Source organism: Protopterus annectens, chromosome 1.part0 (genome assembly GCF_019279795.1).
Source record: "Protopterus annectens isolate FY-2018-M chromosome 1.part0, PAN1.0, whole genome shotgun sequence".
Classification (NCBI taxonomy): Eukaryota; Metazoa; Chordata; order Ceratodontiformes; family Protopteridae; genus Protopterus; species Protopterus annectens.
In genome coordinates this window covers 1398765875-1398837963 of record NC_056725.1, presented here as the reverse complement: position 1 = coordinate 1398837963, position 72089 = coordinate 1398765875, and positions in this window count along the sequence as shown.

The following is a 72089-nucleotide window of genomic DNA, read 5'->3' as shown; positions in this document are numbered from 1 at the left end:
ATTAACAGGTAACAAATCTATAAATATTAAAAAATATTAAAAAAACAGAGTATAAAATTCAGTAGAATACCATACATGAGGTCATTCCACTGTACAAAGTGTCTATAGTAATACAAGAACCTATATATATATATATATATATATATATATATATATATATATATATATATATACACATATATATTTTTTGTGCATTTAAAAATAGGAAAAATAAGGAAAAGTAGCAGAAGCTGCAGGGTATATGAGGAAAAAGAAATTATGTAGAAATATTAAAACAATATTTCTTTGTCTTTTCCATATGCAATGAGAAAAAGAGGAAAGGTGTATCAAGTAATACTATATCAATAAAGTTAAATCATCATCATCAACCCCCTTTTCCCTGTTTTCTACATGGGGTCAAGGTGTTGTGCCACTTGTCACCATCTCTCCCTATTCAATGTCACTCTCCATCCTTCTTCAACAGTCATGCTTGACTGTTACAGGTCTTCTCTCACACAATCCCTTGACCTCTTTGCTGGACATCCTCATTCCCTCTTACCTTCTTCTTGTCTGTCCCAAATCTTCTTCTTCACCAGATTGTCTTCTGCTTTTCTGCACATGTCCAAACCACCATGATCTGTTCTTTTTGACCTTTTCTACAGTTGGAGCTACTTTGGCTTCTGCTCTTATATCCTCTTTCCTTCTGCTGCCTCACAGTGTGCATCCTACCACTTATCTCAGGCACTCCATCTCCATCACCTCCAACTTCCTCAACTGCAATGCCTTTACTGCCCAGGTTTCTGCACCATACAGTACTACTAATTGCACCGATGTTTTCAGCCCCTTACTTTTAAGTTTCCTTGGCATTATTCTGTTAAACAATATCCCTGACTTTGTGCCAGTTGACTGCAGCCCCTCTGATTCTAGCTTTGACTTCCTCATTCAGACTCCCCTTCTCCTCAACCACCCCTCCCACATACTTGAAGCTGTAAACATGTTCCACTATTTGCCCTTCTATCTCAATTATCAGCTTCTTCTGATTTTCCCCATTTGTTGCCATTACAACTGTCTGTACTCAGTTTCATCCCACATGTCTTCAGTCTTGCATTCCATTCCCCTTCTCTATGTTGAAGTTCTTGCGTAGTGTCTGCCTGTAATGCCACATCATCATACAGCAACTTTGTTGATCTGCCCCCTCTGACCTGTTTGCTAAAGTAGTCCATCAGTAGTATGAACTGCAGTGGGCTCAGATCCTAATACAATTCCACTCCCACTGGGAACCCCTCTGTAAGAGCAAACACTGTTCGTACTTGAGTCATTGGGTCCTTATACATAGCTTGCACTAGTTCAACCAATGTTTCTGGGACTTTGAACCACTGCAGGACTGCCCAAAACAGCTTTCTTGAGAACTTGTTATATGCCATCTCCAAGTCTAGGAATGCACAGTTGGATTATTTCCTCATTTCTAGCTTCTTCTCAAGTACCTGTACTGATTTCGCATCCTACTTTCTACTACTCTAGGAATTTATCAATCACCCTTTCGAGAACTTTCATGCCATGCAATAGGAGTTGGATACCTCCATACTGCCCACAGTTGAACATTAGCACTAGTATGCATATTCTCCAGTCATCTGAGATACACCTTTCTCTTCATTCTGCTGTGAGTACCCTCAGGAGCCATTTCTCTGCTATCGCACCCAACATCTTGATCATAGATTCATAGGTTCATAGGTTAGTACTAGGTTAACTGCCCTTGTGAGCCATTGTAAGCCTAGATTACTATCCCTTGTGAGACTCAAATTCTGCTCCTTGCGTTTGTAAGGCAAACACCTTAACCATTAGGCCACCCTCACAATCCATATCTACTGTGACCTTATCTGAGCCTGCTGCTTTCTCTGACTTCATTTTCTTTAGTGCTGTTCTTACTTCTTCAATGGTGGGCTCCTCTTATTCTCTCATCGTATGCTGTGTCTGAGGTAGTACATCTTCAGTACATTTTTCTTCATTCAAAAGCTGTTGGAAGTACTCCTTCCATCTGCCTTTGATGTTCTGTGGACTGGTAAGTAGGTTGTTTCTGGCATTCCTTATGAAGGATGTCTGACTATTTTCTTTATCTTTCTGACTTTGCTTTGTAACCAGATATAATTTCTTTGTGTCATCCACTGAGTCACTTTCTAAAAGCTGGTAGAGTGCCTCTGATGCCTTATTCTTTGCTATTGCAAATTCTCTCGTAGCCGCTTTACTAGCCAACCAATATTCCTTCCTAGCCTGGTCTGTTTTTTCTATCTTCCTAGTCTATCTGACTTCATGGACCTCTGCAGTCCACCACCAGCTTTCCTTATGTATCTTATTTCCATACCTAGCTCAACCATATATCTGTTGTGTAGCCCTTAGACATGCTGTTTTGAGGTGCTACCATTCTTCTTCAACTCCTTCTATTTCCTTTTCTTCTTGAGGTGCTAGGGCCCTGAGTAATTCCTTCAAATGTTGTGCTTTCTCTCCAGTCAACTTCCAGGTCTTCAGCCTGGTCCCTGTTGACCACAGAACATTCTCTGACCACTGTTTGCAGCTGATTGTGGCAACCAGTGGTTTATGCTGTGGGTTGACTGCTTCACTGGGGATGACTTTTCAGTCACTGATTCTACCCCCATAGTCTTTTCTAACTAGGAGGAAGTCTACCTGAGTTGCTTGGTGGCCATTCTTGTATGTGATCTTGTGACTCTTTTGCTGAACATATGTTAGCCTCCATCAAGCCATTTGCCAGATAGAAGTCTAGAATGGCCTCTCCTTCTTTATTCCTATTATCCCACCCATTTGGTACTATTATTCAGTCCTCATTATCAAGTAGATCTTGCAGCTGTTGTCTGAATGCATCTTTTCCACACTATCACAACCCTAATGTGGTGCATAGGCTGAGAGTATGAATACTGCTCTATCATTACACTTGAGTGTGATTGTAAAGAGTATGTCAATAATTGTGATGACATCCCTCACTGTCCTTTTAAGCCTCTTCCTCACCAGTTCCCACACCATTACTAGCCTGTCCTCCAGCGACAACCTACTCACCAGTCCACAGTCAAGTGGCTTTGCTGCACTGCCTTTCCATCTTGTCTCCTGGATACAAAGGATGTCCAGCCTCTTCCCTATCATCTTGTCATCCACTTATAAGCTGTGCCCTATCAGTCTATCACACTGAGTGTAGCATTTCTTAGTTTGTGTATTGATTGGTTTTACGTTCAGCCATAGCTTATTGACCCAGGACTCCTGAGCTTTATGGTAGGCTTTATGGCAGGCATACACTGGCCAGTAGGGGCACATACACTCCTCCCACACACCATGGATCCCTGATGTTGTTTGCAGTATGTCAATCCACTTATCATTGGTAGATACTCATGCCCATTATTTCTCACCTAGAGCTATATTTTACATTATTGAGTAGCTAGCCCTGCTGCTGCATGCAGTCTGTTATCATGTTCTCCTATCTTTGAGGATACTGTGCACCACAGTAGATGCCCAAAGCAATTGATCAGTTTGACTCCTCCCTCTATAGGGCACCATCATGAGACTGTGCTGCTGTCTACAGCTCCATTCTTAGATACGTTTGAGATGGAAACACACATCATGCTTTTTGGAGGTGGGAGGAACCTCACCGAAACAAGGGAAACATGCAAACTCCAAACATGCATTGGTCAGAGGATGGGATCAAACCTTATACCTTGTGCACGGGAGGCAAAGACTTTAACCATTATACCATCTGATCATAAAGTTAAATATGTGTTATATAATATCAGTATAGTAATTAATGTTCCACATTATATTATTTGTTTAAATATATATATATATATATATATATATATATATATATATATATATATATAGTTTTATCTTTCATTATTTACAAAGTTTATCATACCTTACAAGCAATTGCTATATATTTAATAAACATATATTTTCCCATCTATTTAGCACAGAAGGATAAAACCGTGCCTGGACCTGGGACTTCCAAGATGGCTGCCCACTGATCAACAGCTGAATTTCAGCTCTCTAAGTATAAAAGCAGAAACTGAGAAATAACAGCTAATGAAATTGTCATTGTGGGTAAAATTCATTTACTGGCTTGTAAGTACACAGCCTGTATGCCAGCAAAGAAAAACAAATTTAGATGACAGTAAAGGAAATCAACCAGAAAAGCTAAAGAGAAAACCCTGGCTGTTCAGCAAAAAGCAGTTCAAGCGTCAGCTTTGGTACAAGAGATAGCTTCCATTAATTTAAAGGGCAAATAAATCAAATGTACTCAGAGGTAATTAAAATAAATTAAACACTGAATGGATATATCAACTTGAATAACAAAAGGCTGAGAAAATAGAAGAAGATTTAGGTAACTACTCAGATGAACTGATAAAGCTGCAAAATGAGAAGTTGAAATCACAAAAAGGCTGGCTGAGTATAAGGTTTCTCAAGAAGAACTGTTTAAAAAATGACAGAGTTTGAACTGACGTCACAGAGAACCTGAGACTTCCTGCTTTGCCAGATAAATTGGAAGGAACAGGCTGTATTAATTTTATGAAAGCACAGATAAGCAACTGGACTTGTATTCCACAGCTGGATTTGTTAGTTGAAAGGGCATATTGAGAGTTTGCTCCAAACTTGGCCATGGCAAAATAGCCAAGACCTATTTTAGTAAAGATGCAATTCTACCAGCAGAAAGAGTTGATCCTAACAAAACTGTGAAAGAAGGAAAAAGTATTAAAAATTGAAGACAACAGAGTGTTTGCGGAAAATTATTATTTACTGTACACCAGGCACAAAAAAGCAAATTATCCCAGCAATGTCAAGAAGTAGGTGTGTGATTCAAGCCACTGTATCCATCTCTCTTTGGATTTTTTTTCCTGTAGGACCAAAGACATTTTTGATACAAAACAGGCTAGTGAGGAAATAAGAAAAAAGTTTATCCAAAAAGAGAGCAAGCAAATGGAAGGGGACTCTGTTTATCATTAATTTTATAATAAAGCTCATAGAGAGAGAGAGAGAGAGAGAGACTTTGACAATGAAACATTTTCCAATGTTCCAAAGAAAAATGATTGAGATACAGAAAAAGCACAGGAGTTGAACAGAAGACTCAGGGGTACCTTGGACTTGAACCTGAGTCTGGTGTTGAGAGATGGAGATAAACAGAATGCAGTCCAACAAAACTGAAATCAGTGTATAAATGGGACACAGTAACACATTAGTCATATTTTTTAAATATGGCTTAGCAAGAAAAGGAAGATAAGAAAGATGGAACTCTTAATGACTTTGTTAAACTTGTGGGTGGACTGTAAAGGATATCCACCACTTTGTGTCATTAATGTTTAGAAGTACACTAAGAGGAAAAACAATAACTTTAAGTAAAACACTTTTTTTCTTACTAGTATTTATATAAAACGTTTCATGATATAATCTAGAATGTTATAGTAAAGCAGTTTTGTTTCAGTAGTATTTTAGATGTGGGAGAGTATTTTCAGTGGCTGTTGCATGTGTTAAAGATATTAAAGTCATCAGTCATAAGAAAACAGATTTTACAGTTTAACAAGAGAAAAAAAAGGCTGGACAGAAGCAAGATTAAGTTAGTATGCTGGGATTATGGGCTGCTGGGGTGGGAGCGGGGTAAAAAAGTGCATCGATTATACTATATGTAGACAATTTCTCTAACTTTTTTTTCTAGATTAAGGCCCTTGGCTTAAGTTATAAACAATTTCTTTTGTAAGCATGCAGGCTTGAAAAAATAAGACAAAATTATGAAAGACACAAAAAATGCTTCCTTGCACCTGCAAATATATTAGCTTTTTTTTTCAATTAGCAAATGGTCTCATTGGGAGTCAAGAGATTTGTAGCTGAAGGCAGTGCAATCTGTTCTGAGTGAAATTTACAATGATTTCTTCATGTACCTGCAGAGATGTTAGCTGTTTTTTGGGGGGGGTTTTGTTTTTTTGTCATTGCTAATTATTTTTACATGGAGATAAGCTGTCTGCAGGAGCAAGCAATTAATCTTGAAGGTTCTGAGCATTCTTTGCTGAGGAAAAACAAAATGTAAAGGTACAATTGCAAGCAGTTTAGTGAAACCTAGGGATGAAAGCACATAACTTTTTTTATTATTTTGTGTTATTAAAGTTTTACATCACTCCATTGTTTCTGTTTCACTCCTGGCCAGCCGCTGGCCAAGTGTTGTTTGGTGCTACACTATACAGTGATATCTTGGAACATAAATGGCCTTACAGATATAGACAAAAATGAAACAGTAGTGCGTTATATGAAGAAATTCAGAATGAAGATAATAATGCTGCAGAAAAGAAATGAGCATGTGAATTTGACAAAGAAAGGATTTCAGGATGGGTATTCAGTAGAATATTAGGGACAAAGGAGAATGGGAGTAATAATACTGATTACTAAAGGGGCTCTGATAGTGATAGAACTGGAAAAAAGACAGTAATGGTGCATTTATGGTACTGAGGTGCTATTGGCAAGGCAGGAGTATTACACTGGCATGTATTTATATTCTACTAAAAATGTCTGTTACAGAGTTTAAGAAAATCTGGGAATAAATAATCAGCTTTCAGCAGGGACTATTATTTATTAGTAGAGACTGGAACTCAATTTGCAATAGTAAGAATGCATCAGGGGTCCTAGAAGGGAAAATATAACAAAATAGGGTAGATTTCTGAAGAAATGTATGAAATTATTTGGTATGGAAGACGTGAATTCAGTAGCAAAAACTCTGACAGAATTTATTCCTCTAGGAAAGCTTCAGTACCCATCCAGTAACTCTTTCAGATCATGCACTAATAAAAACTAAAAAAAAAATGCAAGGTAATAAATTAAAAATTAGACACTGTTGTTTTCCCACCTACCTGGTAAAAAGAGAGGAATTTAAGAAATAGGTATTGGAAATCATTCAAGAGCTATTAGAGAGAGATGATGGAAATTTCTTTAGAAGTGATTGCTAGTGAGTGGGATAAAAAGAAAATGGAGTTTAAAAGTAAGGTAGAAATAGAATAGGGAGAGTTATGGTTAAGAAATAATAGAACATATTTTGACGGGTTGAGAAAGGTTAGAGTATTTTGTAATAAGGGGAATTTCACAGAACAAGAAGAGATGCAACTTCAAAGTAATAAAGAGAAAATAAGAGAGTATTTTGGATAATGTGTATGAGTTTAGAAAGATTGTTGTGAAGAAACTATTTTTTTGATAACAGCTCCAGAGCACAAAAACTTTTAACTCCAGAGCACAAAAACTTTTACAGTAATAGCGTAGGCAACAGAAAGTAGAAAGAGTCACCACCACACTGAGGGAGCCTATAAAGAGAAAAATAACCAGAGATCATGTAGAGGTATTAGAGATACATCAGAAGTTTTACGAAAATTTGTATAAATCAGAGGAATATAGAAATCAAAAAAGAGCACAAATAGAAATATTTATAGAAGGCTTAAGTATTCCAAGGTTAGAGAGGTAGATGAACTCAACAACTGATAGCTGATAGGAGAAGATGAGGTAAAATGGTAGCTTATAATCAATCTGCAGGAAAGTCTCCAGGAACAGATTGTATTCCTGTGGAAGTTTGAAAGTTAGGAATGAAGAAAGTGATAAATACATGGATGATTCTTTTTAACAGTATTTTAAAAGGTGGGAAAGCAGCAACATCTTGAAAGAAAGCTGTGGTGACTGAGTTACCCAAAGATAGTAAAAACTCATCATATCCAGCTTCATGTAGACCCATTTGAATTTTAAACCATGATCATACAGTGTTTATGTCTATACTAGATAAAGGAATGGCAAATGTGTTGCAAAATTTGATAGATAAGGAACAATGTGGCTTTGTGGAGGGGACAAACATTTGACAACATGAACAGAACAATGATCCAAAGGGAAGCGCAATGTAAGAAAATACTGCTGTTGTTAGCAAGTCTTGAAGCAGAGAAAGCATTCAACAGTATAAGCTGGAATTTTATGATTTAGTACAGTCCAAGCTGAAAATATGAAAAATCAAGGCTTTAAGAAATTATTAATTTATTCCAAGACTTGAGCTAAGCGCTCTCGTACAAAACTTTATCAGACCATGAAATATACAAATCACAAACACTCTTAAATACAGATCTAAGCACCTAATTAACCAATTAAAACAATTCCAAGAGGCAAATTAATGTGTTTTGGAGTGAATTGTATGAAATGCTGACAACAGGGATGTTAACATATGATTTGTATACATACTTTAACATTGATGAACCCTTGTTTCCTAGTATGAATGGCCTCCCCAAAATACACAAGCATGCTTGGTCACCTTCAATGAGACCAATAGTTGCAGGACAAGGGTGGATAATGGAGCCATTATCAATTTATGTGGAAGATAAGCTTAAGTTGGCAATGATTCAAGCACCTGTAGTGTTCCGGGACACAGAAGATTTTTTGGTTAGTTTATATGGGTGCTTGAAGGAGTATCCAAGTAGAACAGAGTTGGTATTAGTAATGTTAGATGTCAAAACGTTATTTACAGTCATTCCCAAATAATATGAGGTTTGAGCAGTGTGCTCATTTCTGACTGACTACACTGAATATTCAGCAACACAAATTAATTTAATTGCTACTTTGTTGTTGCTGGTTATAGAATACAATATTTTCCTATTTAAAGACCTATATTATCTACAGAAGTTTGGTGGCATGTACCAATAGCTATGCCAGCTTAGTTATGGCTTATTGGGAAGAGGCACATGTGATTCAAAACCAGAGGTATAAAGAACACATAATTTTTTATAAAATATTTTGTTGATGTGTTTCTTTTATGGAAGGGTGATATACATGAGTTCTACACCTTTATAGATTGTATAAATAATAGTACAGATTTTTTAAGGTTTAGCATCAAAACTTCTACTTCCAGTATAGAATTTAGATGTGTTAGTTTCCAAAGATTTGAATGGTACTTTTAATACCCAGCTCTATAAGAAACCATGCTGAAAGAATAACAAGTTGTATCAGTCTGGCATGCATCTTAGTTATGTTTTTAGGAATTCTATGAAGGGGCAATTTTAAGGGTTTCCAAATTGCACACTGATATATGCACAATGGATCAAGCTTTTGATTTAAGCAACTGAGAGGGTTCCTCTCTGATAAGTTGTTTGAACACTTGAACCAGGTGGGGTGTCCTCTTTCCCCTTTGTTATTTGCTCTATATTTAGAGCCATTGGCAAAAAATAAAATAAGGAACTGTACAATTCAAGGATATAATTAGTGAAGTAATCAAGAAAAGTTGACTTTATTTGCAGATAATATTATTTTGCATCTGATAACTCTAGAAAAGTACAGCTCAATGTTGTGGAACATTTTGTGACAGCTTCAAGTCTTTTCAGGGTACTAAAGTAATAAAGATAAAACAAAGGCTATAGCTATCAATTATGTGACCCCACATGCACTGATTCAGCAATACCCATATTTCTGGGGACATGATAACATGAAGTATTTTGGAATGTGTATTAAAACGTTTTCTGTTATGGCAGCTAATGTCATGTGGGGAAGAGACTAAACAAAAATAATACAAAAACTAAGAAACTATAAGTTTTTGTTTATGGATATGGATAGTAAGATATAAGCAATGAAAATGTTTTAGTCCCTTTAGGTTTGTATATGAGTCAGGCATATTTTTATCAACCAGAAGAGAAGTTGTGGACAATAATTAATAAAGTGTTGATGCTATTTATCTGGGAGGGGGAGAAGGCAAAAGTTAAGGGGGATAAGATGATTCATCCAAGAGAAGAAACTGGCTTAGAATTATCTGATTTAGAGCTATGCATATAAGACTCATGTATATAACACACACAGAAAATGATAATTCATATTGGAAAGGATGATGATGAAGCAGAGGGAAGTTCAAGAAATAAGGACAGAGTTAGATTTTGGATGCAGATCATTAAGGAGAATAATAACAAACATTCAGAATATTATATTCATAAAGTAGTACAAAGTATTCTAAGAGTTAAGTCAACATGAGAATGGAGAAAGGAGATTTTGCCAATAGGAGTAGAAGTAAAGAAAATAGACAAGAAGGAGCTGAGGTTCACTGGAGGAAACTGGCAAATTAACCAAAGTATTAGGAACAAATTACTAGAGAGGGAAAGGTAACAGAGTGGGATGAGGCCAGGAAGACATTACAACTGCAGGCTAGAGACATCCTAACATACCAGGAATTGTTATTACAGTATAAGCAATGTGACAGGGGAATCCTAAGTGAAAGATCTGCTCTGGTAGAGTTTTTATATGAATCTAAAACAGAAGCTGCTGTTAAAAAAGGGATAATTAGCAGACCCTATAAAATATTTCATGGTATAAGAATCAGTTGGAAGAGGTTAGAAAGATTGAGAAGAGAGATTGGAAAAACAATTTACAAAGGAACAATGGGAAGGCATATGTGTAGCTCCCAAGTATGCAGCAAAGTGCAGAAGGTTTAGGATCTTTGCTTGGAAGTGTTTGCATAGGTATTTCTATACTCCAAGCAGACATCAAAGAATTTTTCCTCAGGTAGATAACAAATGCTGGAGGAGTTATAGGGTAGAAAGAGGTAACTGGGAACTTACATTTTGGGGGTGTAATAAGTAGGGAGATTTTAAAAATTCTCTGCAGACTACTCTGCCAGAAATATTGGTGAGCAAATGTCTGTAACTAAGGAAAAGATTCTTGTTTTCGCTGTAACTCCCATGTATGCAACAAAGTCCAGAAGGCTTAGGATTTTTAATTGGAAATGTTTGCATAGGTATTTTATACTCCAAGCAGACATCAAGGATTTTTTCCATAGGTAGCTAGCAAATGTTGGAGGAGCAATGGGGAAGAAAGAGGTAACTGGGAACATACGTTCTGGGGATTGTAATGAGTTGGCAGATTTTAAACATTCCTTGCAGAGTGGTCTGTCAGAAATAATGGTGAGCAAATGGGGTTTACTATCAAATGACTGAAAATCAAAAGACTGAATCCCAAAAGGACTGAACATTCAAAATATTAAATGATGGGATCTGCCCCTTCTCCACTGTTGTGCCATCTTAGAGTTGCTATATATATTTAGCAGGGGGTGTGGGGGGTGCAGCCCCCTACATGATTGGAGCAGGGGGGCTTGTCCCTTGCAGTAAAAATGTATTTGTTATTTTGAATTTTCAGTCTTTTTGGGATTCAGTCTTTTGATTTTCAGACATTTAATAGTAAACCAGAAAATGATTGTAACTAAGGAAATGATTCTTGGTTTGCTTTAATTTCTGTTAATGTATGTTTTCATGTCTTATGTGATAATTTAATAAAGTTGTTTAAAAAAACACACTGTCTGTACCCCAGATGCAACATGTTTGACGAGCAGCATGGCGCTTACAGACTGAGTGGGGGAGGATAGATGTGTGCGACAAATGCTAGCTCACCTCTCCTGGTGGGAGGGAGACTACCTAGATTCACTGCAATAGCAGCATTAACACCTTGGTGAGCTCCATACTGTAAACTGTATACCACTTGGCTATGGGGTTGCTCATACATGGAAGTACACATTGACCTCCTGAAAGCAGTCATTACAGAGCTCAAAGATTGTCGTAGGTTGATGGTGGGGCTTAAGACATAACCCCCCCAGCACAATGATGATGCTGTACCAGCATTATTGAGCTCCTCAAAAGCTCTAGATGTACATCTGGTGAATTCCAGAGGAAGCTATGTTCATTTATTCAGTGCTTCCCTGTGCCTGGTTTGGACACCTGTGACTACAAGACCGTGGTTTGCATCTAAAACCATCTGTGGACCTACAAAGCTGATATAAGTATTTTGTTTGCACTTGTTCCAACTATATTAGTGCTCTTTAACACTTCTGTGCTGCATTTATTGAGTTGGTTGAATTTAGCACTCTTTTTCAATTCATACTGGTTAAAGAAACACCATCTGTTACTATACTGCTCTTTGGTCATTTTAACAGTATTCTTATATTTTCTAACCTCCCCTGATACTGCAAAAACTGTTCAGAGTTTGCCAAAGTTCTCCTGCGTTTACCAAAATATTTCTAAGTGTCTAAGTTTTGCAAAGTTTTTCTGTGCTTCTAGAATTTTGTGAACTTATTTCCAAGGATTCCTGATACTGCAGGATACTGCAGGAGTTCTGCCTTTTGTTGTAAAGCATTTGTTACTGCACTTGAGCTCAAAACCAGTTCATTTTACATTAAGAGAGTTTTATTCTGCTATCTGGTGGGAGCAGAAGGCTGATTTAACACATCCAGGTTGGGATCTGCTGGTGGAAGGCTTATTGTGTGTTTATCTGATTGTTGTGAGGGCTTAACTATGTAAAAGTCTTTCATCCTGCTGGTATACAAGCCTTATGTGCAAACATAGTTACCTGTGCCTTGTATATAGGCAAATCTCTCCAATTTAAAATCCTCTATCAGAAATGCTCTCCATAGTCTCCCAATGTTCACAGCTGCCCGAAGAGCTGCCAGTTTGCAAAGAGTGCAGCACCATTGCAGGTCATCTAATAGCATATGATTAAACACTCTCACTTAGACCCTTAAGTTACTCTCCCCTACTCTTTCCCATCTACCAAGGATATGGTATAATGGATAGGTGCTTTTCTGTTATTTATGTTTCTGGCCTGGTGGATATGGGCATCCTGGGAAAGTGTAGTAACTGCCTCATGTTCACTGACAACCATTTAATTTTAGAACAGACAAACACAGTGTGTGAGAGATATAGATACATAAAGTCATTGGAGACAAAACTCTCACATACACACACAAAAAAATGCAAACCAGGTTGCCATTGTTACATCCAAAACACTCACTACCAACACTAAGAAATAAACACATAGACCCACATATGTGGAGGTAGTCACATGTAATCTACCTAAATCTCCAAGACCTCCTAAAAACATCTCTTAATGACCCTGCACACACTCAAAAAAGACAGCACCACACACAACGCATAAAATCATAGTAGCCGAGCTTCTAAGCCCATAAGGCAAGACACCACACAGCCAAACATTCTAGTTATCGGGGATTCCATCGTAAGACATACTGACATCCCCCTTACCAGGCTAAACAAGGAGAAGATCACAGTGAGCTGTCTGTCTGTAGCCGGGATCCACCAGATCATGCATGCACTTAGGTCTTTAAACCACAAGTGCCAGTATGACACAGTCATAGTCCATGTAAGCGTGAACATCTAAGACATACTTCACTAGACTAATGAAGAAAGAGATGATGGAGCTCTCTGAATGCGTCCCAGGTTGGTATGAATCTAGCTTTGAGTAGCATCCTAGCTTCACCAAAGGTGACGCCACAGTACCAGCAAAAAATGACTGACTTCAACAATTGGGTTAGTTTCTAGTGTCACAGCAAGGGGAACAAATATCTGTCAGCCTGGGGAGACATGAACAAAAAAAAAACATGATGCTTTGCTAGAGATGGCTTGCACTTGTCACCACTTAGCTTCCGGATACTGGTAAAAACTTTATCTATCCTCACAGTGCCTTTTTTTTGGCTGTGCCTAGTTGTTAAACCCTCCAACATAACAAAACTCACTCCTGACTAACTAAAGGTACTGCTGCTCAACACTAGGAGCTTAAATGAAAAACTGCAGTTCCTGGAAGCACTTCTCAACCTGAAGAATGCAGACATATGTGCAGTCACAGAAATATGGTTCAAAACCATGAAAAGTACCCTGGCTATTAAAGGCTACAATGCCTTCCATACATTTAGATCCCCCCTCAACTCAGGATAAACTAAAGGGAGGAGGTACCTCAGTGTTTACAAAGGATAAGTGCACTGCTAGACTGGTCCAACAACATGACTCACTGGAGCTTCTCCATACCCAACTAACCACAGGTGCAACCCCCTATCATATCCTTGCTAGCTACAAATCCCCTAAAATTTGTCGGGAAAACCACACCTCCTACCTAAACCTACTAGAATCACTTAACATTCAGCCTTATACCATACTTATGGGTGACTTCAATTACCTCTCCATAAACTGGGAAATTTATATGACCCATAATTCCCTTCCTCAGAGGTTTTCAGACTTCAACAATGTAAACAACCTGGAGCTACTAGTTAGATCCATGACTTGAGGTACAAATATCCTAGATATAGTACTCATGAACATGGAGGGATGCTGCTCCCTCCCATGTATTAACTCTTCCCTGGTAAGATCTGACCACAAAATAATCTCCTTTAGTATTAAAACTAACCTAGAACCCCCATCAAACTCTGAACTTGTTAAGAACCTTGCTAAGGCCAATTACCTCAAACTCAGTGACAGCTTATTAAACTTCCAAGCCCCTCAGAACCTGCATGACACATAGGGCTACTATGAGCTGTGCACAAAAGCACTGTACAGCTACATTCATAGCTTCACAAAGGAGTTTGGTATATGCTTCTCTAGAGTGAAGGCCAATGTTGGGAGCCTCTGGCTCAACAAGTTCACTGACAACTGTAAGTTGGGAGCAATCATTGAATCTGAGTCAAACCTATGATTATTGGCAAAAATAAATTACACTGGTGGACCCTTAGCATTAACAGGCTATTCAACAAAAGGAAAAAAGTCCCCTCCAAAGCCAAGAAGAAGCAGACAAACCAGTGCAAAAAGACACTCACCAGTAAAACCAAACAAACTGGAGAGCTGGTCAAATCTGCCAAAGCAAACTACAAGACTTATAGCATTCCAGGTGAAAGATAACCATAAAACTTTTTATAATTATGTTCATAACCTCAGGAGAAATGCTCAGCAATGTGCTGAGTTAATTCTGAATGGCAACACTTACAGCCATCCTGAAACTGTAGCAAACCTGCTGGTAGACAAGTTCAGTTCAACCCCCCCCCCCCAATCACCTCCTATTATATCTAAAGAAATGCTCACAACCATCCCCCTACCAGTCATTACAAGGGAACAAGTCATTACTGCACTTGCTAAAGCCAAAAACACAGCCTCCATGGGTACGAGCAATATTCCAAGATGCTTCTTAAACAGCTTAAAACAGGATCTATCACAGCTACTAAAAACACTTTAACCACAGCCTCCAGATGGACTTTGTACCAGAGGAATGGAGGACAGCAACAGGTGTCCCTGTCTGCAAGGAGGGCTAATTAACTGTCTGGAAACTACAGACCCATAAGCTTCACCAGTCTTATTTTCAAGGCCATGGAGAGAATTATCATGGACCAGATTAGTAATGACACAGGAACTCTCCAAACATTTGACCAGACTCAATTTGGCTTTGTCAAAAAGAGGTTTTTGCCTGCTCTGTCTGTTGGACTTCTTCGAGAAGGTCACCAGGGTCATGGATGAGGGTAAAATGGCCAAATCTTTTGACACAATCCCCCACTCAGGGATCATAGATAAGCTTACAGAGTTAGGCATAAACCCCTACATCATCAAATGGATAGCAAACTGGCTCACTGATAGAATACATGTCCAGATAGGTGAATCCACTTCCGATACGAAACCTGTTACTAGCGATGTCCCACAGTGCTCACTGCTGGGACCCACCATGTTTGGTATATACTTCTCTGGAGTGAAAGCCAATGTTGGAGGAGTCTGGCTTACCAAGTTCGCCGATGACTCTAAGTTGGAAGCAATCACTGAATCCCCAGATAATGTTGACATCCTACAGACAGGCCTAAAAATGATAATCGACTGGTGTTAAAACCATGGGACTGAGGCTAAATGCTAAAAAATACATAATCATACCCTTTGGTAAATCAGATATCCCTACAAATTATAATATTGATAACACACCCCTAAACATGGACCCAGTGGTGAGGGACCTAGGAACACAGATAGATAGTAACCTAAACTTTACAAACCAGGTAGCTACAGTAGTGAGGAAATCCTTCTGTGTGGCTCAGTTATAAGTAAAGGCCTGGCATCAAGGTCAAAGGAAGTCATAGTGCCATTGTACTTGGCCCTCATCAGGCCCATAATCTAGTGCAATGCTCCCTTCTGCATGTACCTAACCAGGCATTTACACCAATTGGAGTGGCCCCAGATGTCTCTCATTAAAAAAATGCAAAGCACCCTTTACTCCATCTCACATTGCTTATTGAGAGGTGACTTATGTTTGACCTATAAGCCATTCTCTGATCCAGACCTGATAAAAAATGTTACATATTTGCAAGAAAAATTATACGAGGATTACACGTTCCATGGATCTGAGCCTTATTTGTGTCTCTAACAGAACTTGCTGCAGAGACAGATTCTTATCACAAAGGCTACTTTGTCTAAAGAATACATTTCCCATCTTTGTAAAATAAAGCCTGCCCCTCACTCTCTTCAAAAAGAATTTGGATAAATGGATGGCAACAGTAAATTCACTCCCAGGGTACTGCCACTGTCCCGTATGGATAGAGGCAGTCTGTAAAATGACTCAGAGCTGCAACACCTGAAGACGCACTACCCTGATACTACCCCATCCCATATCTAAGGAATTAAGATATAATATTGTCATATGCTGGGAATTATTGGTTAGGCTTGTAAAGGATCTTGTGCCATTAGCCTAGTGATCACCTATGAATATGAACCTACATATGTTATTACTGCAGTGCCTGTTTTGTTGACATTAGAAGTACAGAAAGGAACCCTAACGATGTTGCAACTACTTTGGCAGGGTGATCTTTTCCTACCATTAAGTTTTGTATTACTTTGCTTCTACAACAATGGCAAATGATGCTGGTTCTATTACTGCCTCCAGGTGATGGGACTGGCAAGGGGTAAGTGGTTCAGACATCATGAAACTGAATGTTTACTTTCACTCTCATAAAGGCAGCAGTGATGAATGCACCACACTCTGCATGTAATAAATAAAAGCAGTAACATTCATACAAACATGCATACAAAAATAAATGAATAAATAAAAATGTGCATACATACAATACAATGCATTACATATATACATATGTACATACATAGGTATGAAAACAGGTCAGCAGTGATGTGACTGAATCAGTTGTGTGTGCACATACCAACAGCCTCAAGGATACAGATTTTTTTCTGTTTTGATAATAAATCAACCAAACCCAAAATGCATCTTCCTTTCTCTTCCTTAAACTTGGGTTAAGTGAAGCTATGAAGTCTCCTGTAACTGGCTCTCCAGATCTGTAGTTTGAGCAGTATCCTTTTGAAGTAGGTATGTATGGGAAACAAATGTACAGACTGGAAGAAACCCAAACTGAAAGGCCAAAACAATAAAAAAAAAATGAGACTTATATGAAATGTCTGTCTGACTTCTTTTTTCCCTGTTATGCAAAATTCACATGAGCTATTCAGCATGAATCATACGCCACCCTTGAATACTTGAATAGTTCTTGATATGAAACAGTACAGTGTTAAACAGGCACTTGATGAGGGATTCTAAGGTTGGAATGTCTACTTAAATTAGAATAAAGTCAAGGACCTACAAATGGAAAATAGATGGGACAGCTTCTTCTTACATAGACTGACAATTTAGCAGGCAGTCACTTTTACTAATGCAATGTCTCACAGCAGGTCTGGGACACATTCCAACTAGTCACTGCTGACATCTGTCTTTCCAGTACCTTGAGTTTTACTCTGTTCTCAGCATAATGTTCCAAGAAAAGAGAAACTTTCCATATCACATCCAGTTTTGCTATCTATGCAAAAGCATTGTATGTCTTGATACCAGTAAACCGTGCAACACAATTGTTCATTTTGTTCACAGTACCACAGCATCATCTTGTGGTAGAATAAAATACATACTCACTTTCAGAACCAAGGTGTAGCATTTTACTCCTTGTGTCCTACAGCAATTAACTGGTAGCATAAAGTAAGGTGATATTTGAAGATCCAGTTTGCAGCTGAAATAATCTCCCTACATACACTGCTCCTCTTGCTTATAAATCTCTCATAACTGTTCTCAACATTCCAAATATTGCTAATAATAAATAAATATAATACTAATATTTGTTACATTGGTATTTACTGATAATTTCTATTAGTATATGAATGCTCTGCTGTATGTCTGCATCTGCATACCATTTTATTCTGTTCTACATTACTGCATGTGAGCTCCTGGATCACTGCATTTGTTGTCATTTCTGTTCTCTCAGTTAATACTCCATCAGTGAAATGTACGATTTCAAACCTGACTCAAGGATGTTTTCCTGCATTTCAAGTTCTAATTAGAATAAGTAAATTATATCATTATTATTTTTTGTTCTTACTCTCACATGTAATATGTGACATGCAGCTTTTAATTAGCTTTGAGACCTAAGCTTTCTACTTTACATGGCAGAGAACCCTAAACCAGCCCCCTGATAACTAGTGCTCCTGGCTCATCCATGAAAGGAATTTATTTTCTTGCTGCTTAATTAACTATCAAATTAACTTTTGGTGATAACATAGAAATAGCATGTTTCCATATCTGAATGGGGCACTGCATGAAATTAAATGTTTTTTCCTGTATGCACTGTTAGAAAAAGCTAACTGCTAAATGAAAAGATGAGTTTCAGGACATTCTTCAAAAATAAGATGCAGAACTTTAATATTCCTAAAACAAGCATTTGCTGTGAAAAATACTAAAGATTGCAAACACTCATTTTCCAACACCAGCATTGCAGAAATCTAGCAAGAATTCAATAGGAAAAAGTTGGATCATGTGAAGTTTTACAGACATAAGAATGCCTCACACACAGGTAAAAGAAATACTGAAGTTTCTTGCCATAGCCATAAGATATACCCATTCTTGCATAACATTGTTAAGAGAAAATAACTGCAGACTGGCCATACTGCCAGCCTTTTTATTTTTTTTTCCATTTTTTATAGTACACTGATACATCTGGACCACTATCATGTTCAGCTCAGGTAGAGCAAAAAATCCAAAACAGCAACTATAGTTTAGAAATCCTATTTCATTGTGAGAATGAAACATGGCTGTAATTCCTGTTATCTCACTGTACTGGCAGCTGCAGAAATTAAACATTTGAAATAAACAGAAGATTTGCTTCACCAGCAGAGTATACATGGGTTATATGATATTCATTTGCCTTTTGCAGTTGGTCACACCTAAAATGACATTCACTGTGACTACAGAGGGAACCCTGAGCCTGTCACAGAGGCACACATCCGCAGTGTCACAACATCTGCCAGGGAATGTGTTCACCCATGCACAATCTGACAACCTGCCACTTCTGAATCTTTTTCCACACTGGAGACACCACTCCCTCTCTCTTTCCCTCCCTGTACAGAATTCCAGGCTCACCACACTCACCAAGCCATGGCACAAATGTGCATCCACTTCATTAGCCATCCACAGTGCCCATTTCCATCCCCTGTTACTGTGGCCCTCCTACCTGGGCATATGATGACAACTGTGCCCTGCACTCAGTGCTCTGTTGTCAGAGAAGCTTGTGTTTGATGCACAGTATGGTCAGTCTGTACACTATATAGCATAGCCTTGTTGTAATATTGCATTCATCATTGTTCCTATTTGTTATGTCTAATCCGATCCAAAATTGTGAACCAGATGCTGCCTGTAAGCCAATGCCACTGCTTACTGCACTTCCCTTTGCCTTGCATGGTCATCCTCAGCAGCCAAGTATTACAGAAATTCTTAACCAGCCCCCTCCTTCACCACTGGCTTCAGCAAGTCCTAAATTCTGATGACAACACCTTGCTGTATCTGTTTGCTTACATGTTCTGTAACATTGTGCACACAGCAAGAATCTTGTTGCAGGTTTGCACAGCATACTGCGGCATGCCACTGGAGGTGTCAAAGCAGTGAAAGTCAGCCTTAATCATTCCAAACAAACATTCAAAAATGGTACAGGTCTCCAACTGCTTGGAGCTGCATGCATCTTCTGTCATGGACTGTTGGTTTAATTTGGCTTTGTATGGGTGTTATAAGCCATGGCTCCAGGGCAGATCCAGCATTACCAATAATATGTCCTTTAGGGAAATTATCTCAAACAAATCCCTAATATAAGTGTGCCAGATACTAGAATCATGGCCATTGTCTGGTTGGTAGACTGACACACTGAATATTATAAACTGTGCATTGCGGACCACCAGCAGTTGATGGAGGGCTATCCTTTACAGTTGATATACCGCTGTCTCTGTGTCTTGGAGGAGCTTTGATGGCAATGCAGGGGCATTTAATGGCACCAAGTACCTCAGGGAAATGTGCTATCTCATAGAACACCATATGGTGTACCAGATGCCTGGTGTCAAAGCCATGGCCTCAAGCTCAATGCCAAAAAGTGCATTGTCATCCCCGTTGGTAAAAACTCTGTACCCATGAGCTACCACATAGGTGGTAGTCTGCTTAACACTGAAAGTGTGATAAGAGACCTTGGGACACAGGTGGACAGTAGTCTCTCCTTTGATAATCACATCGCCACAGTAATCGGGAAATCCTTCTACATGGCACACTTCATCACAAAAGTTTTCTCATCCAGGAAAAAAGAGGTAATTGTTCCCCTCTATTCATCACTCATTAGACCCATTATAGAGTACAATGCCCCTTTTGGTATGTACCTCACAAGACATCTACAACTGGAAAGGCCACAGAAATACCTCACAAAAAGGATTACTGGCCTCAAATAGATGCCTTACGCAGACTGTCTCAAAAAACTCCAGCTTTACTCCATCACATATTGCCTACTCAGAGGTGATCTCTGCCTACCATATGAAGCTATGCCAAACCCAGAGCTGTTGGACATGCTCCACTTAAAGAAATTCCAATCCCTCCGAGATACACGCTCTAGGGACCTAAACCTTGTCACCACAATAAACAGAACATGCTGGAGGGATAGATTCCTGTCCCAGAGACTTCCCATACTCTGGAAAAAACTACCTATCTATATCAAACAAAGCTCCTCATTAGCACTCTTCAAGAAAAATCTTGATGATTGGATGGGAAATAGGAAATTCACCCTGGGGATCACCTCTGTGGCTCTGCTTGACAGGGGCACAGGAAAATAATTTTCTTGGGTGGTGAAAGCCAGGGTACCTTTTTGGCTAGGCTTATATAGACACTTGGGCCAATAGCCTAGTACCTACCTATGAACCTATGAACCTATGGTGTTGCTTCTGTCACCTGTGGCATGTGGAAACCAAATATGCTTCTCCTCATGCCGTAACATGGCATTAAAAAACTGTTGTAGTATCTTCTAAGGCCGTTGCCTGGGATATGCCCATTGTGTCCCCAGTTGGACACTAGAATGTACCTGCAACAAAGACTGTCAATGCTACATATGCCTTGGTGTCCACAGAAATTGTTATTCTACACATCTCATGAGCTTGCATGCAAGGACCACACATGTGTACAGCTCCTTATGCTGTCTCCATCCACAGGGTGATTCCCTATACAAATCTTTTGGCAGTGCAGAGTACATTGCTGTGCACCTTTGTGGTTACTGGCTAACAATGCAGCCTCCATGTGCATTTAAGCTAATCCTAATAGATATATAGTGTATACCCAATAACAGTATATATACAGAGTATATACGCTATATGTTGGAGTAAAAAATATCAGTTATAAATACCTTATAGTCCAAATGAATGTTAGAAGAAATGAGATGCACCAAAAGTAAGGCAGAAAATCCTTGTATAAAATAATGTAATATTCAGTAATCAAGATGAAAAAAACAAATAGAGGATGGAATGTGTATAACAGAAGGCGGTATGGAGCATGACTGCTTCACTTCATCCTTTTCCTCCTGTCTAATTTTTCTTCTCTCTACTTCCCTAATTTCCACTTCTGTCTGTGTGCATCATCTAATCACCAAATTCTTCAAATACTTATCTCATCCCCCTCTATTCCCTTCCCTTCTATCCCATCCACACTGTTCATAGGTTCATAGGTTCATAGGTTTTTACTAGGCTAATAACCACAACGATCTTTTTAAGCCTAGCCATGCATTTCAAATCTCAGACAGGTTATGATACCCTTGAAAGGTGTAAACAGAGGCCTGGGAGATGAACCATTTACAGGTTACCTGTATGCATTAGAGACATAGGTGCCAAACCAGGGATGAATTTCTGGTTTCCCACCCAACTGTCCAAGTTGTACTTGAATTGGGTTAGGGAGGAACTCTGCTTCACATGGATGGGAAGCCTGTTCCATAGACGGAGTAGTCTCTGGGATACACACCTATCTCTCCAGCAGGTCCTATTTATATCACAGGCAAGGTTTAAGTCTTTAAATCAGGTAATTCTGGTACTGTTTGTTTTTTGGATATGCAGGAGGCCCATCAGAGTGGGGTTTGACAATGCCCTGTATGCCAGGAATAGATCCCCCCTCAAAAGCCTGTAGGAGACAGAATACAGGAATAGGGCCTTGAGGCAGTCTGCAAAGGACATTTTCCTTATGCCCTGTATTCTGTCAGTGAGGAACCTTCATGGACATTCCAGTTGTTGGATATGCCTGCTTAGGTACATACCAAAGGGGTGATTTGTACTCAATGATAGGTCTGATGAATGCCAAATATGGTGAAACAATGACTTCCTTGGACTTAGATGCCATACCTTTGTTTATAAGTTGCGCAACATAGAATGATTTCCTCACCACTGTAGACATTTGATGGTCAAAGGTTAGATTACTATCTATGTGTGTCCCTAAGTCCCTGACTGCTTGGTCAACTCTAAGGAGTGTGTTGTCAATATGATAGTTACCAGGGATGGATGACTTCCCAAAGGATACTATTATGCATTTCTTGGCATTTAGTTTTAGTCCATGGCTCTGACACCAGTTGTCTGTCTGTATCATACTTCTATCCAATAGAAATCAATATAAATAGGCTAATATGATATCTCTAAATAAGCTTTGAAAGAATCTTCCTTATATGTACCATATACTTGAGTATGATAACCATGTAAACATCCTATAATGACTAATATTGTATTTGATTTTATAGAGTTGTTATCCCTAGTATTCTTCTAAAAATGTGCTACTAGATCGCTCAGATTACCTTATCCAAAACTGAAATAAATAAATAAATAAATAAATACATATATAAGTAGGGAGATCCAAGAATGTGGTCAGTAAGATATTTTACAAGAAATCTGATAATGACAAAACACGTAGTGGCAAAAACAAAGATATAAGATATGAGTGAATATAAGATGTAATGAAGAAGAAGCAGCAACATTTTTCAAATGACAAGGCTAGCCTTCTGGAGACCTACTGCAATGGTGACAGATGTGAGTCTGAAAATGTTTTGATTGTACTATATGAACACAGGGAACACATACACCCAGTGAAGATGAATGATAAAAAGACATTGGACATGGTGCTGAGCTTCCAAAGAGGAAAATCTCATGGCACACTGATCTCACTATCAGTAAATTCTTTAAAGACATGGTTATATATTTATTTATTTCACATACACACACACACACACACACACACACACACACACACACACACACACACACACGCACGCACACGCGCACACGCACGCGCACACACGCACACGCACACACGCACACACATATATACTTATATATGTGTATTTGTGTCTTCCACTAACATCAGAAGAATAAAATTTTCTTTTACATTATATACAGCACTTTAAGTACATACGACACTATTACTGTAATATTTAAGCCATGATATACAGGAGTACATTAAAATAAAGGTGTTTCATCTAATTAGTTCATAGCACATACAGTACTAGAAATGTATGCACTGTGTAGAGTCCCTGTATAGAAGTGATTGTTTAATCAGTGTTGTGTATCTTGAATATCTTCATACTTGAGTTTTAACAGCACTGTCGCTTAAACAGCTTGTAAAGTAATGCAGCACTATCAGAATTAATCAGTACAGACAGTTTTCTGGATGAGTTGCGCTATCAAACACAAAAGCATTTTCACATTGAGAAAGTGGTGATGCTTTCTCTAACTCTAGCACTGAACATGATGTATCTAAGTACTGACACATAGACAATTGAACATACCCTTTAGTTAATCAAATATTTAATTGTTCTTCTGTGCACTGCTGTAAAAGAAACATAAATCAAATATGATTGAGGCTGCTTTGTAAGAAATTATCACATTTCCTGGAATATTGCTTTTTGTGAAAGTCCAAAAGAGATATTTATCTTTAATCCTTCCTCCTTTTGTAACACGGAAAGATTTTTAGATGATCTATCATAGCAAAATTATCCCTACACTGCCACAACAGTTCAAGGGCACTCTGCATACTCTCAGGTTTTAAAAGTGAGAATAAGGTACTTAATTTAATCTTAAGATGACTAACTACAAATAGCAGCTATAGTGAAAGAGTCATGAAATGTAATGGCATACATCTGTATACTGGATTTGACAAACATCAATTCAAAGTCTCTGAATTGTCATACTTTGAGATGAGATTTGTAAATGTTTGAACCATTTGTTCCAGTTGCCTCTTCCTCTGCAGATATTGAGGACATGAGGTGATATGCTTGAATTCTCACTGGCTCACAAAACAATGAAATTCATGGCTTATCAACCAGGGACTATTTTTTTATATGAAATCTTTAGAAGTCCATATCTGACAAAGATGGATTTTAAGGCTCCACACTTAGAATAACGATTACATAAAATTGTACAACTTTTGGAAATTTCGGGTAATATTCCACACATATAAGAGATAATGGGCAAGTCAACACTCATTTGTATCCGATGCAGTTTTGGAAGATTATGTGTCATCATTTCCTGCCTTTGATACTGATTCCTGAATGTATTATGGACATCACATTTCTACACCTTTTGTTCAGTTTGTTCAGACATCTTAAGCATATTTCACTTAACATAGCTTCATACAATTGCAGAGGAATAATGCCTCTTGTCACCTTTGAATAATAAGCCTTAAATACATTAAAGCTCATCTCATCACAACAGGAAAGGATGAGGAACTTGTTTCCTGAGCACTCCCCAGTAAGAGAATCTCTGGGAAGACCAAGGATTACATGGAGATGCTGTCTTTGAGGGGGGGCAGGACTCGGCTAGGATCACATAGCACATGGAAGCATGTATATCAATCACATTTCTCATTTCCCACCAACCACTTCAGCAAATGTTGGAGGCATATGCAGGGAATATAGAGACTTAACACATCAGTCTAGCCTCCATAATCAACAGTTGTATCTGTCAGCCTCATTCACTTCCACCAAATGACCCATCATTCCCAGTTTGAGAAAGCACTGATGACCACAGCACAGAAGAGTTAAACACCCCAGTGAAGTCTCAGTAAAGTATCAGTGGTTTTATACCTCAGGTAGACTTCAGATACATTTTACACAGGTGGACAGAAATTGTTGGAAGTGCAGTGGGAAACAGAAGGGTAGCTGGGAACATGTTTTTTGAGAATACAATGAACTGATAGATTTTAGAAATTCCCTACAGAGTTCTTTGTCAGAAATGTTGGGGAAACATATTATGTTAACTAAGGAAATTATTATTTTGAGCTGGACTATGGAAAATGAATTGCTAGACGCAGTAAGGTCCTACTTAGTTTAATACCATTAAATGCCAAAAAAAGCAAATAGAAATCTAAAACAAAACCAACTGTGACAGAATTAATGTTGCAAATAACATAAAAAATGAGTGGAATCTTTAGAAAATGAAACGAGCAAGCTACATATAATTAAATGGAACTGCTAGGAGCAATATATTCAGAATAATGTGCAGGAGGAGGAAGAGTGATATTTCATGTTGGGCAGGACTTGAGCAAATTATGCAATATTAAATTAAATAATTGTTAAGAAAAAAACATATTTGTATAATACATGAAAAAAAATCATGTATTGCTTTGTTCCCTCTATTATAATTGGATGAGTACTCAAGTCACTATGTAAAATGTGATGTTAATAAAGATATTTTAAAAATTAAGTATCTGTGGCAGTGAAAAAGAGTTGGGACTTAAAGGGAACTATACTGCAGCAACAGATTGACCCACTCAGCCAAATGGTGCCAGACAGCAAAAAAAAATGTCTTATGGTCTGATTCCACAGTGATTCTTTTACCCTAAATACTGCCATTGAATTTTTCACACCACAAAACAATGTCTAATATCTCCTTATTCTGTATGAGCATAGCATGTCTGACCATTGTCAAATCTCTTGGCCCATCTGCTACTGGTCTGACTTGTTATAAAAACGCTCCACCAAGACATTGGTAACTAGCATCTACCTGCAGAGTGATAGGTTGTCATGTGTTATAGAATATTTCTGTGGGTGCTTTAGTGACCATAATGTTGAGTATTTCCATGTTTTTTTTTCTCTTGTTTCATTGACCAAAATAATGTTACATCATTTTCTAGTAGCTTCCTTAGTTGTACTATTATATCTGACAAAATAGAAATTAGTTTAAAATAAAACTGCTTCATTCCAATAAATGTCTAAGAGAAGATTTACTATGAGGCTTGTGCATATACACATTTAATATGAATTTACCAGATTAAGCACATGGCCCATGTACCTAATAGAAGTTATACAGATTTGACAATTACTTTTATTCAACTTCAAGCCTCTTTACCTTAATCTGTTTATCTATCATGTTCCTATTTAGTAGCTATCCAGACTAGAAGGACATCAGTCATGTTAACTATTCCATCTAGCCCATCCATCATGTCAATGACAGCTCTCAAGAACACTTTCAGGCCTGAGGACACTCCAAATTAAAACTTCAGAAACAGGCATCTACTCAGAACAGTATTGAATGTAAGTAGATTATATCTAGCTTCATCTAGTCTTAGTTGCCAAAATTCTTAGTTAATATCCAGTAAAGAGAAAAAAATGAAAGTTATATACTTACTAGTACATTAGAGCTAGATGAACAGGTCTATCCTCACCAACAATCAAGATTAAAACTGCAGGTTTTTAGCCAATCAGGCATCAGAAACATCCCCAAGATACAAGCCCCTTTGCTTTTATCTATAATACTCCAACAGCAAGCTTCCCTTCCAAAGTTCTGTCAGGCCACACTAAGGTGGATCAGAAACAACCACATTACTGTAATGAATTCCTCTAGTGTTTTAGAGTTCCCAGAACTATGGCTAACATATATTTTTCTATTTAAACATAGTGTGTCTGAGAATCAGTCAAAGCACTGACCCAAGTAGGATGGTTATTTTTATTTATTTTATTTATTTTACATTTGTTATTTATTTTACATTTGTTAACCGGGCTAGTCTAACTGGATATATTTCCATTTTCAGTAGAGGCCCGGGGAGAAAAGCTCCACATAGAGATAAAAACAGTTACATAGTATGCAAAAAATGAGCAGAGATAAAATGAGGTGGGCATAAACAACTATACAGTATAACATCATAGGATTCAACATTCTCAAAATAAAAATGGAAACTTATTTCACAATATTTTAAATTTAGGTTAAAAAGAGAAAGTAAAAAAGAACAGAATATTCAAAACGAAAAGAGTGAGTAGATCAGTTAAATTTATTAACTGTCAGTAGTTAGAAATGAACCCGAAGGAGGAGAAGGATATCAGAGAGGTAACTCTTATAAAGTGATGGTAGTATTATTTACACGTAAGAAGAAGGTAAAAGGAGAGGGAGAGGGATGAGTAGAGGAAATTTGTGGGAGTTAGAGTTTTAGTCGGGGTTAAAGCACGGACATAACCAGTGATTTTTAAGGTAAATTCTAAGTTTTTGTTTGAACAAAGCAGGGGTTGGAATTGAAGTAAGTTCAATAGGAAGTTGATTCCAGTGTTTACCAATGGCATTAGAGAAAAGGGAGTCACCAGCAAGGTTGTTGGATTTAGTTAAAGTTACTAGGAGTTTGCTAGAGGAGCGAAGTGAATTCAGGTTAGAGTAAGGGGTAAAAAGTTTGGAAAGTGCAGGTGTGTTATTAGGTTGATAGAAAGCTCTTTGGACAAAGGAAAGTTGGGAAAGAAGCAGCATATTTTCTAATTCCAGCCAGTGAAGTTGCTGAAGGTTCAGACAGTGGTGAGTTCTGAATTGATTACCAGTCACAAATCTAGCAATACTATTATATGTGTTAGTCAGTTTAGAGATTGTTTTTCTTCAGGTTAGTGTAAATTGGTGAGGCATAGAGAAGAGTTGAAATAAGGTGAGAGTGGGCAAGAGTAACTTTGGCTGTCGGGGTTAAGAATGTTTTAATTCTGTAGAGGGAGCCCAATTTTCTGTTGAAAAGAATGGGCCTGCTCATTCAAATTAAATGATATGGTAAAAGCATAACTGTTGTATCTGGGGTGAGGAAGTCCAGCATCATTGATGACTAGAAGAGCATCTCAGATTTATCCTTCTGGGTGATTCTTCCCACAGAAACATACCATTAATGATGGTTTCCCCAAAGGAAGACATAGAGCTAAAGTTCACATCCAGCTTGTAATGTCTTGTGAAAGTATTCAGTGAAACTCATGTAGCTGATACACAAATATCATGCAAGGATACATTTCTGAAAAAGGATTGAGAGGTAGCTACTGCCCTGGTTTGGTGCATTTTAGGAACACAAGGCAAAAATGTATTGTTTTTTGTAGCATAACTTAAAACAGTTAGTCATCCACCTATGCAATATGATTTTAGACAGTTTGGTGTCCAACTGCATCACAGAAAAAAGCAAACAATTGAGAGTCTTTTCTAACAGATTTGGTGCTCTCAAGACATAATCTAACTTATATGTGTACATTTATACATGCAATATAAATATTAACCTCTTTCGTAGTAATTTGGGAAGAAAGACAAGTTTATGGACTGATTCATCTCGGTAGCTAACATGGGCAAAAACATGAATTAGTACACAACGACAAGCTATTCATATGAAAAAAAACAAAGCTTGGGGGATTAACCCAAAGCTTACAATTAAATTTTTTTTTGTAGGGGATAATGGCCACCAGAAAAATAATTTTCCATGAATCATATTTAAATACCACATTGGCAGCTGGTTCAAATAGAGAAAGAGGCAGCTTCTCTAAAGAGGGTAATAAATCCTAAAAATCCTTCATACGAAGGTGGATAAGAAAGGTACCACTGAGGAAGGCCTTCAAAAACTTAAAAAAAAAACAGTGATAAAAAGTAACCCCCTGATGAAAATTTAAGACACTGCTATTTGCATCATAATGGAGGAGTAACTTATCCTTGTGTCAAAAAATCTGTGTCAAGTAGTCTTGTTTGACTAGTACTGGGACAGTAAAGAGATCCAGGATTTCGCAGTAGGACATACAGAATAAAATGAATCCATTCACTTTTGTATATTTTTCTGGTACCAGGACTCTATCAGAAGTAGGATCTTGACTGTCATGACAGGGTATGAAAAGTCCCTTACCATTACCTGGAGTGGAGTTAAATAAAAGAAGTGAAGCTACAGATGAGGTATGTCAAGCTGTTTCTGAAGGATCTAGCATAGATGTTTCTCCACAAGATGAATCCATAACAGAAGTAATCAGTCAAATTGAAACTGAAATGGAGCCATGAGAATGACTCTGGACTTGCTCAGCTTGGTTTTTTGAATGAGCTTAGGAACAGGGTAAATGTGTGCAAAGTGTAGAAGAGACCCAAGGGCCATTTCTGCATTATTGCTTCTCCTGACATTTCTGGATTATTGTATCCATGGGAATTCCCCCATTGGAAGGATGAGAGATTAGAATTTGTTGATGTTTTCACTAGACATAAACAAGACTTCCCCAGCAATAAAAGAGCCTCCATACCACAGACTGACAGAGGCACCACTTTTGTGGTACTATTAGATAGTGACTGTCTGAACCTGTCTGCTAAAAAAATGAGCTTCACCCCAAGATAGCAATGGCTAGCAAAAAGCTTTTCTGTACATGCCATAAATATATTTTGACAGATGAGATAGGAGTGAGTTACTCCCCCCACCCGGCATGGTCATATACCAAACACAAACCATGTTGCCAATGGGAATGGCACCAGGACCTTCATGGTGGGAGTCTTTAAAAGCTTGAAGAGTAGAAAGAACTGTTATCATCTCTAAATTGTTGATGTGCAGACTGGCCTCTGATTGCGACCATATTCATTGAACTGGCTATCCTTGGCAGTATTCCCCTCACCCTAGGGAAGAGGCGTCCATGATGATAGCAGCTACAGGGTTACAGAATGAAAAGAGACTGTCCAGAGTTAAGTTCCATGTGTGATGTGCCATCTCAAGAGAATTTTGCAGGTTTGGACATCATTACCAGCTGTGACATGAGACCCACTAGCTGAAACCACTGAACATTTAGGGTCCACTGCAAGGCTCTCATATATATATATATATATATATATATATATATATATATATATATGAGACAGGTCCACTGCAAGGCTCTTGTATATATAGCTGACAGGTCCACTGCAAGGCTCTCATACATATAGCTGACATCTAGAGCCATAAAAAATTGTTGGAGTCAATCTAACAGCTTTAAAACACTGAGAAGTAGAGACTAAAATAGTCCACATGATCTGACTCACAACATTTTGTAAGGGAAAAAATACCATGTGATGGAGGAAGGGCTTTGGAACAGAGAGTATCTGGTGTGCATCCACTTAATACATTAATCCTGTCAACAGTTAGTTAATTAAGTGCCATATCCTGACTCCTCAATATGCTGGACTGCAGTTTTCCAGAGCTGAGAATCTGAAGGAAATTAAAAGAAAGACTTTTGCATTTCTTGTTCAGCTGAAGTCATTTTCTCACATTCATTGTGTTTAATTGTGACATTGAATGACACAAATTTGGCACTGATATTCATTTACAACAAAACAAAAGCACTGTGTGTGGTCACTTTCAGCTTGAATAGGACAAGGCAACCCACACAGATGCTACAGATTCAATTCACACCACAGTATGATTAGTATTGTCAACATTCATAAATTCGTGTGAGATCTGACAGGCTGGAAGAGACTCTGAAGGGACGGTGACAGAGAAAAATAGCTCCATGGAATGACTACATTGTCTTTTAGTCAGATAACCTAGGAGACAGTCATCTAGCTATTCATTCCTTGCAGATTTGCTTTTACTCTAACCCCAGTTGTGCATCTGGTGAGTACACAAGGGGAGAAGGTAAATCCTAATGGTGACATCCAGAACTGAATATGGCTGGCTTCCTCCCAAAAGCATAGAAACACCCTGAACTCCTTCTCCATATTAATGTGAAAGTAAGTATCCTAGAGATCCAAAGAACACAGGCAGTCTTCTGAAAGAAAGGGAAGGATGTACCAACTGACTTTAAACCACTCACATCATGTATGGGCCTAAAGTCCTTGGAATTGTTTGGAACTCAAAAAAAAAACTAAAGTAAGAAAACAGATCCCTCCTTCTCTGCTGGGGCTACTTGGGTGGCTTGATTTTCTTGCTGCAATCTTCTGACCATGTGCTGCCATAAGAATTCAGAGGGTCTGGAGGAATGTAGAAAAAAATCATATAGCTTTTGAATGTTCTATAACATATTTTCTTGTCCTGCATGATGGTCCAACCACAAGAGTAAATGGAAGGGCACATAGTCCCTGTCTGCCTCCATAATGAGACAGTAAGGTAAAGCCTCAGGGTTAGATTGCAGTGGATGATATGGTTTCCATCTGATACTACAATCTGAACTTCAAGTGTCCATCAGGCAGACTTTCTGGTGGCTTGTACATTTTGTCAACAAAAATGCAATGTATGTCATGAATACTTTGCCAGAACTGCCACCATCAAAATAAATATGGAGAACATGTATACTAGCTTCTAAGAGCTGTCAATTGTCAAAGAAACTTTATCAGAGGATAGCCAATCAGTGAAATCTGGCTTTAAAGCTTCTGTCCAGCAAGTCCAGTGTTTAGAAATATTGAGGACCTCTTCTAGCCTCCTTAGGACAGGTACCATGACATCATGTTTTCTCATGTTGACCTAGTCACAAGCCACACCATCTCATTCACTGGGAGTACCACTTAGGAAGACTGTTGAGGGTATGTAAGACCTTTTGCAGGGCATGCTGAAGAGAGGTGGTGGGGATTACAGATCATCTGGATCTGTGCCCTCATCATTTCTAGAACCACCTAGAATTTGAAGTCATTTGGGAAGATGGTGAGGGATCAATGCCTTATCCTCATCTGTGCCTGGTGTGTAAGACTCCTGGGAGAAGTGCATGCCTCCTCCTGCACTTTACAGTTGGCCTCAGAGGGAACTGATTTAAGGAAGAGGAAGAAATACATACTGCCCAGATCTAAAGGAACTATCCTGGGGTCTACAACTCCACTGTTCTAATCAGGGAAAGACAGTGGCTGCCCACAATGCCTGATAAAGATACATCTCAGAGGGAGGTCAGAGTCTGTACAAGGCCATATGGGTGGCAACTGTAGCTGGAGCTGCAATGTCTACATCAAGGTGGAGGACACTGCAATTCCTTGGACTGGCAGGAGTGATGAAAATAGCAACCAGGTAGCTCAAAATCAAAACAAGAAACATTATTAAAATAAATAATAAAACACGCAAGCCTTCTTGTGCTAACCACACATCCTCTAGTATTTTAAATGCACATCATCACAATATTTAGAAATACATTAATCACATGCCAAACAATAAAACACAAAAGCAATAATCCACTTAAAATCAGCATTTGAAGCTATATGATTGAGTCAAGACAAGTAGCAGATTTGCCTGCAGTAAAAGTATTCATTTATATGCTATGTATACCATTTTGTTAACAAGGTCTCTCCTTTATCACTCAAATACACTAGTATAGCACAGAAAACAAAAAAGTGCATTGTACACTTACATTGATCTGATGATTAGGCAAAACATTTCTTTAATTTCTTTTCATAACTTCTAAGAAATGTTTCCCTTCAACTTCGTTTTATCAATGTAAAACACAACAATACATTTACAACTTGTTAAATACATGGTATTTGAACTATTACAATCAGCAAAAAACTCAAAGCTGAATATCCTACTACAAACTGGACATGTGCAGCTTCTGTCAATATAACTATATTTACAATTCATATATTAGTGGAAGAAAAGTGCCTGTCCTGTCACTAGTATATCTTGTTACAGTGGATGCATGCATGCAGCAGAAGGTTTGTTTCAAACTTTTCATATTCTTAAAAGTAAACCTTGGAGTGGAACCTACAACCCAAGTAAAATCAGAAGGTATCATTAGAATGTCATTTTTAATAGTTCATAAATCATAATTACATTTCTACTGTATATTAGCATGAAGCTCAATAGTCAATCACTCTCACTAGGCTTCCTCTCAAAGCTGCCATGCAAAAAGGTTTAATAACAGTGTCTCTATCATGACATCTATTCCTCAAAGCATTACCAAAGTAATGAAATGAGAGAAATATTTTATTCAAAACCCTGCATCATAAATTAGTACTTTTAGTACAGATAAATCTACTAACTGGCTTGACTGAATCATGCAGCACGAAACTTGTTTTTAAGAGAATAAGTCTGAAACATTGATTTAAATTCTATTATTGCTTTAATTGTGTTTTACCAAACAAAGACAAGGAAGCCACTTGCTGCTTGAAACCACTCGTTTATTGAGCCAAAACACAAGGTTTAGCGTTTTCATTCCTCTGGTAGGAACTTCATCAGAACAAAGTCAAAACACAAAACAACTATTTAAATATACTACTGCAACCAATGCAAATCAAATTAAAAATCACATGACTGTATAAAAAGAGAATCACATAACTGTATAAAAGACTTCCACTAAATAACATAATTCTTAAGTTTTAAAACTGGTGTAAGTGAGGAACCATCATTTAAACTGGGTGCAGACATGGCATCCAAACGGATTTGCCACTTTAATTCTTGTTGAGTCAGATGTTCATCAATGATTTTCCCTTGTGCATCCTTTTTGAACTGTTGAATAACTATAAACCCTAAAGTATGTGTAGGATTAACACTAATGTGTCTGAACAAAGCATTGGTGGTTCTCTCTTTGCTAATGTCCAAATTGTGTTCATAAACATGGTCCCTTAATCTACGGGAGATTTTGCCTACATAAAATGAGGGGCAGTGTTGACACTGAGCTAGGTGAACCACTTGTGAACTAGTGCAGTAGTATGTCCAACAGCTTTATAGACTTTACTCCTTATACAAAAAATGTCAGCCTCAATAATGTACCTACACTGAGGAGAATGGCCACACTTAAAAGTACCCCTCCTTTTCAAGCTACTTTCTACTGTTCTATTTTCAAGTAGTTGTTTAAAAGATCAATCTTTTCTGTAGATAATGGCAGGTCTTGGACCAAATTTTGCTAACACAGAAGAATCACAGAAGAATGACAATAATATCAATTATAATGACACAAAGATATCCAGCAAATATTTGTTCCATGGCACTTTGGAATACTTCACTGGCAGAAATTATTCCAAATGGCATCCTCAAAAATCTGTTATCTCCCAAATGGTGTGCTAAAAGTTGTTAATAAAGATGATTTGTGATCCAATGAAATTTGCCACAAGGAGTTCTTAGCGTCTATGACTGAGAAAGCAGTAGAATTTGGCATTAATGCTGCTAACTCCTCTACTGTATGCATTGGGTGATGAGGACATGTAAGAGCTTTATTTAAGTCACAAGGATGAATACATATTTGAATATCATCTAAGCTTTTCTTATGGACTACTACCATAAACAAAACCTATTCAGTAGGTTCTGACACAGGAGTGAGATCACCAGAATTTACCATTCTGTCTAATTCTGCTATAACTTTACTCTTCATTGCTACTGGAATCTTACATGCTGGTCGAACAACAGGGTTTATCTCATGATTCAGCTTCATGGAATATGTAACTGGAAGCTTACCAAGTTTATCTGTGAAGAGAGCAGCATACTCTTTGAAAATATGTAGTGAAAAACTACCATTTTCATTCGTATTTAAATTAACTTCTTTACTGAGTGAAATCAAACCCATACATAGGCTGTCTTCGAGGCCTAGTAATGACTGTATGTCTCTGTGGACTACATAGAATTGCAAGTCATAGCTGTTGCCTGCAAAATGGCAATAAAGGACTACAGAGGCATCCATCTGAACTACTTCATCACCATAAGCATCTAACTTTGTACACTCTGTGGAGTAAAAATACTCTCAAGCTTTTACTTTTGCATAAGCTTTTACTGATATGACATTGCATTTGGATCTGGTATCCACTTAGAACTCTAGTGATTTCCCATTAATTTGTACAGTACAGAATATTTCATTCTTTCCTGACATGCTTGAATTATTTTGTTAACTGTTACACCAACCACAGAAACACCATCAGCATAAAAAGATTCATTACTGCCATTCGAGCTTGTTACAATTTCGATCTGATTCACTGCTTGCTTTGGATTAATCTTACTATTAGCTAGTGCTGATGCAAAACGTTTTGAAATGATTCCACTTTTAGCATTTGTGACACGGCCAACCATAAGCTAAGCACTTTTCCTGTTTGGATTCATGACTGCCCCCACAATTGTCACAATTAACAATGAGAGTTACTGAGGTAAAACTTTTCGGTCTGCACTTATGAGGCTTTGTCATTTAAAATTTTTATTGCACACTATTGACATTTGCACTTACAGCAAGCATATTTGTATGTTTTTCTGTGAGCTCGTGTATCTGGCAAACTTCAATAGCTTTGCTCAGTGTTAATTCACTATAACACAGTAGAATTTTCCTCACTGTATCATCATTTATACCACACACAAGACAGATTTTTATTAAATCATCTTGAGAATCCTCAAATTTACATGCTTTTGCTTTATTCCGTAAATCAGTAATATATGCTTCAATAGTTTCACCATGTTTTCGTTTCCTTTTGTTAAATTTATGCCTTTCCATTGTTATATTTGAGGGTTACACAGTTCCCTGAATTTACATTTTAAACAGTCTGGATCTTCCAGCATCTCTGCTTTAGCAATAAAGCAGTGGTTTTTACCCTCACCTACACACAGTTGGTGCCATATACAAAAGAACGTTCTCGCTCAGTGGCCTCTGAGCCAGCTAAATTGAGACGTATAAATGCTCTGGTGTGTGAATTTTTATCAGAATGTGCAACCACTATGAAAATATCATATTCTTGCTCAAACACACACCAATTCTCTGCAACATTCTTATCAAACACCAAAGGTTCAGGTCTGTAAAATCCATCTGACATGCCGTTAAAGTAAATGCAAACACCTTATACACTTTTCGGTTTAGCAAATTGTTTGCTATGCCATAAAGGTAAATGCAAGTACCTGTAGCACTTTAGACATTCTCTGCACCATGAAGAGGCTTATGCACCTTACTGCATACATTTGTTGCAGTTTAAAGAGATTTGTACAATTTTGGATACTTATATGCACTTTGAAAGACTAAAATGGCTTCTGGCACTTCATTACAATTTGCAAAACTTAAACTACTTCGCATCTGGCTTCTGACCCCATGTTGAATGATGTGTGAAGGCATAATGGTGGTTTAACAGATAGTTTATTGTACACCCAATATAGCTACTTCTGCATGCACATTCTACATTTTACTTGTTACACATGCTCAGTATAACTGGCTTAATACTGCCCCCCCCCCCAACCTGGAAAGTTCCTTAAATTACAGTGTCTGACAAGGTACAGATAGCACAGCATAGCACACTGTTCTACAGAAGTCATTATATAATGACATACATTTCAGTTTTAGATTTCATATCTGTCGCTCGTCTTGGTTTACAGTTGAAGACAAACAGGCTGGGTAGCTCATTTATATGCTTTATTATATAGAAACACAACAGGATGGATAGCAGCACTATAAAATATAAACAAACTGATTAACTGACAGACTACACAGACACACATGCTTACATCTCAACAGCTTACTACAAAATAGCAGTCAGGCTCCCATGTGCTCAGTATCCATACACTTGTGCAACCCCATGAAAGCTTCTTAAAGGTATACATACATATTGATCTACACCCTCCCTTTTTAATGAGTTGCCCACAATAAAATGACACTTAGAAAAGAGACATGCAATTATATAGACACAGAGAAATAAACACAACACTTATGTCCTTATATACAACACTTATGTCCTTATATCCAAGTTGCCATGTATCTGGAACATGGTCTGGAAATGCGACCTGATCTAGTGATATAGCAATAAGAACTGGGTTTAGCAACAGAGACAGTCATTGATGAACGAACAGATTTTTGGGTTTCAGGATTCTTCTCAGGAACAGGAATATTTACTGGAACATCCTCCGGAACTGGAACGCAGAATAACTCACTCTGAGATTTAGAGTCTTTCTTGCAGGTATGATACTGCAATACAGGATCGGACACTGGGACCAAATTATTCCGATTCCACCTAAACTCTACTCCTTGTGATTCTACAATATACAATCTCGGCTCTGGACATACATTTTTTTATGACATCAATCTGATCAAAACCTTTGGACATCTGCATCCTCACAATCTCCCTTTCTTGTAATGGATTGAGCGGCTTGCTGGACATATCATAATAGAACTTGTGGGATAAGTGCTTCTTCAACAGATAGACTTTCGCTGATGTCTTATTCTTGACACATGAAACCAAAAGATGACTGCTAATTGGTAGTACGGTTCTGGTTTGTTTCGACAGAAGTCTCTCTGCAGGTGAACCAAGATGCTTATCACAAAGAATATTTCTGAGACTCAAGAGATTCAAGAAAACATCACTATTGTCTCATTTTTACTTCTCTAGTAATAGTTTCACACTTTGAACTGCATGTTCTGCCAAACCATTTGACTGGGGGTACACAGGGCTACTTGTAACATGAGTAAAGTCCCACTCTTCAGCAAATCTTTTGAACTGCTGGCTTGTAGAGTGTGTACCATTGTCAGAAATAACTTTGTGTGGACTACCATGGACTGCAAAATGATGCTTCATCTTAGTAATGACAGTGCTGGATGCTAGATTAGGAAGTAGGTCAATCTCGAACCAATTTGAAAAAGAATCGACTAACACCAATGCTGACCATTCCACTTGAAAATGTCTGTAGCTACTGTGGACCACGGTAGTTCAGGAATCTGGTTTAACTGAAGTGATTCTTTCTGTTGATGTGACTTAGTACTATTACATGTAGAACAAGATGAAAGTACTCTCTCAATGTCCCTTGACATAGAGGGCCAAAATACTAATCCTCTCACCATTCTTGTGGTAGAATCTGCACCTGGGTGACCACAATGCAAGATAGCAATATACTCTTGTAAGGACTTTGGAGCAATCAGTTTTGGACCTTTCATGATGATACCATTGCCAGACAAAATCTCATCTCTGTAAGGAAAATAAGGTTGCGGGTCATGAAGTAAACAAGATTGCTTTGATGGCCATCCTCGACTGATAAAATGGTTGAGCTTCTGAAGAACTGGTTCTGAGGTTTCCATCGTGCTTGTCTTCACCATTATCTCCTGCTAGAATATCATCTACTATAATAGCACACGGATACCCAGAAAAATTTGATCCATTGCATGCTAGAAGACTTCATTGGCAAAATTTATCCCAAATGGCACTCTCAAAAATCTGTACCTGCCAAAAGGAGTACTGAAAATAGTTAGCAATGAAGATTTTTGGTCAAGCAAAATTTGCCAAAATGAACCTTTTGCATCCAAGACAAAAAAAAACAGTGGCATATGGCATTAGAGCAGCAACTTCTTTGACTGCACAGATTGGATGATGAGGTCTTTTTAGTGCTTTGTGCAAATCTCATGGATCAATACATATTCTGATATCATCTGAGCTTGTCTTATGAGCAATGACCATGGAAGATACCTATTCAGTAGGGGATGATGAACCTACTGGACAAATCACACCTTGCTGCACCATTTTATCTAGCTCAGCTTTGACTCTGTTCTGCATAGCTACTGGAGCCTTCCAGGCTGGCCTGACAAATGGACTGACTTCAGGATCTAACTTCATGGAGTACACAACTGGGAGTTTGCCTAGTTTGTCTTCAAAAAGATCAGCAAAGGTAGAAAAAATAGGCTGGACAAAATTAGAACAGTGGTCTTTCAAGCAAACATGATGGACTTCCTTATTAAATGAAAGCAGTCCCATTTTTAAACTGTCTCTGAGGCCTAATAATGACTGTACGTGCCTTTTGACCATGAAAAATTGCAAGTTATAGCTGTTCCCAGCAGAGTAACATGAAAGCACTACTGAATCTTCAGTCTGAATTTCTTCACCACCGTAAACAACAGGCTTCGCACATTTTGCCAAATCAAGTTGTTATGTGCTTGGGCCTGTTTCTTTTAACCACACGCTGCATACTATCAACATGAGCATTAGAAGATACTGGAAGCATGCAGTTCTCATTTGTAAGCATATTTGTGTGCTTTTTTATAAGCTCATATATCTAACAAATCTCAATGGCCTTATTCAAAGTTAAATCACTATCAGGAAGCAAAATCTTTCTCACAGCATCATCTTTAATACCATACACAAGTCTGTCTTTTATCAACTCGTCCCTTTAATCACCAAATCCACACGTTTTAGCTTTGTTTCTCAAATTAGTTATATATGCTGCAAATGTTTCCCCAGGCTTTTGATCCCTTGTGTAAAATAAGTGTCTTCTATCATAATATTCATTTGGGGATTACACATTTCTCTAAATTTACATTTTAAGCACTCAGGGTCTTTCCTTGACTCAGCCAGTACGACTATATGATGGTTTTCCCCTCCTCTGCAAACGCAGTAGGTACATACACAAATGAACACTCTCTTTCAATTGCTTCTGAACCAGCTAAATTAAGCAGAATAAATGCCTTTGTATGTGCATCTTTATCAGAAAATGCAGTTTGTATGAAAATATCATATGTTTGCTCAAACACTCTCCAGTTCTCTGCAATATTATTATCAAAGACAAGAGGACCTGATTTTTCAAAATCCTTAAGCCATGCCAGCAAAGTATACTTAAACATGTTGAAAATATGGCCCTTGTAATTATGCATGAACATGCACACACACCAGTTACTTCTAATAACATTCAAATGCACAATAAACTCTTTGAAATGCTGTACTTTGTGAAATATGCTTTGAAATTGTAGTATTTTGTGAAATACCTGTACTGTAATACTGCACAAACATGGGAACACTTCATATACTTTGGGTATTTTGAATATCTTTAGTTAATGGAAAAAGGTAGCTCATAGCAAAAAAATTAAGTAGTTTTCCTTATTTTATTCATTTTATCTGATTCGGACTTTACTTCAAACATTTTTGTAACTATTTTAAATATTTCTATCAGTATGTTGCAGTTTTGGGCATTTCGTTTAAATAGGAATTAATTTTGAGAGTTCTGAGTGCTTTGTTTTATATTTTCCGAATAAGAAATAATTTGTTTCTGACCTGTTTTTTCAAGTTATACGTGCAGTAAGGATGATCCATTCCTCAATATTCCTCCACCATTAACTGAGTGACCAAGAGGTACTTGATTCTGGATTTCTGGATCCAATTCTGACACCATGTTGCTCGTCTTGGTTTACAATTGAAGACGGACAGGTGGGGTAGCTCATTTATATGCTTTATTATATAGAAACACATCAAGATGGATAGCAGTAGTACAAAATTTAAACAAACTGATTAACTGACAGATTACATGGACATGCATACTTACATCTCAACAGCTTACTACAAAATGGCAGTCAGGCTCATATATGCTTAGTATTTATATACTTGTGCAAGCCCATGGAAAGCTTCTTAAAGGTTAAAGGTATACATACATATTGATCTACAATATCCTTTAGAAAATGCATGCCAATACAAAGCCTATTATTCTAGAAGTTTGAGTTTATAAGAGCAATGTTTAATATCTGTCCATAATTTTGTGTCTTTGTACCCCATTACTTTAGGCGCTAAGAGGTTGAGATGTACTTGCAGCTTTATTCCTGCTAACTAACTAGGACTAAACTGATGGTCTCTGATCTTATCTGATAATTTTTTCATTCGACACATGGTGCTGTTTCTTATCAGTGAATCATATCATATCATATGTCACCAAGCTTACAGTCTTGCATGCTACATTTCAACTATATCAAACAAGCATCAATTGATTACTGATCCTCTTGGTTACTAGTGAAAAATAAATATCTTACATGTGGTAAATTCTCATTTGGATTAAAAAAATCCAAAAGTTGTTTTTCAAGACAAAACTCTTGCCTTTCTTCTGTCCATAATGTTAAAAGCACTTCTTGTATATGACATGAAGGAACGCGACACAGATTTTTTTTCTGGATTTTTGGTAAGCCTATTCACAGTGGGGTATAGTTCAAATCTTTGAATCTAAAGGTTAGTTTTCAATTTTCTGGAAACTTTCCATGAAGCTTTAAATATGGTGATTATAGTGTAGATATTTCAAATAAAATAATCAAAGACATGTGCCTGAAGTTCTTTAGAAAGCAAAGAAAAGAAAAAGAATCAGTATTTGCAAGCATGAGAGTAATGACTAAATTATTCAAAATTATAACTGTTTTAGTGATAATGATGTGAAACTGCAAAAATAAAACAAAAGACTTCACTGAAAGACGGGAACATGAGACTAGCCTTGCATTGCATTACTAGAAGATATATTAGACACATCCTGCATATATTTGTAAAATGAAGGAAAGACTTGAAAAGAGATGAGGGTGGAAGTTCAAAGCAGGAAAATATTACTTAGAAAACTTGAAAGAAGCTTCTTAATATTTTTTGAATGTCAAACAACTTAGCAGTTATACCCATTATTGATTTGGTAAGATGTGATGATCATTCTGAAACCTCGTTTGAGGCATGTTTGACATGTTAAGAAAAGTTTACTCCTTTGCTTTGCACTGTAGACACCATAGGTAGATTCATCCTAACTTCATGGAGATGGATTAGCTTGTACTCTGGGATATAGGCCATAACTGTTTTACTGTAGTCGGCTATAAAAGCCTTGGCCCTATATATCATGCTAAGCTTCTATTTTTTTTGTAATAAGGAAGATGATGTGGTGGCAAACTTGAGTTTACTGTCAAAGATGACACCCCCTGATGTTTACCAGGTTTTATGTATGAAATATATGAGTATTCTATGGTGTAATAAGTAAAACTGTAACAGGTGAATGTGGGGCTGATATATATGCAGGCAGCATTGCATCTTGTTTTGAAATTGACAGCCAGGTATGACTGTAACTGCAGTAATGCAGAAATAGTGACTGAATAACACATATAGAAAAATCTGAACAGGGAGGTACTGAGCCATCAGTGCTTTATGTTAACCTGGCAATCCCACAGTGTTTTTACATGATGCTCACAAAGACAGAAAATAAAAGGGGACCATGCAGAGTCCAGTGGATCAGCCATAGTGATTGGCACATGGAAGTGTTATTATTCCAGCCTACACTCTGAGACTTACCATCAGTGTAGTTACTGAACCATTGGATGGGAGAAACAGGTAGCCCAATGGATGAGATCCTGCTAAGAAGATGGCGGTTGATAGTATGAAATGTCTTTGAAAAGTGAATGAACAAAGTACTGACAACACGACCATGGTTAAATTTACCACATATGTATATCTTTTTCTGTTAAAGAGGGCTGTTTTAATTCTGTGATTGGAATACAATTCACACTGAAAGTCACACCTGAAGTTGCGAGTGCTAATACACACATAAATATGAGACTGTTTGCATTTGTTCTGGACTTCACCTTTCTGCTGTAATGATTCCCCTCTCTGACCTTAACTTCCTGCATACTTCTTTCCCTCTCCAGTGCTATAGATTACCACACAAAGCATCAACCCACATTCTTTTCTTCTCTTTTCTGCAGTCCTCATCTCATAACTTAACCCTTAATTCTTTACTCCCTATCATCTCACCCAGACTATTCACCTTTTCCCACATTCATCCCTATAAACTCAGAATGATCAATAAAATGAAGTTATGTACTTAACATAATATTCCATCTGTGTTGTCCATTTTCACTCTTCCTCAACTGATGGGTTCAGATCCAATGCTCATATCCATTCTGGCCATTGCTAAAGCTCATGGACACCTAAAACTCTGAGGCCTACCCTTACCCATAATGCCCAAACCCTAAGTTACCTCATTTCTTTTTTGCTGATTTTACTAGAAAAGACACTGTTTACTATGCTTAAATAAAAGTGGTGTCACAATTGCATTTACTCAGTTTAGAAAGGGAGTATATCTGGAGCTCAATATGAAGGACAGAGATGTTACCCTAGGAACTAATTCTTCCAGAAGTTCATATATATATAAAAAATAGATGGGGGTTGGTGGACGGGAAATTGAGAAAGAATGAAAATGAACAACACAAATGGAAAGTTATGGTAAGTACATAACTGCTTTATCTGATGCTGTCAATTTTCATTGGCTCCTCACCTGATGGGACAGAGTCCCCAGCTACCTAAATTCCAGGGTGGACTCTAAGAAAGGATATTCCTGAGCACAGTTGAACCAAATGATGCTCTACCCCTGGAGACTAGATCTAATTTGTAATAAGTAACAAAGGTATGGAGAGTAGCCCACATTGCCACTGAACATGTCATCCATAGATGCGCTAGAGAAGGAAACTGTAGAAGTTGCCATTGATCTAGCTAAATAAGCCCTTACTGCTTGTGGTAAGGCAATGGTGGCCTAAGTGGTTTACCCAATTTCAAGTTTGCAAAGGAAACAAATAACCGGTCTGTTTTTCTTATGTCTTTTGTTCTTTATAAGTAAAAATGCAATTGGCCGTGAACATCTAATAAATGCAATATATATTCTTCTATGTTAGTAACTTTGGGGAAGAAAACTGGCAAATTAATAGACTGATTGATATTAGATTCTGATACCACCTTGGGAAGAAAGGATGCATTGGTTCGTAACATAACTATGCCCTTGTGAAAAATCAGGTAAGTAGGTTTTGAAGATAATGCTTGAATTTCTGAAATTAGTCTGGCAGATGTAATGGCTACTGGAAAAAATGTTTTCCAAGTTAGATATTTAAGGTCAAACAACACTGCTGGTTCAAATGTGGAATGTATTAGTGCCTGCAGTACCAGGTTGATGTCCCATGGGGGAGTGGGGTCTTTAAATGGAGGCCTTAAAAGTAGAATGCCTCACAAGAAAGCTCTGCACAACTTATGAAATGCTACTGAAGAACCCTCAAATCGAACATGAAAATTAAATATTGCTACCAGCTGAACTTTAGTGGTTGAGGAACTAGCTCCTTCTTTAAAAAGTAGGGCTAAATATTCAAATATTTCATGTATAGGAGCTGAAAAAGGCTCAATATGATTTTGATGAGCCCAGTACATAAATATTTTCCACTTACTGGAATAGAGTTTATGTGTTGAAAGTTTGTGGGAAGATAAATGTATATGCCAGACAGGAGAAGACAGCATAGCTTGTCTGGCTATCAATGGAACTGGAAAAGCCAGGCCGTCAGCTTGAGGCTTGATATGTCTGGACGGATCATACCTGTTGGATGAGACAGGAGGTGTTGAGTTGTATCCAGACTCCAAGGTTGGTGAAGTAAGTGAGGCCAAAGGAAAGGGAACCAAATCTGTCAAGGCCAATAAGGTGCAATGAAGATGACTTTGCACTTCAACATGGCAGCTTTCTGTAGGAATTTTGGAATTAGCGGGATTGGTGAATAGGCATATAGTAGAATGGGAGGGCCAGTCATGAAGTAGAGCATTCCTTGCTGGTTCCCCCTGTGGGGGAATTAGTGCAAAGCAGCCACTGAATTTGTTGTTTAGGGGAGAAACAAAATGATTGCAGCAAGGCTGGCCCCACTGATGAAATATCATGCTTGTCACTTTCTTGTTGAGAGACGACTGGTGAGGTTGGAGAATACACCTGCTCAGTTTGTCTGCTATCACATTGGAGTTCCCCAGAATGTGTATTGCTATAAGAAAGCAGTTGGAGGAGATTGCCCATTGCCACACTCTGAGGGCTTCTCAACATAAGGGATAAGATCTGGTCCCCCCTTGTTTGTTTGTTGATGTACCAAACTACTGACATAGTATCCATTTGAATTGCAATCATCCCCAAAGGGAGAGCATCTTGGAAGGCCTGCAGTGCTAACAGCACTGCTCTCATCTCTAGAATGTTGATATGCAAGTTGGTCTCCTCGGGAGACCAAGTGCCTTGGACTGTTTTCCCCAGGAAAGCCACCCCCACCCCAACTGAGAAGCATCCATGGTCACTATGGCCTTGGGCTGTGGGGAAATGAATGAACAGACTTGTAGAATCTGATCTGACTAAATTCACAACTCGACATCTCTCTTACATGTCTAAGTGATTTGAATCAGAGTTAACATGGGTTGGTAAAGTATCGACCATTGTGATGTTAACATCCACTGTAGAATCCGCATGTAAAATCTAGGTAAAAGTACTACTGTTATAGCCACTGACATTGACCCTAGAGATTGAAGGACCAAGTGGGCTGAAATATTGGTACTGCGTATTATTTTTCTGGCCTGTGATGTTATAGTTTGAACTCTCGAAGGAGGCAATGAAGTTATCATAGACTTTGTGTTGAACAGTGCTCCTATGAATTCCAGATTTTGAGTTGGTTTCAGTTGATACTTATTGTAGTTTTTGGTTTTCCCCAGATGAGAACAAGTCTGATCTCTTGCCTTTATCAACAGATGCCAGGTCGCTGCTGTAATGAGCCAGTCATCGAGGTACAGAAACACCCGGAATGTCTGCAGTCTCAAGTGAGCTGCTACTATTGCCATGCATTTGATGAACACTCTAGGGGTCTGTGGTGGGACCAAAGGACAGAGCTCTGAACTGGTAGTGACAGCTGGAAGTGTAAATACCTTATGGATCATGTTTATCTTTATGTGGTGGTAGTACGCATCCTGAAGATCTATTGACCAAATGCAGTCATCCTTGTCTAGAAACGGGAGAATGGACTGAACCATGACCACCCAAAACTTGGTGTGTCAGACTGGCTTGTTCAAGTTGCTGAGATCCAGAACTGGTCTCCAGTCCCCTGTTTTCTTTGGCACTAAAAAGAATCTTGAGTAAATTCCAGTTTCTAACTGGTCTGAAGGGATCTCTTGGGTGACTCTTTTTTTCTAGCAGGTTTAGTATTTGTATTGCTGCTTCTTTCCTTTGACTGGGTGGAATATCAGGGATTTTTTGTAAGACCAGAGGTGGAAGGGAAAATGGTATTATATAGCTTCTGGAAATAATCCTCTGCACCCAGGTATCTCCTGTTAGCCAGGCTCCTTGGTGCTGGGATAATCAACCCCAGATTGACTCCAGAGGTAAGGAATCAGGCATCCTATCAGGAGCGTTGATAAGGTCTGTCAAAGAAAGAATCTCTGGACCCCTGGTTTTATGGATCACCTCTGCCATGAGGTCATTATTGTCCATAGGAGTCCCCCTCCCCTACTACTGTAGGAATTTCCTCCACATGTGTCCTGGAAAGAACCCTGGGATTTCTTAAACCACATCTTCTGACCATCTCTTTGATTCCTATAAAAGGATCTCTGAGGGGTGGAAAAATGTATGCCCATAGCAGACAGGGTCTTTCTGTTCTTCTCACACCTGGATAATGTGTCCTTCATGTCTGGGTGTAACAAAGATGTGCTATCAAAGGGAACATTGACGAACAAAGACTTAAAGGACTTTGCAAAATTGCATAAGGACATCCAGGCGTATCTCCTAATGGAAGTGCCTGAACCCGCTGCCCTAGAGCTTCCTTCAGCTATATGTGAAATGAGCCTCAAGGAAGTCACAGATGATTGGACTTCTGCAGAAACAGATCCTGATAGGGTATCTGAGAGTTCCTTAATCAAATCCATCTGTAACTTTGTAAAATGTGCCAAATAACTCAGTAACCTTAAGGTGAAGGTTGCTGAAGCATAAACATGTTTCCCAAATCTGTCCATTACCCTAGACTCCTTGTTAGGGGTGAACAGGGAAACCTTTGTCTGTGAGTTCCTTTTTGGTGCCCACCACCATGACAATGGCATCAACAGGCACCCCTTTACTCGAAAGCTGTTTATCCAAAAGTGGTGCCATAATCTTGTCTGGTCTCCTAGGTATAGGCTCCACTATGTCAGGTTCCTTCCATGCCTGCTGAGAGACCAATTCAATAAGCTTGTCAACAGATGGAGTCACTCAGGAAGTAGATGGGCCAGTACTGAAAGCCATCAGGGATACCGACTCATCGGATGAAGGGTTACTGGGCGTCCAACCACCTCTCTGCTTTAGAATTTCAAGAATGTCTCCAAAGGAGACATCTTCAGGAGGTGACTGTGAGGACCCTTCACCTTCATCAAAGTCTGTATCTTCTGTGACTGACTCTTCTGGAGAGTCCAAGTGCTTCCTCTTAACACTTCTTCTTCCTAGAGGCCTCCTCAGTGGGAAGCTCTTGGGAAGTATCGGAAGATATAGAAATAGAAATACCCTGCTGGGAAGCCTGGGGTTCCTGGACTGGCTGTCCCTGTGGCAAAGAGTGATGAGGCTCCAAGCACAGAGACATCAGGGTCAAAGAAGGGGTAATATCCATCTATCTGCTCAGGCAGATAAAATTCTCTTCACAGGCCCAAAGGCAGATCGCCCTGGAGAAAGGGAAGACCTCAGATCCAAAATAACAAGCTTTTGGACTGTTAACCCTCTCTACTTTGAAAACAATCACCCTGAGGCAGAAGCAGGAGTTGAGATATCCAAAGCCAAGACTCTGAAGTGCAGAGATGGCTCTGACAATTTCAGAATTGACTGAAACACCTCGGATCCAACAGGTAAGGTTCAGCTCCAAGAGGTCTCCAGATCCAAAAGAACTGGAGCACTCAGGGTGATCTTTAGATCTGAAAATATAACAATCTTCAGATCCAAGTCAGACAGATTCTGATGGTTCAGATCCAAGGGCTCTGTAACAGCTGAAGATATCAGAGAAGGAAGTTGCAATGGGAGTGTGATACAAGCACAGACCTCCTAACCAGAAGGGGTAGGAGCCAGTAAGACACCCATCTGATTCTGTGCTGAGAGAATCTTCCACATCACCTTTCTACATCTTCTTCAGTCAGACTTATGGAAGAATGAGTGGAAACAATAGCGGGGGACCTGGGTTAGTGATGCTCTAAAAAAGGTGAGGGTAGCCTTGAGGGCAAACGATCCAAAGAAGGTGAATATCTTATTCTTGGCACATAAATGAGGCTAGATCCTTTAGAGCTGGAAATGGTTGGATATGGTAGTTTTCTCATTGGATCCAAGGAGATTGGATCCATCATTTTATACTTTTTCTTCTTTGAATCCAAGGGTGAGGTTGGATCCAGCATAGATCTCTTTCTAGGTTTCAGATCTGAGGGTGAGGTTGGATCCAACCTAGACTTTTTTGTGGATTTCTCTGAGACCTGAGAGGATGGAGTGGAAGGTCTTGGAGAAGAAAACATAGAATTTCTGCTTTTAGGAGACTGAGCCCCAGATATTGCTCTCCAACAGCTGAAGGTAGCAAGCCTTTCAAAATCAATAATCTAACACCCCGTCCATCTTCCCACCTTCTCCTCTGTGCTTTCGACAAACTTGGCTTCAACTAATCAGTTATTACTTAGTCAACCACCCCTACCCTCTCCTACCAAACAGACACCCAAGGAGCATCATTCACAACCAAAATTCTACTCTGGTCAATGTTAACCTTCATAGCATATGTAACAAAATAACAAAATTGCATGCATGGATAACCCATCACACCCCTGACATCATAGCAATCACTGACACCTGGTTAAAGGCTGGTATATAAGCTACAGAAATACTTCCACAAGGCTATAATTTCATAAGATATGACTAGTTATTCAAAAATGTTGGTGGACTTGCTCTTATGTACCTATACTCATTAGAATTTACCTCACACTCACATACTCCCCACATTTCCATCATGCATAACTACTTATATTTATGCTCATACTTAATTACCACAAATGCTTCTGAACAGCAGTAATATATATCCCTCCTGTAATAACCTGTCTACCTTAGAACGTATCATGTCCTGGATCTCTACTACCATTACCATGAGACAGACATACTAGGAGATATCAGCATTGATTGGCAAAACCTCTCTTGCAGATTTTCTTCTTCTATTAACCTATATGATTTCAACCAACTCACTAACTTTTCTAACAGATACAACAAGTATGTTACCAAAATGCATTACTAGATTGGATATTGGTCTCTGATATGATCAAATATACATCCTAAAGAGCCATTCTCAACAATATCAATATCCATTTAGCAACTTATAATAAAATATTCACTAACCATCAGCCTGAACAACATCTCTGTAAAACTGTCTATAATTTATCTAAATTCCACACTAAAATCTTATAATCAGAATATCCTAAAAGCACTACCTCTGGACAAAGCAGTCCTACATTTCAGCAATGGATTTCCTAATATTCTCAAAAAGATAACTAAAAGATTAAAAGTCAGCCCCACTCCATGTGGGAGCCCATGATAAAGAGACAAGGTTTGGAAAAATTGGACCAAATATAAGTCTTACCAAAACCTCCAGCACTACAAAGAATTCTGAAATCTCACAAAAAATGCATAAAATCTGACAAAAAAACAATGTCATGTCCACCTAAATTTAGACCAGCTACCACACAGACAAGGACTAAAGTGGAGGTGTCTCGATTTACATCAAAAATAAATATACCTCAAGGCTTGTCAAACAGCACAATGCACTAGAGCTTCTCCATGTTCAAACCACCATAAGCAAAATCCAATACCACTTCCTTGCAAGCTATAGGTCCCTTTCTATGACCTAGGAAACCGATACCACGTATTTAAACTTATTGAAAACACTCACCAACCAACCTAATATCATATTCATGGGTGACTTTAATTACCCCACTATTAACCACTATTAACTGGGAATCCTATATGGCACCAAACGTACAGGCACAGAGATTCCTGGAGTTTGTAAACATAAACACCCTAGACCAGATTGTCAATACACCAACCAGGTGTGTAACCATACCAGATCTGGTCCCCACTAATATGGGAGAGTGCTTCACACCCCCTAGTGTAATGTTTTCCCTGGTAAGGTCAGACCACAAAATTGTCTTCCTTGAAGTAAAAATAAAACCTGGACCCCCAGCTATGCCTGGAATATTCAGGAACTACTCTAAGGCTAACTTCTTGCTACTAAGTGATAACATGGTAAAATTTCAAGCCCCAATAAACCCTAAGATCACTGCTGCCTATGCAGAACTGTTCACAGAAACCCTATACAAGCATGTTAATAGCTGCATAGAGGCAGCTGTACCCACCAGGAAGAAGTACAGAACTAACTCAAAAAACAAGCCACCCTGGTGGAATCCCAGATTCAGTAGACTATATAACAGAAAGAAGAAAGTCATGACAAAAATTAGGAAGTGCAGCACTCAGCAGGATAAAAGCACATGCATCAAACTAAACAAACAACTCAGAGGACAAATAAAGTTTTGCAAATCCAAATTTGAGGTAAATTTGGCTTCCTATGCCAAGGAAAGCCACAAGGCATTCTTTAGCTATGTCCACAAACTCAAAGGCAATACACAACTGTGTACAGAGCTCATTGTAAATGAAGACACCTATATTGAGCTAGAAGATATAGCAAACCTACTGACTGACAAATTTATCTCCAGCTTTACCCATCTTCCCTCTCAATCTTCCCTCAGGAAATGCCATCAAATACAACTACCCTTGCTATCACTAGGCAACAGGTCCTTAATGCTCTCTCTAAGGCCAAGAATACTGAATCAATGGGCCTGGACAATATCCCAGGATGCCTTCTAAATAACATGAAACATGACTCATCAAGGCCTCTGGAATTGCTATTTAACTATAACCTCCAAACAGGCTTTGTGCCTCATGAATGGAGAACAGCAACAGTCATCACACTGCACAAAGGTGGGCCATGTACAGACCCTGGAAACTACAGACCCATAAGTCTCACTTGTCTCTTATGCAAAGCCATGGAAATTATTACTATGGAAATGATCAATAATAATATAGTAAAGCTCCAGATACTGTATGCAACTCAATTTGGTTTTGCCAAGGGCAGGTTATGCCCACTCATCCTGTTGATCTTTGTCTACGCCCACCCTGATGGACCTCCTGCATATCCACAAAACAAAGAGCACCTTAACTACTTGTTCTAAAGATCTTGCCTGTGATATAAATAGGATCTGCTGGAGAGACAGGAGTGTATCCCAGAGACTAGCCCATCTCAAGAACAGGCTCCCCATCCCTATGAAGCAGAGTTCCTCCCTAACCCAATTCAAGTGTAACTTGGGCAATTGGATGGGCAACAGGAAATTCATCCCTGGTTTGGTGCCTATGTCTCTAATGGACACAGGCAGCCTGTAAATGTTTCATCTCCCAGGCCCCTGATTGTAAATGTTTAATCTCCCAAGCCCCTGTTTATACTTATCAAGGGTACCAGAACTTGTCAGAGATTTGGGATGCATGGCTAGGCTTAAAAAGGCCCTTGTGGTCATTAACTTAGTAAACACCTATGAACCTATGAACCAATGAACCTGCAAGATACCCATAAAATGACTCTAAAAATCTGGACGTCTGTCAAAAACGTACTACATCCAGGGAAGAAACAACAACCAATACTCTCTGCAAATAGCTCAACTGATACAGCCGCTAACTCTAAATCATACTTTACAGACACCTTGTCAGCTCTGCTTAATGACTAACCAACCATACATCCTGACTCTACTCAGCAGGGAAAAACTGTATCCTCAACCTTTACAATAAAGTCCATTCCTAATTACACTGTCAGAAAAATATCTACATAAGTTAAAACAAGGCTCACCATTAGCATCAGGTTTTCCAGCACAATACATCAAAATGCATCTGGTGCCATTGACCACCCAATATCACTCTTTATAACTAGATGTATCCAAGAATCATATGTCCTGCTCCTCTGGAAAAAGTCTCACACTATCCCATTGCATGAAGGTGGTAATTCAACAGATGGATCCAGTTACAGGCTAATTGCTATATTGTCTTTTCTGTCTAAAATCTTAGAAAAAGCCATCTACAAACAATTACTTCAGTACCTTCTACATGAAAAACTCTTCACCTCTACACAACATACTTCTGTCAATACCTAGCCAGGAGCAGAGGTAAACATGTTGCTTCCATATTCCTTGATCTATCAAAAACTTTTGATGCAGTACCCCACACTAAACATATACAACTGCCCACTTTAGGAATAGCACACCCTACCCTCTCATGGTTCTGTATCTATTTATCTGACAGATCACAGTCAGTTAAATGGCAAAATGCCCTCTATACTTTCTTGCCTAACTCCAAAGGAGTACCCCAATACTCCATCCTGGGTCATTAATTTAATGTACCACTTGTTTTTAATCTATTTATTAACAACCTTCACTTAGCCTTTAAACATGCCAGCTTAATCCAATATGCAAACAATTCCATTCTTGTATGTACTGCCCAAAACTTTACCCATCTTCAGAAAATTACTCATGAAGCTTTTAGCTCTTTTTAATCCTGTCTGACCAATACTCAGCTCCTACTAACCCCCCAAAAGCAAGCTACTTCTATTATTTCCTAAGTCCCTTGAACAAAGCAAAAATAACTTTGGGATTATGTCCTTCCTCTGGCAGTATTATAGAAAGAGCTCAACATAGAAAACTACTTTGAATGGTAATAGATAATCTCAAAATTGACTTGCACATACAAAAAATAATCAAAACAGAACTCATCAAAAGCTGGGAACATTATATAGGGCAAAAAACTCCTTTCTGCTACTGCACAGTCAGCTCTAACTACCAGATACCTTCACTCTTTTATAACTCCCTAGTAATAATTAATCTCAACAACTCATCAAGGAAAAAGGTAGAGAAATGCTACACTGAAGTACTAAATTTCACTGGCTCTAAAGCCTACTGGACCCATCGCCACACTTCACTGGGTCTGCTCAATTGCCTAGAAATTCCACAACACCTTAGCTTTACTTAGCTACAAATCACCCACAACATAGTTCACAAACCACTCAAATGCCCAACCCACTGACCACCTTTTTGTATAGTTATTCTCCTAGAAGGCCTCTTTTGTCAAAAATAAGAATCTCCTCACCATACACAAGCATTACATCTCAGCAGAAAAAGTCTTATACTAAAATAATTTAGTTAAATCCTGTAATTTCTTACCATACACATGACGGTCTATGAAAAAACTATCACAATTTCAAAAATGAACTAAAACAATACATATGAAACTCCTGGCTTTGTTGTTGCTCTACTCTATACTACGTTCATTTTCAGAAATATGAGCATAAAACTGCTACTTTAGTACTTTTGCCCACACACTTTGACCACATATACTTTATTCGCAATTGAAACTGCTTATCCTTTCTCAGTGCTAAAATAAAACTCAGTACATATACCCAAATCTTCAAAAGTAATTGCTATACTCTAAATAATGCATATATACCTAATCTCACTGTATACATCAAAACAATCACTGTCTATGCCTCACATATTTCTAGTCTCTATTTTTCTCCTCTCCTTATATATTTTCTACCTTAACTATTATATCCTTTTACCAAAACCACTGTGTCACTGACTATGACAGGCTTGTTCTCTCTCTAACAAAACCGCTGTGTCATTGACTATAATAGACTCATTCTCAATAAAAAATGGTCTCAGACCACTCCGGTGGCATAGAGGGATAAAGCCCTAGCTACGGCCTAGTAAACCTGAGTTCGATTAGTGGCTCAGGCAACTGAAAGAATGTCAGGGAGGGATGGGCAGGGCCTATCACAAGTGGGATGGCATCCAGTGATTCTCCCTTAGGGAAAGCATGGTTCAAAGATTGGAGTTGCCACTGAACAAATGAATGAGTGTGAGAGGCAGGGCAGAGAGAGGTTAAGGTATCTAAAAAAAAACAGCAGGATAGAGGTGGAAACATCTGAGCACCCAGGATGCCCTTAGGATCTACAACTGGCCCTAGTGATACCAGAGTAAGTCTATGGGGAAAATAAACAGGCTGGTAGACCTGGCATAGATGTGCAGCACTGGGAGGCAGGCTGGTGAAAAAAAATGATGTCCCAAGGGGACCAAAAATGTAAATAAATAAACAAATAATGGCCTCTAGTCACTTATTTTCATTCATTCTCTATGAATATATTGAATAGGAACACACACACACACACACACACACACACACACACACACACACACAGACACACACACACACACACACACACACACAAAAACGCACACACACACACACACGCACACACATACACACACACATATACACACCTAACTCAGACTAAGAACTGTCTATGCCTCCCTTATTTCTACCCCTCTGACTATTTGTACTAATCAGTTTCCCTATTCACCTTTCACCTTTCATTTCTTTTTTTTCAGCTCAAGCTCAGTAAGGCCTATCCCTCTCTTAAATCCAGTCTCTGTAGACTATTGGTATTGTTTAATGTTCAGTATTCCTGTCTTTTCACAACTTATTCTCTCTTTCTTTCTTTCTTCTTTCCCTGCATATGATTTGTAAATGTCATATTCTCTCTGTAAAAAAAAAAAAGTCTCATTGTAAATGCTTCTTCAACTATTACCTAATGATTTTTAGTTAATGCTTCTTCTGGAGCATTTACCCTGCATGTAATTTGTAAATATGTTTATTCATGTGTAACTTGAATGTGGAGCTTTTATCCCTGGGCCTCTGCTGAAAATGGATTTTACCCAGTCAGACTTTTCTCAGTCAACAAAGGCAAATAAATAAATTAATTAATTCTTGTAACTCTACATTATTAATGATCTGTAGCTATTGTTTTTTTTTTTTTTTGGGGGGGGGGGTATTCTGGAGCTTTTCTTCCCAGGCCTGCACTGAAAATGAACTGATGCCCAGTCAGACTATCCCAGTAAACAAATACCAATAAATAAATAAAGAAATAAGATGCAGATGAACAACAGGCCAATCGATTCAATTAAATGATAACCTTTATTTAAAAGGATTATGATTGCTAACTTCCTGAAATGAGCAATATGCTGTCCAAGTGAACATTATTTTTTTTCAGAATAAATAGGAATGGAGATGAATAGAGCAGTTACCCTTTAAAAATTGGGTGGTAGGTGTGATACCCGTGCATTGGCCCAGCAATCAAAGAGCCTCAATCCTCACCACTAGCATCAGTGAGGTGCGTCCATATAGGGAAAGGATAATAAATACACACACTGTAAAGTACAATTTCTCTTAAGAGCACACAGAGATCATAGTCAGTCTGAGGCTGGTTTCTCCCTTTCTCTCCAGGTCCCCAATAAGACTCCCCACTGGCACAGCTATAGAGTCCAGATCTCAGCCTAGTGGGCAAGCTGAAACCTCCAGCACCCTCTCTGTCCAACTAGTGCTTCGTGTCCCTGCCCAAGTAGTTGACACACACATACTTTGAGATAAGAGTTATATACAACCACGCAGACACTCCTGGAGAAGGCTGGCGCAGGTTCTCCAGCTGTGCCCCTTTTACCTAGACTATACGGTAGAAATCACTGCCACCACCCACTAATATTTATCAGCCACCAAAAGGCCCTTATGAAAGGGTGTCCAATTATACTGTGCAAAATTATTATCCAAATGGTAAATGCAACTGAACAGTCAAGGCAATGGCTTGGCAATGGAGTGGCTTGGCCAGTATCATCATATACATGCAATGTATTTTAAAGCTTAAATTATCTCTACAAAAAACAGCCACAGTTGAAAGGTTTAAAAATATTTAATAATAAATAATAAAAACACAAGGCAATACTTCTCACTACACAGTGCTAGTCAAGAGTTCAGAGATCACAGAGAAATGCTTAAAATAATACAGTAGAAAGTTCTGACATCTTCTTCTTTCGGCTTTTCCCGGTTAGGGGTCACCACAGCAGATCACCTGTCCACTCATGATTGGCAGTGGAGTTTTATGGTGCCAAGTTGCCAGCGCAACCTTCCACAGAAGGCACATGCACACACGCACACACTCACATCTAGGGCCAGTTTAGAGTGTCCAATCCACCTACAACATGTCTTTGGGATGTGAGAGTACACCGGAGCACCCGGAGGAAACCCATATGACCACAGGGTGGACATGCAGACTCTGCACAGAAGGCACCCCAGCCAAGATCGAACCAAAAAACCTCTTGCTGTGAGGTGGCAACGCTAACCGCTGCATCACCGGTGGCTGCCCTAGAAAAGTTCTGACATCAATGCAGAAAAAAAACCTAATCTAATCTTCCTATTTCCTAGCTACATCTAAGAGAAAACAGTTCTAAAATAAACTTACATATAGAACACAGGCAGTGCTTGTGATGTTGGATGTTCTCAAGGCAAAATCCTTTTTGTCCTTAAATTGATAACACAGTACCACTGATTCATTGCAATTTACATTATTTCTTTCTGGTTCCCAGGCTAACAGACTCTCAGAGGTTAATAGCCCTTTTGATTTGAGCTGGTCAGGAAGCCAGAGCAATAAAATAAATTATACATGTAAATCCTAGGCATTTACTCTGGCCTCAAAACAATAAGCAGAATGCCTCCCTCTAGACACCTCGGCTCTGAGTTTTAGATCAAAGAATTTCACAATGCTTGACTTATCAGCGTTATTACAGCAGAGTGCACTGTTGTTACATTTTTGCAGTTCCACATCTAACAGCATTTTCTTCCATTTAAGAGAACAAGCCTGTGGCTTATAGTAATATTTACAAATGACAGAATATCTACAAAATTCTATCTAGCTAGGCTGGCAGCCTTCATCTATCTTCACACATCCCCCCCCCCCCCGGAGAACTCAAGCTAGTTTTTCAAGTGACCCTTGAGAAACATTGCTTGAGAGGGTTAGGTCTATCTTGGGTATAGCTTACCCCATTCCCTGTCTTGAGAGCCCATCTGCATTGGCATTGCTAATCCTACTGCTGTGCTGCACTGACATATCATATGCTTGCAACCCTAGTCTCCATCTTAGCAACTTGCCATTTTACTGTCTGGCTCTGTTTAGCCATGTTAGGGGATTGTGGTCTGTAACTACCATGAATTTTCTTGCATACAGATAAGGCTGAAGGATTTGCAATGCCCACACTATGGCTAGACATTCCTTTTCTACAGCTGAAGAGCATTCCTCCCTGGGTTGAAGCCTACGACTGTGATAAACCACTGGGTGCTCTTCTGCCTCTGAAGAAATCTGGCTAAGTACAGCCCCAACTGCACAATTTCAAGCATCCAAATGCACATAAAATTATTTGCTGTAATCTGGGCTGGCTAACACAGGGGTCCTCCCAAAGCTTCCTTAAGCTCCTGGAATGCCTGCTCACATGCTGTGGTCCACACTACCTTATCTGGCCTGTTCTTCCTTGTCAGGTCTGTGAGGGGAGCAGCTATGGTACTATAACTGGGGATGAACTTTCTGTAGTACCCTGCTGTCCCTAAGAATGCCCTCACCTGCTTTTTGGTGACAGGTGCAGGCCATGCCTGAATGGCTTCCACTTTGGCAGGTTCTGGCCTGATCTTACTACTCCCCACTCTATGTCCCAGGTAGGAGACCTCCGCCATACCCACCTGACATTTGCTTGGCTTGATGGTCAGCCCTGCCCTCTGTAATCTGCCCAGCACCTCCCTGACATGTTGAAGGTGCTCATGCCAGGAATGGCTGTAGATGACAATATCATCGAGGTAAGCAAGGGCAAACCCTCCTGCTAGGATATGCTCTACCAGCCTCTGGAAAGTTGCTGGGGCATTTTTCATCCCAAAGGGCATCTTTGTGAACTTATACAAGCCAAAAAGATTCACAAAGGCTGACTTCTCTTTAGCACTGGGAGCCAAGGGCACCTGCCAGTAACCCTTGGTAAGATCAATAGTTGTAAGATACTTAGCCCCACCCGGCTGCTCTAGGGCCTCATCTGTCCTAGGCATGGGGTAAGCATCTGACTCTGTGTGACTATAATTTTTTGTAGTCCACACAGAACCTGGTGCTGCCATCCTTCTTTGGCAACAGCACCACTGGGGAGGCCCTGGGACTATTGGACTCTTGAATTACCCCTAGTTACAACATTTCCTGTATCTCCTCCCTCAGAGTCTGTTTGACTCTCTCAGGCTCCCTATAAGAGGCCTGCCTAATAGGCCTTTGGGGTCCTGTATCCACCTGGTGCTGCACCAGGTGGGTGCATCCTGGTTTCCCAGTGAACATGTCCCCCAACCTCCTGTAACAATGCTCAAATTTCTTGAACCTGGATAGGAGATAGCTGCTGGGACATTGCTACCCCTTCCACTGAGGTATCTGTCCAAGCCTCAATGAGGAGATCAGTCACCAGATCTCCCTCAGACTCCTCCTGCAAGCTACTGCAAATACTCAGCACAAGGGCCTCCCTATCATGGTAAGGTTTCATCATGTTAACATGGTACAGTTTCTGACCCTGCTTCCTGCCTATCAGTTCCACCATGTAGTTAACATCACTTACCTTTCTGACCACCTTGTAGGGTCCTTCCCAAGCTGCTTGCAGCTTGTTGTGTCTGACAGGAATGAGAACCATTACCTGCTGCCCTACAGCATACTCTCTAGCTCAAGCATTCCTGTCATACCATGCCTTTTTCAGCTGCTGGGCTTCTGCCAGGTTCTCCTGAGCCAAGCCCATGAGTTCCCTGAGCCTTGTCCTGAGGTTTAGGACATATGCCACAACAGACTCCTTGTGAGATTCACACTCACCTTCCCACTCATTTCAAATTAAATCTATAGTTCTAGTCACCCTATGCTCATACAGCAACTAAAACGGTGAAAACCCTGTGGATTCCTGGGGAACCTCTCTGTAAACAAACAACAGATGGGGCAAATATTTGTCCCACTCCCTCTTAAACTGGTCTGCAAATACCCGTAGCATGGACTTGAGTGTAGAGTTTAACCTCTCAACAAGACCATTAGTCTGGGGATGGTAGAGGGTGGTCTTCAGGTGCTTCACCCCACAGTACTTCCACAGACAAGCTAGCAGGTCTGACATGAAATTGGCACCTCTGTCAGTCAGTTCAGTATTTTTTTTGGAAAACCCACCCTGCTGAAAAACTCTAACAAAGCATTTGCCACCTTTCCTACCACAATAGAGGACAAAACCACTGCCTCAGGGTATAATGTAGCATAATCCACTACCACTAAGATATACTTTTTCCCTTCGGAACTTGGGGTACTCAGGGGCCCCACAATATCCATAGCTACCCTCTGAAATGGCACCTCAATCACAGGCAAAGGCATCAAAGGAGCTCTCACCTTGTCTCCTGCCTTGCCTACCTTTTGGCACTGCTCACAGGTCCTGCAGTACCCTGTTACATCTCTGGAAATTCCAGCCCAATAGAAGTTCTGCATAATATGTCCCTTCATATGCTTTATGCCCATATAACCTGCAAAGGGAATATCATGGGCTATGGCTAGAAGCGTCAGATGTTAGGCTGTAGGCACTACCAACTGCTATACCCTCTCACCTTCTAGCCCTCCCTCAGGGATCCACTCTCTATACAGTAACCCTTTGTCCCAGTATACAGATTCCCTCTTCCCTTGAGAATCAGGTGCCTCACTAGCTACCTACCTCAGGCCTTGCAATGTAGGGTCTGTGAGCTGAGTCTGTCTCAACTCTCTCTTTGTAACCCTTCCCAGCTCCCCTTCCACAGGAAGTCTGGCATCCTCTGACAGTGGTGCCTCACTGTCAGCCTGAGTACTGCTACTCACCTCTACCTTTGCAGTCACTCTGTCCAAGGGAACATCAGTACCCACAAGCAGCTGTGGCTCACCTTCAGTCTCACTGCTACAGAGTAGCTCCCTCCCTGAAGTAACCACCTCACCAGTCCCGGTTGCAAGTATGCGTTCTGTCTGGGTCTCCCCCAGGCTACCAGACCCACATGCTTGTCTCCTAGCCTGACTGCATGTAACTGCATAAGCACATGGTACTGCCTCATCCACATCCTTCCCTATCAGGACATCTGCAGGATGGTAGTTAAGTACCCTTGTTGTCTCAAGACAACCTATTATTGGCATTTTGTCTTTCCCACTTACTGGCTCTCTCACTTTTTGTTCCCCACCTTGCTTCCATGGACATCTGTATGCCACATGGCCCCACTGGTTGCATTCAAAACATTTAACCCTAGGTCCTGGATGTGTACCTGGACTAGTGGCTTCCCCTGCTACTGGCAGACTCTGTTGGGGCAGTCTGTGCTGCCCGCCATGGGTTCCTTTAGACCCATGAGCAGTACTGGGGGCCCCTTTCCTGTGTAGGGATACCCTGCTTGCTAGGTATAGGTCTCCCTTCTTCCCCAATTCATCTGAAGTAGCACATTGTCTATCAGCTAACCAGATCCTCATGTCCACAGGCAAAGTGCTAAGAGCTTGTTCCCTCACCAAAAGGTCTGCCAGCCTTCAAAAGTGGTGACCTGACATCCGCTCACCCACCTATAAAAATAAGTGCTGAATTCAGCAACATAATCACACACTTTCATCTGCCTTGCGTCTATGTTCACAAAACTTTTTTCTATAAGTTTCAGGTGTTAGCTTAAAAAATTCTAACAAGCAGTTTTTAACAGTAGTATAATCAAAACATTCCTAATAAGTCATTTTAGACAACACAGTTACAGCTTTACCATGGAGTTAGGGGGTCAGGAACTGTACCCAGAGCCTTTGATCAACATCATACTTTTACATACCCTCTCAAACATATGAATGAAACTATCAAAATTACCCCCCTCTTTAAACTGCAAAAGAGATTTACTGACCTTTTGTGCTTCTGGGGTCCAGTTACTCCCTTCCCCATTACCTCCATGACTCTGGTGAAGAGTCAGCATCTCCTTTCATGCTGTCTCTGCTGCTCCTTTTCCTCAGCTTCCAGGCATAGCAGTTTCTCTTTTTCATTCTCCTCAGCCTGCAAATGTCACAGTTTCTCCTTGTCCGACTCTCTAGATACCTCAGTCTCTCAGCTGCTTCTATTTCCAAATGCCTACCTCCAACTCAAGTCTCTTTAGCTCCAGATGGATTTTTAAATCCTCTGCAGAAAGGTTGAGCTGTCCATTCTCTGAGTGTGGTACATCTCCACTGCCAGTCTGATCGTCCTCCTGGTTGCTGTTTTCTGATGCAGCTGTGACCAAAGCTGCAATCATGTCTGCCTTAGTCAGGTTTCCATGCACCAATCGCCTACCCTGGCACATCTCAGCCAGCTAGCTCCTTGTCAGCTTTCTGTACTCCTCTGCTGACATGCTGCCTGCTCTCCCTGACTAACTAAGCTAACAAAAGAAATAAAACAATTGTGATCTGAACTCTGAGTATTCACTGCATGGATGATTTAGAGTACAAAATACCTTAAGTGATCATTGTACACAAGCTACAGGAATTAATTTATCCACACCACTACAAGCAAATTATTATGTGATGTGGCTAACTCACCACTATCAAACAATTAATATTTTATGTGGATATCCCACCGCTGTCAAACAATAAATATGTGATGCCCATGCACTGGCCCAGGTATCAAGGAGCCTCAGTCCTCACCACCAACACCAGTGAGGTGCGTCCATATTGGGAAATGATAATAAATACACACACAGTAAAGTACAATTTCCCTTAAGAGTGCACAGAGATCACAGTCAGTCTGGGGCTGATTTCTCCCTTTCTCTCCAGGTCCCCAATAAGACTTCCCACTGGCACAGCTATAGGGTCCAGATCTCAGCCTAGTGGGCAAGCAAAACCTCCAGCACCCTCTCTGTCCAACCAGTGCTTTGTGTCCCTGCCCAAGTAGTTGTCACACACACACTTTGAGATAAGAGTTATATACAACCACACAGACACTCCTGGGGAAGGCTGGCACAGGTTCTCCAGCTGTCCCCTTTTACCCAGACTATATGATAGAAATCACTGCCACCACCCACTAATATTTAGCAGCTACCAAAAGGCCCTTATGAAAGGGTGTCCAATTATACGGTGCAATATTAATATCCAAATGGTAAGTGCAACTGAACAGTTAGAGCTTATTGGAGTGGGTTGGCCACTATCACTATATACATGCTATGTACTCTAGAGCTTAAATTATCTCTACACAAAACAGCCACAGTTGAAAGGTTTAAAAATATTTAATAATAAATAATAAACGCAGAAGACAAGACTTCTTACTACACAGTGCTAGTCAAGAGTTCAGAGATCACAGATAATTCAGAGAGATCACAGATAAATGCTTAAAATAATACAGTAGAAAAGTTCTGACATCAATACAGAAAAAAAACTAATCTAACCTTCCTATTTCCTAGCTACATCTAAGAGAAAACACAGTTCTAAAATAAACAGGCAGTGCTGGTGATGTTTGATGTTTTCAAGACAAAAATGCTTAAATGCTCTGATTCTTTCTGTCCTTAAATTGATAACACAGTACCACTGATTCATTTCAGATTACATCATTTCTTTCTGGATCCCAGGATAACAGTCTCTCAGAGGTTAATACCCTTTTGATCTTGCAGCTGGTCAGGAAGCCAGAGCAATAAAAGAAATTATACACGTAAATTCTAGCCATTAACTCTGGTATCAAAACAATAGGCAGAGTGCCTCCCTCTAGATATCTCAGTTGCGAGTTTTAGATCAAAGAATTTCACAATGCTTGACTTATCAGCTTTGTTACAGCAGAGTGCACTGTTGTTACATTTTTGCAGTTCCACATCTAACAGCATTTTCTTCCATTTAAGAGAACAAGCCTGTGACTTATATTAATATTTACAAATGACAGAATTATCTGCAAAATTCTATCTGGCTAGGCTGGCAGCCTTCACCTATCTTTACAGTAGGAAATTAACATTCAGTGAGCATGGCTTAAGTTGTAACAACATTTTCTTGTTAAGGCTAGTTTGAATAGTCTGAAGACTAAGAAGGGATACAAATTATGGTGCATATAATAATGACTGTAGTAGAAGTGGTAAGTGTGCAATTAAGAGTTATATTGTCAAAAAGGTCACTAAATTGTATCTTCAAATTTCAGAATGAGAAAGGGACTTGTTTACCAGGAAAGTAAGACTGGGTACAAAATATCCATTTTCATCCGAGGTTTGGGAAGAAAAGCTCCATTGTTACATAACATCAAATAAAACAGCAGTACAGATGTGATTCTAAAAAAGATATATGAATTCAAATTTACAGTGTAGTACACAGGACATAATAAAGCATGAGGATGCACCAGTAATGTAATAAAAAATTTAAAATGACAGTTAAATATGACAATCAGTTATATGCAAAAGTATTAGAGGTATAGTCTATTATGTTAGGAAGTCAAAAAAATATGAAAAAAATAGGTCCTCCCTTGTTGAAAGGGGTGGATAGATAGCATGAGGAGCAATTAGTATGAATGTGAAGTATTTGTTGGTGCAGATCATACATGTGAGGTGCATGGCATTGTCATGGGCTAGTTGGAAATTTTTTGAGAGAAAACTTGAACTTAAATACATGGAGCCAGATGTAGTTATTATTGAATATGGGATAGAGTTAGATAGTTTGGCTATGCAGTGTGACTAGAGACTTTGTCCATACTTTTTTTTTGGTTTGTAGATTTGAAGCAGGTTTTTGTCTTTAGAGCACTCCGGTCCGCTAATGATTTGCAGTAGATTTTGACGAACACCGAGGTACCAGCTCGATGTTCAACCTTCAACTAAGGCACGCCCATTTACACATGTCTTTCGAACGCCCACCCAACCGCGGGGAGGACATGCAGACTCCACACAGAAGGCACTCCCCGCACTCCAGTTGAGAATCGAACGGAAGAACCTGTTGCTGTGAGGCAACAACGCTACCGCTGCACCACCGCGGATGTCTCCATGGAATTTGTACTGCTTTCTTGAGAAGTTAATTCTCCCTCCTTTTGAACTTGCTTCTAAATCTGATTTGAAGTACTTGCCATGGAAGACACTTTTTCTAATGCCCATTACTTACACTAGAAGAAATTCTGAATTATATGTCTTATGTGTACAACCTCCTTACTTAGCCTTCCACTATGATGGACTGTTATTATGAACAATACCTTTCCTTTATTTCTAAGATAACTACACTGAAATGAACTACAGTGAGTCTATTAATCTGCTTGTCTTTTTTTCCAGCTGCTATAACACTAGAAAATACTTGCTGCATTTTATGGAGGTACACAGATCATTCATATTCTATGATGACAGACCCAAATCAATTAGAAAAGGTTCACAAGTATTTGTCTCATTTACTTCCAAAAACTTGGGATCTGAAGTTTTCAAACTCACTTTATCCAAGTGGCTTTCTGGCGGCATTACATTTTGCAATGAGAAATGTAGGAAAACTATGTCTGCTCTACCTACAGCACATTCAGCAAGAGCCATTCCTTACTCTTAGGCTTTTTTTTCTGAAATGCATCCTTAGACAATATTTGTACAACTTCTACATAGTGTGTACTGAATGCTTTTCATGAGGCACTATAAGTGAAATGTGATCTATCGATCTTGTTTTTCCTTCAGAGCCATAGTCATCTGAGGTATCTTTCCATGATTACCACCCAGGAAGATTAGCTTGGGACTCTGTCCTACTGCTTGATGAGGATGGACCTCCTCCTCCCAAATATGAACATCATATGCTTTCCATAACGCTAGGTATGGATAAGCAGATATATTCCCATCACCATATCTACTCTCCTTCCCCCTACCTCTGGCAGGCATGGTCTGGGGGTGCTTTTCTATCCTTGGCTGCTTGGTTATTGTTTATGCTTGTTTGTTGCTATGATTTTCTTTCAAGAGGTACACCTGAGATCTGAAAAGGAGATTAGTATACAGAGCATTATGGTTAAAAGGAATAAGCTGGTAACCTGGCAACATTTTAAAGGTTAAGATGACTGAAAGTTTGGAGTTTCAGTCTTACTTGTTGATGATGATAGGCATCCTCATCCCAGATTTTTAATTAGAAAATAGACTACTGACTACATTTTTTTGAGGAGAGGAATTTTATTTCTTTAGCTTTTATCTGCTGTCCACTCATTTTGTTGGCAATGTGTTTAGAATTTACACTGCATGCAAGGTTTATTAATTTGAGAAGCATTTGCAACTGGCTTCTGGCATATTCTCTTTTCTAAAACAGGATTTGGATGAATCTTGACCAGGCAGATGTCAGTGGGAGGTACGTGGGAGGTTAGCTGGATGGCTTGGTGATTTCAGGAAAATAGATAGTGTTTTTAAGATGACATTAAGGGTTATTTTTGGAATATAGCTACTTTTTAAAAGCAAGTTTGACTTTTTACTTTCATTACCCCTTCTCCAATAACCATCAGGTTTCTTCCTCAATAGGACAATGTTTTCTTCCACTTCTCCTGCCATCAGATGACTACAGAGGGAAGAGGCAACAGCTAGATATTTATCTCTTATTATGGATATGGTAGAGCTAGGAAATCCTACAGTGTGTGTACACCATACCTCTTTTGGTTTGCAGGACCAATGCAAGACTCCACACCTTGATATGATTACCCTTATTTAGGTATGTATTTCCACACACCCACAGTCTCATGCTTGAAAAGTGGACCAAACCTTGAATGGGATCTCTCATTCAAACCATATGCATAACTTCTCGGCCTTCAACCAGATGGCTTTCATGCAGAGGGACTAAAATCTCACTCACCCTGTGATGATCCTCCTCTGGAGCAGTAATCAGGGAACATCAGTCCTCACCACTGGCACTAGTGGGGGACATTCACTGGAAGGATAACAGGTTCACACACAGTATCTCCAGATGCAGCTCTCTGCATCAAGCACAATCAAGCACAATTTCTCTTAAGAGAACATGGGGAACACAGTCAGTCTGGGGCTGGTTTCTCCCTTTTTCTCCAGAGTCCCAATAAGACTCCCCACTGGCACAGCTATAGAGTTGAGATTTCAGCTATGTGTCCAAGCCAAGACTTCCAGCACCCTCTCTGTTCAAACAGTGCTTTGTGTCCCTGCCCAAGTAGCTGACACACACACTCTTGGAGGTTTGATTTACACGCACACACACACACACACACACACACACACACACACACACACACACACACACACACACATACACACACACACACACACACACACACACACACACCTGGGAAAGGCTGGCATGGGTTTACTAGCTATGCCCCCTTCTGCCCAAACTATAAAGTATTTATGACTGCCAGAAGAAACTCCTCTTCTAAGGGTACCCAATATACTGAGCAAAATTAATATTAATATAAATGGCAGTTTGACCAAGAGCAAGGCTATTAGGAGTGACCAACACAGTGTCACCAAATAAATATGCAAAAACCCTCAAAACTTAAATATCTCTACAAAGAACAACCACAATGAAAAATTTCAATATATTTAATAATAAATAATAAAATAACAAGAAAATACAAAGTATATATTCCCAGTGACATCAGAGTTCAAAATCATAGGTAATATTTAAAATAACATTGAAGGACAGACTCAGGCAAATAAAGAAAAACAATATCTAAACTAAGCTTCACTATATTCCTGACTGAATCTAAGAGAATTACTATTCCCTACTTACTTAATAGAGCAAGGCAGATGATGTGGTGAATAGTCCATCTTGTTGTCAGGCCCAAGAAAGAATACAGAATGCTCTGTCTCACTAAGAGACTTCTCAAAATGAAGTCTAAAATATTACTTCTGGGATAGCTTGCAGAATGGCATCACTTCTGGTCATCTGACTTCTAGTTCCCATGCAAACCCCATTGCTGGAAGCTGGCAGGATTTAGCACCTACCTATAAAAATACACACACAAGGACTTTTGATCAGATCTGTGACAGGTGCTGGAAGTCATAAAACAATTTCGTACCTCCACGTTTCCAGAGTAGTAATTAGTTTGCCCCAAAGACAATACAGAACGTTCCCTGGTACAGATTGTGTGTCTCTGGCTGCATTGCAACCTGTGAGATAGCATCTTTATGACCTAGCCTGTAAAGTGATTTAATTTCAGATATATTTTAAAGTTCATCTGGACTGAGGTTAACCTCCTGTCTGCCAGTTTCCTCTCTTAAAAATGTATACATTTAAATAGTTATAATAGTGCATGCACATTTCTGTTCTCTCCTGTAGAGCATACTGTGGATACATTTCAAACACAAGCACTTTACAAATACCTTTTCCACACAAGTATCTGTACAAATCAGTTTGATATACACATGACATACAGGTCTAATACATTTGTAAAACAAGCATCTTGTATAAATCAAGTTTGCTATTCACAAATGACATATAAGTATTTACAAAATTCCAGATAGCTGTGCTGGCAGTACTTCCTATTGTCACACATCCCAGTATGGGTGAGCCAGCACCAAGTAGTTATTCCTACCCTCCCTGGCTGGCTGTTCCTATGACAGGGCCACTAACCAGACCTAGGTTGACTGGGGAACAGTCATGGATCCATTGCTGTGCACAATTAGATAAAACAGCCCTTAATACAGAGCAGTAATGCTGACATGGTGATTGAGGTAGTACTACTAAACCAGCCACTTCAAAATGCTTGCTCCCACCCTGTCCCTACTATTTTTTTTCTGCATTGTAAAACAGCATTTCTAATCCATTCATTCATTCAATCATTCATTAACATTTTGGATGTCCCTTTCATCCATTTCAGGTCTATACTTGTTTAGTGATTCTGCTGTTTGCTCATTCTTTCATTTTCCAATATATATTTTACCTGTTTCAACTTACATTGTTTCAGCCCCATGCATTAATGCAAACACTGCACAATTTGGTCATTATTTCATTCATTTTCTGTCTTTATTCTCTTCAAATAATAAAAAAGTATTGTTTTCAGATGCAGATCAAAACTATTCACATGGATTTTTGCTGTAGTAAATCTGAGTTGAGCATTTCAGATAATAGTTGTAAACATGGAAAAATGGACACAGTGTGTATTTTGTTTATCAGTACTTAATCTGGTTCTGAGACTTGCAAAGCTTTTTGGTGTCTCTTCTTTTAGAACTTGCCAAGTATGTGTGCACATACATTCTAATTCTCAGAGTTGAGGTCAGCATAACAGACTGTTATGCTAATGCCAGAGAGCACCTACCTCCCATATACTCATTTGGTGTCTTAAATTGTCTCAGCTTTTCTGACTCCTGACAGCAATCCTTTTCAAGCTGTAAATGCCGTGCTGCCTCTGCGACATAAGGCAGCACTTCTGGTTGGTGTATCCATTCATTTTCTGATGGGTAATTTATCTCTTCAGGTCACAGATCCTACACTTATTAGTGACTTCTTCCTCATTTTCATTTCACGATATCTGATCTGCAGGAAAATAGGAGGAAAGAAGATTCAAAGTTTGCTGAGTCAAGTTATCATTAAGGGCAAAATAAGTCTAGTATAAATAAAGGAAAATAGATTTGTGGCCTTGTGCACACAAAACTGGTGTATAACCGAAGTCAGCTAAACTTGTAGATCACGAGTGAGCAAAGGTCACCTGAATTTTTGTCAGAGTCAGAATTGACAGGGACTGGCTTTGTTGCTGAAAAATTCAGTACTAAGACAGTTTATGGAATGCCAGAACAGGACTGATTAGTGCCAAAGACAGCAGAGAAATCACTGAACTGCTGAAACTGAATCAGCACTACTTAAGCATTCCACAAATAAAAACTTGGTATGAAAACACCAGCTGTGAAGCATTTCAGCAATTAGAGAGACACAGAGAGAGAGAGAGAGAGAGAGAGAGAAAGTTTTCTTTTATGGAGGCATTAACCTGCCCATCTAGAAGAAAAACAGAAACTCATGATGACACCATTTGAAAATATTACGGACACCTGGCCTAAACTGTAAACGGTCACTGAAATGAGTGGAGCTGGTAGACAGACCACTGATGTCAGAAACCAATAGCTGTTCAGATGTAAGGATGTAGAGTAGTTCTTTGAAGCAATAGGTAATGAGTAAAGCCTCCTACTGATAAACAAGGTGGATATGAGAAGCAAGAAATGTAAGCAGAGGATTCTGAGAAAGAAGAAATACATCTTCTTTTATGGTTACAGTTTGTGGAAATCAAGACACTAGATGTTGAACTTAAGGATCAGAAATCTGAGGTGATTATGGAAGAATACAGCTGTTTTAAAACAGAACAATATGCAAACCTTAATATTTAGACTTTGTGCAGAGGCATCCCTGTCAAACTAGCCACTCAGACAGTTATCTGCATTGTGAGGTAAAAATGATGATGACTGCAGAGAAGAGGAAGAAGGCTGTCATAATATTTTTTTACATGTTTTTTCCTCCATGCCAGGTAATTATCATCCTCCTCCCATAGGTGTTGTGCCAACTAGTTTTCTAGGCAAGTAGCCCTGCTTGCACCAAGCAAGCTAACCAGATGGAGCTGTCATGCAGGCAGCCATGGAGGAGTTTGTACCCCTTCTTCTGCCACATCCTTGAGGTAAGAGTATTTTCATTCATGGCTTAAGGGTCTGGCTTCATCTCCTGAAATGGTGTGACTCTGTTTCAGGATAGACCTTAACTGGCACAAGGCCAGAAAAATACACTATAGCCCCTCTTCCCTGAAGTTTGCTTCATGCCAGACAAATACTATAGTCTGTTTTTCTGTTATTCCCTAACTTCACCCCTGGTCACTGATGTAAGTTCTTACATCACTACCAGGACATCTTACATTCACCTCATACATCTGTGCTTTCACATACATGTACTGAGAACTAATATCATCAACTAATGACCTCCAAGCTCAAATTCCCAGTTTCTGGTTGTACCTTTATTGCTTCCTGTCAGTGCTTCTTAGTCGTGGCCAGCCAACTGGACCAGCACTACCTCCCACCAGAATGGGAAAGCTAACAATAGCTTTCCCTACTCCACTCCACCGGAAACCAAGTCACATTCTGAGCTCTGGTCATCAGGACTTTAGTCAGGGCTTTATCACTCTAAGTTATGGTACCACGTAAGACTGGCATACTTGTTCAGAAGACTGTAATTATGAAAAAGCATCAGCTCTAATAAACTTTTTTTTAACAAGAAACATCTTTATTAAATTATTATGTATGACATAGGCAATCATACATTTATTTAAATGAAAACAAACCATATTGACATCATTTTAGTTGCAAACATACATCACAAACTGTATTGACATAATTGTAGTTGCAAACATTATACATCGCTTATAATCTATCCAGTCAGTTAGTCAAACATTACATAGCTCATTCAAATCCTCCTTTTTTTAAAACCTCTTTCCTCGTTTGCATCTATTGTTCCAACAACTCCCATTTTTTCCTATGTAATTTGCTGCTTCTTTTTTTTAAAAATCCCAATTCCAGTTGTTTTATCTCTGCTAGTATATTCACTATTTCTAGTAAAGTTGGTTTAGACTTTGATTTCCATTTTCTAGTAATTGCTTTTTTTTGGCAGCTCCATAATTAGATTCAGCAAGGCCTTACTATGTCTAGGCAATTCCAGTTCTGTATCATAACTCACAAAAATAATTTCCTTAGTTACACCAATTTCCCCTCTGACAGAGCAGCCTACAGGGAATCTTTAAAGTCAGCTAATTCATTATACTTCCAAAAATATGTTCCCAGTTACCTCTTCCCATCATACCTCCGACATTTCCTGTCTGCCGGAGGAAAAATTCTTTGGAGTCTACTTGGCGTATAAAAATACCTATGTAAACACTTCCAAGCAAAGATCCTAAATCTTCTAAACTTTGTTGAATATTTGGGAGACATACCCTTACCCCCCCCCCATTGTTTCTTTCTGAATTACTTTCCCTTGAATCCATGCTCTCTCACACATCAGTCAGGACATATGACAATGAGCAGGTTGTCAGCATGCACACCTCACCTCCTATTCCACCCAAAGCCACATCACACATACCTACATATGCAGAGGACTTCACCAGAAAAATACCCAAACACCAGAGACCTCCCAAACACAACACAAGCATGCTACACGTAATACTTCCTCTGCAGAATACAATGCACATAATAGTTCATGCACCAGTGTCTCACCTGTCAAGCCCTTAAGGCAAAACACAAAACCAAACATATTAGTCATAGATGATTCCATCATGAGACACATAGATGTCCCTCTCACCAGGCTGGATAAGGAATGACTCGGGAGGTCATGCCTATACCTCAGGTTGTTTAAGAAGGCATAATATTGTGATGGAAAGTCGGCTGACTATTGAGCGGCCTGATGGTGTTCGAAAAGAACATATTGTTGTACCTAATGAATTACAAAATTCTTTAAATGACAACATTCTGGCTTTGGACTATAATTCTAGTGTAGGTATAAACCCTGATATAACTGAATGTGTAGGACCAGTACAAGGTCCTTCTGTTAGAAAAACATCTAAAGATGTCTGTATGGTTATAGAAACCAATGAGGGCAATTCTAGTGCTCATACTGAACCAATGGAGATTATTACCTATCCTGGATGTTGCAAACTGAATGTTGATAATATGGATACATTTATAGGACATCCAAGATAACCTATGTTTGGAGGGATGTCCAATAATGATTATAATACATCCAGTTTGAATATGGATGTCAATATTCCTAATACATCTATTGAATATTTGGGACATGTTAATAGCTTTATGCAAACTATAGATTCATCTCTTGTTGTACAAGATAACCAGGTGGAGCTGACTTCTTATGAAGGTACTCTGTTGGAGAGACCTGCAGTTTCTAAACATATAGGCCAATCTGCTACTACACTTGATAGAACTGGTTCTACTTTTTTGGAAATGAACATGGGCCTAATGAATGGTTCCCCGGATATGGGGCCTTTCATTAATACTACAATTATTGGTACAAATGTTTGTAATGGGCCCAATAAACAGTCAGATTATTTTGATATGGGTCCTTCTATTATTTCTGATATTGTACCAGATGGCTGGGCGATATCGAACTATAATGATGTAGACAGTATGAACATATTGGATGATTTGGGGAATGTAGGTACCTTAAATGGGGTTGATGAACAACAAGATCAAGCACAATGTGCTAGTTATTCTGATAGAATAATGAGTGATCAGACAGCAGTAGTTCTTAATGAAGAACGATCTGGGGACTTTTTGAATCACCCCTTGGTTGTTAACCTCTCTATATATAAACCTACTGAAGCAGAGATGTGTCTTCTTTCACATGGGATTAAATTTATTCCTACAGGAACAGATGATCTGGTCAATGCAATTACAGATTTGAACTTATTTTCTAGGGGTCTCAA